The sequence below is a fragment of the Bidens hawaiensis genome, unplaced genomic scaffold (assembly GCF_021521415.1).
Source record: "Bidens hawaiensis isolate Kalapana, Puna unplaced genomic scaffold, B.hawaiensis_p1.1 tig00000296_1, whole genome shotgun sequence".
NCBI classification, from domain to species: domain Eukaryota; kingdom Viridiplantae; phylum Streptophyta; class Magnoliopsida; order Asterales; family Asteraceae; genus Bidens; species Bidens hawaiensis.
In genome coordinates, this window is record NW_027491024.1 from 4,357,138 (window position 1) to 4,429,226 (window position 72,089).

General features: G+C 38.5%; 4 protein-coding genes and 2 pseudogenes across 7 annotated transcripts; all 6 read right to left on the reverse strand.

The window, feature by feature from the left end:
• Window positions 1-9,287: 9,287 nt before the first annotated feature.
• LOC143620790 (plasmodesmata-located protein 6-like) lies at window positions 9,288-10,733 on the reverse strand. Its single transcript, XM_077092401.1, has 3 exons — window positions 9,947-10,733; window positions 9,591-9,698; window positions 9,288-9,491 (listed from the first exon to the last, which is right to left on the reverse strand). The coding sequence occupies exons 1-3, from the start codon at window positions 10,653-10,655 to the stop codon at window positions 9,481-9,483; spliced, it is 828 nt and encodes a 275-aa protein (XP_076948516.1). The 5' UTR covers window positions 10,656-10,733; the 3' UTR covers window positions 9,288-9,480.
• Window positions 10,734-11,461: 728 nt separating this feature from the next.
• LOC143620797 (ubiquitin-conjugating enzyme E2 variant 1A-like) lies at window positions 11,462-13,662 on the reverse strand. Its single transcript, XM_077092406.1, has 5 exons — window positions 13,622-13,662; window positions 12,224-12,363; window positions 12,024-12,149; window positions 11,824-11,950; window positions 11,462-11,704 (listed from the first exon to the last, which is right to left on the reverse strand). The coding sequence occupies exons 1-5, from the start codon at window positions 13,638-13,640 to the stop codon at window positions 11,646-11,648; spliced, it is 471 nt and encodes a 156-aa protein (XP_076948521.1). The 5' UTR covers window positions 13,641-13,662; the 3' UTR covers window positions 11,462-11,645.
• Window positions 13,663-15,830: 2,168 nt separating this feature from the next.
• LOC143620777 (protein VAC14 homolog) lies at window positions 15,831-23,985 on the reverse strand. Of its 2 annotated transcripts, none has more exons than XM_077092393.1 (20): window positions 23,848-23,985; window positions 23,657-23,770; window positions 23,529-23,594; window positions 20,926-21,015; window positions 20,730-20,849; window positions 20,606-20,634; window positions 20,375-20,517; window positions 20,201-20,295; window positions 20,028-20,114; window positions 19,780-19,887; window positions 19,572-19,663; window positions 19,292-19,373; window positions 18,882-18,947; window positions 18,664-18,779; window positions 18,442-18,562; window positions 18,179-18,346; window positions 17,966-18,088; window positions 17,788-17,856; window positions 17,135-17,356; window positions 15,831-16,361 (listed from the first exon to the last, which is right to left on the reverse strand). In XM_077092393.1, the coding sequence occupies exons 1-20, from the start codon at window positions 23,938-23,940 to the stop codon at window positions 16,257-16,259; spliced, it is 2,109 nt and encodes a 702-aa protein (XP_076948508.1). In that variant the 5' UTR covers window positions 23,941-23,985; the 3' UTR covers window positions 15,831-16,256. The 2 variants fall into 2 exon arrangements, with proteins under 2 accessions (XP_076948508.1, XP_076948504.1); XM_077092389.1 differs by having other exon boundaries at window positions 17,966-18,094; window positions 18,185-18,346; window positions 23,848-23,984.
• Window positions 23,986-28,138: 4,153 nt separating this feature from the next.
• Window positions 28,139-39,009, reverse strand: LOC143620805 (folate synthesis bifunctional protein, mitochondrial-like; annotated as a pseudogene). Its single transcript, XR_013151409.1, has 5 exons — window positions 37,796-39,009; window positions 28,833-28,952; window positions 28,628-28,760; window positions 28,381-28,542; window positions 28,139-28,300 (listed from the first exon to the last, which is right to left on the reverse strand). The product of XR_013151409.1 is annotated as a folate synthesis bifunctional protein, mitochondrial-like (transcript).
• On the reverse strand, window positions 32,550-33,562 carry LOC143620814 (cleavage and polyadenylation specificity factor subunit 3-II pseudogene; annotated as a pseudogene). Its single transcript, XR_013151410.1, has 2 exons — window positions 33,483-33,562; window positions 32,550-33,404 (listed from the first exon to the last, which is right to left on the reverse strand). The product of XR_013151410.1 is annotated as a cleavage and polyadenylation specificity factor subunit 3-II pseudogene (transcript).
• Window positions 39,010-43,072: 4,063 nt separating the features above from the next.
• LOC143620339 (protein DROOPING LEAF-like) lies at window positions 43,073-45,108 on the reverse strand. Its single transcript, XM_077092042.1, has 6 exons — window positions 45,025-45,108; window positions 44,801-44,929; window positions 44,353-44,443; window positions 44,209-44,257; window positions 44,044-44,119; window positions 43,073-43,147 (listed from the first exon to the last, which is right to left on the reverse strand). Exons 1-6 carry the CDS (start codon window positions 45,106-45,108, stop codon window positions 43,073-43,075), a joined length of 504 nt encoding a protein of 167 aa, XP_076948157.1.
• Between the last annotated feature and the right edge of the window lie 26,981 nt (window positions 45,109-72,089).

Consider the following 72,089-nt stretch of genomic DNA (forward strand, 5'->3'; position numbering starts at 1 on the left):
GATCGCCATCGGGTGCACCTCGGTCAGGTGCACACCGTGCCTCTCCAGGACACGGTAGACAAACTTTGTCAATGGGAACCTAAGATTCCCATAAACAAAGAATGCAGCATATACCCCGATCTTGCCTCTGGGGGCATCATTCACCGTCTGATGGGGTTCAGGAAACTCAGGCTCGAGAGACTCGAGCATGAACTTCCTGACGATGTACTGGTACAGATCGACAGGCAGAGCACACTGGCACTCGCCAGCAGTACTCTTGTCATCGGTGAACACCCCAGCCTCCTGGGCTGTAGCTTCGAGATCGTGAGAAGACATCTTGCAGATGAAAGAAGAAAACGATTTCGAGAGAATGCTCGACTGAAAAGTTTGAGTATTCGCCGGAAATCGCTTTAAAGATGAAGAGAAAAGTGAGTGTGGATTACAAAGAACTCTCTCCCCCTTTATATACTAATCGCAATTAATGCGATGAAATTAATGCGGAAGAGAGAGAAATCGAAGGTGCAATAAAACTATGACACGTGGCAAAAAGCAAGCTGGCAACAGCTGTTGAAAGGACGCGTACCATTAATTTCGCGGCCACGCGCCCGAAAAACCGCGCCCACGCGCCTGAAAAAGCGTCTGGAATGACTATGTACTGTCACGTCACCATAACTTCCTGCACGTCCTGACACAGTCAGAAGAAACCGTCGCACGACGTTTCAGAGGTTTGGACTGTTCTTATCCTTTCACCAACTCTTCGAATTTCAAAAAATTCAAAAAAGATTCAAAAATAGGCGAGAAAATACCCCTCACCTTGGCAACCAAGTAACTGTAAGACAGGTGCGGGTACAGTGTTAAGGCAAAACCCTTCACATACTTAGCACCTGCAGGGAATTGAAGCCAAGAATACCTCGGCAACCAAGTAACTGTAAGACGGGTGCGGGTACAGTGTTAAGGCAAAACCCTTCACACACTTAGCACCCGCAGGGAATTGACGCCAGGAATACCTTGGAAGTAAAGTAACCGTAAGACGAGTGCGGGTACAGTGTCAAGGCAAAACCCTTCACATACCTAGCGCTCCGCAGGGAATTGAAACCAAGAAGGATCTTCTGGGCAATGCTTGCGGAAACGGGAATAACATCCCCGCATAGCGGGAACGTCGAGAACTACATTGTTTGAAGCTTCAGGATGGAATTGGTGGTTTTAACATAATTGATCACTATGTTCAAAACTACCAAAACATCATGGAGAATCCACACAAGTGGGACTCAACGCTCCTGACTTGCGAGGAGGTTACAAACCTACCCGCTTCATACCCAAAGATCAAGCAGAAAAGTCGGGAATTTCTGCGTGACATCAGGAAAACTGCGGGAAGAATCCCCACGGAAAACCTAAAAACTAAAAACCCCTTTTCAAAACCCCTTGCTAAGTCCAAAAGTTCACCTCACTTATTAATAATTCATGAGAAGAACATTGGACTGGGGGGACTTGAAGAGGTAGGTCCCAGCAGAGCCCAGTTGGACCCGCAAGACTCACCTTGAACAGGGACGTCTGCGCAACAACCAACTGCTCCCGCAGGACCCACCATGCTCAGAGAAAACCTTACGCGCAGTACGCCAGCTGTACCCGCAGGGAAAGCCTCCCAATGGTGAAGTACACCGCCTGTTCCCGCAGTTGCGGATACAAGCCATCAGGGAAGGCTACCCGCACTAACAGCAAGGCTACACGCAAAAGGCACTAGCTACTTCAGTAGTCACATGAAGGAATGAGCAAGGCGGGAATACTCCCGCCTAAATGAGCCAGTCCGTATGCTTCTGGAAGATCTTTTGTACTATACCTACTAAGGTATGGGCAGAACAGACGATCTGACCAGAACAGCCCATGAACCAATCACAGGGTGACAGCTCACCGACAACAGTACGAGGAGGAGCACCCTCTAGTACTGTTTGTCACTATTAGCCGCTGCCTACTCACCAACCCTTACTATGGGACGTGCGCAGCCTACAGTTGGTGGAACAGTGCATAGCCGGCAGTAAAGGAACAGTATACAGCCGACCTTGTTACTGTCGGCCGTAATCTATCCACCAACCAGCATGGCCTGTGCATAGTCCACTGTTGGTAGAACAGGAATACTATTCAGCCGGCTGTACCTTCGAGGAAACCTACCTTCGGCTATAAATACTCCAACACCTTGGAATGGTAAGGACATCATCTGATATCTCATTCTTATCTAGCAATCTCTTAATATACACTTATATTCAGAGCAATCTAGTCTGATTCTCACGCCGGAGGGTGGTCACAAGGAGGAACCCCCCCCCCTTCTCGGTGACGAGCTTACGGTGTCTGTTTTGCAGGTCACCTGAAGAATAACCTTCTCTGCTGAACCTCATCCTCGTGGGAAACATTACTTAACCCCCAGATTATCCATAATCTGCCCCGGGTCACTTAGTGTTTCTTCAGTGCTAGTCATACTTTTATTTGTTAATGATATCCTAGGGAAATTAATGACAACTGTTTATATAGATTTCAGGTATATGCTAGTCAACAATGATGTGTAGTTCATCAGGTGGGACGGTTTACTCATTTATATGGGGTTTATGTCTGGGAGGTACCAAGTTTGATTCCCGGCGCACGTGTTGTTGTGCACACTTAAACATGGGCACCACCACAATAAGAGAATTCAAACTCGGGTAAGGTAGGTTATATGCGGGTGGTAAGCCTTGGAAGTTCACTGACAACCAGTTGAACTTCACTATGTTATATATATACATTAGTCATGGTGATCGAATGATATGATGCACAAACGATAATGAGTGCTTTCATGGATTGTATTGATAAAACTGTGAAACGTACATTTTTTATTAACTTTGAAAATAAATTACTATATATCATTAATCATATAATTATTAATTATTGAGTTTGCGTTCTACTTTGTGTCAGAATTTCACAATGAGTAAAACCACGTCTAAATAGAGCAAAGGGTGGACGTAAGCTCCCAAGAAGAACCGAGAGTGGATGAAAGGTGAGGCAACAAGGCTGGCGTAGGTGCTTTAATGACCGGGGACAACAGACAACTATCAACAACAAAATTAGATTAACCATGGGCGGAATTAGAAAACATGCATGGTCTATCGATTCCCTGATACACAATTAGTTTATATATATATATATATATATATATATATATATATATATAGGGAGGGGTTATTGTAAAAAGATGAGTGTGTCTAAAAAGTGTAAGAAGCAATTTGGGTTGTCAGATCTTGTTAATCAATTGTCAAGATGAGAAAATGGAATAAATTAAGGAGTGTCTAATTTTACCTCATGAAATTGTTGTGTTAAAGGGTATTTTAGGTATATTAGGTATTTATATCTTGCAGATAGTCAACTTATTAATAGGAGAAACTCCTATTTTTATGCAATCAGTTGATGGACCTTCCAAATAACACTCAAGAATAAAATCTTCTTTTATTATTCAACCCATAAACGATTGTAGTCCACAATTTACAACCACCGTCAAATTGCTTCTCTATCTCTCTCCACCGTCGTTCAAAAGAAAGCAGGCGAAGGTTAGAAATTTGTTTTTGTCATTCGATTCCTTTAGGTAACCTCGTCCGGTGTGTCTTTATGTAATCGGCGGTGTCTCTTATCATCGGCTAACTTCGGATTTTAAACTGGTGTGTTTAATTGAAGTTGCCGTTGAAGAATAATAGAGAAGAACATTCAATTGAATGCACACGCGGGTAAAACGAAGAATGCAAGTGTGTTTTTAATGATGTAATTGTTTTTAGTTGAAACCCCCAATATCTAGGGTTTCAGTTCCTGGTCTGCTGTGTTTTTTGTAATACACAGTCATTCGATGACTGAGAGTATCAATGTGTGTTATGTTATAGTGTGTCTGATGTTGGTGATTGAAATGAACAATTTCGTGTGTTTGGGTATTTAAGTTGATGTGTTTTCTATTGGTGAGTAAGAGTTGTGGTTTTATTAGGGGTGTTACCAATTACACTCAAATACTGGATGTATAATAATTTTATTAATTAGAAATTTACATACCATAAAAAGAAAATAAATTAAGATTACAATTCTACCATTTTAATCTAATGGTGGAAAATGTTTCCTACACTTTTTAGGAAAAGATAACTTTTTATTTTAACACCTCTCTCTCTCTATATATATTCTATATAAAATCATAAAAAATAACATGTTTACTGATGTGTCGCACTCATGTTAATTCTTATAAATTATTTAATTATTAACTCAGCAATTTAAATATGGTAAATCAAAATCCTCACAAATTAGGATAGTTAAAATATAAAGGGACAACAAAAATGAGATTGTAAGAAGGAATCTAATTCATTGATTTTAAATTTAAATGGTAGAGATTAATTTAAAAAAAAAAAATTGATGGAAAGTGTATGGAGGTAATAACCCACATTTATTAACTTTCTTACTCCACATGCAAGGCATGTGTCAATTCTCCATCATTTTAAAAACGTCTATAACTTTTTCATACGACATTAAAAAAATTCACCATAATAACAAGCGTTTTTTTATCTTTAATATGAGTATCATATTGTTATATAAATATAAAAAAATTAATGGGGTTTTTTAATTGTGTTTTTTTGTTGTTCATTGTGTCTTTTAATTGAGTTTTCATATGCATTGTATTATAGATTTTGATCATTGTGTTTTTTCAACTGATGCTCATATTAAAGACAAAAATTAAAACAAAGATTATGTCATATTGGCTTTTTGTCCGTCATCATGTTTTAGTCATTGTGTAATACGCTTATTGTTTTTTATTCGGATTGACATATGATATTCACTTAATTTGAGAAAAATAGTATTACTTTCATTATATATTACGTTCAAGTCATTGTGTAATATGTTGTTTACATTGTGTTTTACATTTCACGTCATTGTGTTATATGCATTCACTATTGTGTCTTACGTTTTAGGTCAGTGTGTTATACGCATTCACCATTGTGTTTTACGCTTCAAGTTATTGTTTAACATGTATTCATTATTATGTTTTATGTGTTAGATAATTTGTTGTTATTTTTTTATTATTTTTACATATTATTATTATACAACGGCGTTATTAGTATTTAAAAAAATACATAATGATGGATTGAAAGACACAATGACGAAAAAAACCCAATGACGAAAAAAGACAATGATAAGCGAATAGACACAATGACGTGCGAAAAGACACAATGACGTAATTTTTGTTTTAAATTTTATATAATAAAATCATACTCATATTAAAGATAAAAAAAACGCTTGTTATTATAATGATTTTTTTAAAAAAAATATATATCATACGAAAAAGTTACAGATGTTCTAAAATGATGAGGGTATTAATATGTGACTTGCATGTGGAGAGAGAAAATATGTACCATTACTTTTGTACCATATTTCTTTCGGTCTTCACTTGAATTATTTATGTCTTCTCACACTTTTCATTTTTGTTAGCTTTTGTAAAATAATTTGACACCACAAATTATATAATTATTAATTCAATTATTTAAATATGGGAATATATTAACACTATATATTTGTTAATCTTTAAATAGTGTATCTTTTTAATTACTTACTATTAATAACGTACATTTATAATTTTAATAATTATTTATTATTATTTGTCGATCTAATTAAAGTTGATTAATAAGACAACATTATTTTTAGAATCAATGTTATAATATTGAGAAGACCACTCCTTAATATGTACTGATATGTTAAAATTGTATAAAACCATGATTTATTTTCCATTACCTTTTCTTTTAAGGATGTTTGGTTGGAAGTAATGGAATAAATAATAAATGAAATGAGAGAAGGAATAGAATAAACAAAGGAATAAAATGGATCATTAACATTCCATTGTCTTGTTTGGTTAATCTATGTGAATGAAATGAATAATTACCTTATGTTGTTTGGTATAAAAAAATTGTAGGAATAAAATAGAAATAATAAAAATATTCCTATCCCAAAAAATAAATATTTTTTTTACAAAAAAGAAAACTGAAATGGCGACGGTGGTGGTAGCTCCGGCGACGAAAATGGTGGCGGTTAGCCAGATGGTTGTGGTGGTGGGGGTGGCGGTAGTAGCATTGGTAGTGATGGCGATGGTAGAGTGGTGGTCAGGCAGCGACAGTAGTGGTGGCGGTTATGGTCAGGTGGCGGTGGTAGCGTTGGTTGTAAGGTGGTGGTAGTGGAGGTGGTGGCGACAGTGACAGTCAGGTGGTGGTGGTGGCAACGGTGACGATCAGATAGTGGTGGTGGCAATGGTAGTGGTGGTGGTTGTTAGGTGGTGATGGTGTTGAGAAAGTAGGGTAAGGGAGGAATGGAATGAAAAAAAAGAAGGGGGTTAGGAATGAATGATTTTGATGGAATGAGATTCCATATGTAATGGATGATTCCATTCCATCGAGTAACCAAACATTACGTTTTTCATTTCCACGTAATGAATCATTTCATTCCTCCTGTCATTCCTACATACCAAACGCTACCTTATATTATCTTCTTTTGGTTTTAACTTTTCTTAAAAATGTAAAATGCTTATATGAAAGTACATGTACATATCATGTATGTATGTGATAAATGTGCTTTAATAAATAATTAAATACGGTTTTATAATAATTAAATATTAAACATATGCTACATATAAAAATAAACATAATATTATTTTCTCTCTCTTATACTAATTATTATAGATGAATAATCAAACTGAACATATCCTTATACTGTAAGCAATAAATATATATCTGGTGTCATATATATATTCTTTAATCTTCATTGTTAACATTCTGTACGGCCAGTTTTTTGAATGTCTAACTAAATCAATGACAAAAAATGTCTAATAGTGTATTGCTTATTTTAAAATTGTTGTAATAGTGCTTGATAGATTTTTTGTTTGTTGTATATCGATAATGACAAACAAGTCTACTAGTGTATTATTTGTTTTAAAATTGTTGTAAAAGCAACGATTGCTATTAATAGTGCTTGAAAACCTATAGTAACAAAGATAGTGTATTAATAGTATTTGATAGGTTTATTGTTTATTGTGTATCGATCAGTGATTAAATATTGTAGCTTTATGAATTACCGTGTAGTACATGAAGCTCAACTAAATAAGACCATGTGTAGTCGTAAAGCTTCACATCCAGGGGTTATGCGCCACGTGGCGCCCAGTCAGAGTTATGGTTTTGTACAAAAAACAAGTGTAGTCATAAAGCCTCCATAACTTGGAGGGGAGCGGTGTTTCCAAAGTTATACACTTGTTTTTTGTTGACATTATCCACGTTGTATCTAAAACGCACAAAAAAAAATTCAACATAACGCAGGGGGGCGGTGTACCCCGCGTTTTCACAAAACGTTGGCCAACAACGTGACCACTACACATGGTCTAAGAGTTACATCATATAGTATTTATACACATCATAATTTTCTTAATACTTTTATCATGCATATCATCACTTTCAAGTGAATATAACAAAAATTTCTAGGTATGTGAGTCACAATTCTAGAAATGGTACAGCAATTATCAATCTCTTTTTTTCTTGAAACAAACACGAGTGTGCAAATTATACAACAAAAAACAAAAAACAAAAAAAAAAGTAAACTACTAACGTAGTTTTATTTCATATATCCGCGTTCATCATGGATTCACTAGTTAATTACTAACCCCAAGATGTCTGGTAAAAGAGAACATCAAGCGAAAATGGTAATGAGTACGTAACATTGGTAAAAGTGTACGTAAAACAAAAACATTCTAGTGTGTTTGACAGTATGGCATAATGCATATATTTCTGAATGATAGCACATGAATAAGTCAGGTCTGAATGAGCCTATGTCCCATTCAGCAGTAACAAAAAGTCTGAATGATTCAGACCTAATTTTAACCATTCAGATGTTTTTCTGTTTGAAACCAAACAGTCTGAAGTCTGAATGAATCATATGTTTACATCTGAATGGTTCCATTCGGATGTAAACAAACAGCCCCTAAGTCAAATGATAAGAGACTGATTTTGAATTCGTTTTATGCCTTTTCAGCATAAGTAGCATCGCCATGTTGTATATTTAGTTAACATATATGTATCCCATGTACAATTTTATATGAATTTTGGTGACTAGAACCGGCTTGGTATAACCATAGAACAAAATATATATGACGATAAGGAAAACTTTTGGATCTTCAAAAGTAATCGAATTTGCATTTATATTACATTATTACCCGAAGTTAAGATCGATTAAGTTTGTTTAATAAGTTAAAAAGAGTATATATAGAGAATTAAAAGAGGATAAAAAGAGAATGGACCTAAAAAGATTCATTTGGAATACTAAACAAAAAGCAAAAACATCTTTTTTAAAGTAACCTAATCAAACTTTAACTCAAACTCGAAAACCAAATAATAATTCATAGCACCATCATATACATATTATTCGTTTTTTTTATGTATTACTCCCTCCGTCCCATTATAAGTGTCATATTTTGATTTTTCAAGTCTTTCTTGTTTAACTTTGACCGACAATATTTTTGTTTGTGTTATATAATACTTGATGTAAAATATATGAATGGATTGAGTTTTAAATGTATTTTACATTGATATAATTTTCATCAAGTATTATATTACACGAACAAAAATATTTACGGTCAAGGTTGCAAAAAAAAGACTTGAAAAGTCAAACTATGACACTTATAATGGGACGGAGGGAGTACAATTTACAATTCTTTTTACTGAAATTTTATTTTATTTTAATATTTACATAATTATATACCCAAGATCCAAGACTATAGTTATGTTTGAAAGAAATGAAATAAAGGAAAGAAAACCACCTTATTTAAGGTAAGTGTATTATGAAAATGAGTAACTTAACCACAATATTTTTTATTGTTTAAGAAGACCCCTTTTAGATGGATTTATTTGATCTCATCACCAACAACATTTAACTCTAAGTTTTATCTCATTTATTATATTTACATTCAAAACGTGTTGATGGTATTGAAGTAAGTCATTCTTTATGACCTAACATGCCTTTGTATATGCATATGTTAATCCGATACGCGCTTTGTCAAATAGTGATTTGGGCAAATAATTGGCAACATAAAAAAAATGACATAGTTGCAACAATACTACCATGTCGATTATGTTACGATAGATGTAGTGAACACATTCTGCATCATGTTGTTTCTTGTGGTGTCAGTCCATGATAATTTCAGGATCATAACCCTTAAACCATCCTAAATCCTCTCTATCATGTGAATAAATAAATACATGAGTTGATAAATATATAACTATCAGAAAATCTCCTTGGCATTAAAAAAGATGTCATGTTTGTTGTTTGTACATTTTGTTCTTATTTCAACTCTCCTTTCACTTGCTTCAATGTGTATCTTTATATATATCACCATGAAAAGAACCACTTAACATAAAGATGAAAAAGGCAAAGTCACTTGATCTTGTGTATCTTCAATGATGAATGATGCACCCTTTAATTTTACTTACCATCTGCATACAAACCAAACTTACACTTTTTGATCCATCCCATGAGTTTGCTTTAAACATGTATAATATGTTAATAATTATTCCAAGTAGTCGATGGAGTACCTTTTCGGTCACAAAGTCTGGTTAAGTAAGATAGGAACACAATGATCACTGCAACTCCAGCAATTATTCCAATTATTATTGCTAATGTTTTGTCCACATCCCCATCATCTGCATATTTATATATACTTTCACTTTGGATCAATCAATCCAGACCTTGAATCTTTGTTAACTTTATTAGATATTACATATGTAACCATGATAATCTACGCGTAACTAAATTAGTAATTATACAGACCTTGCTCTATGAGTGAGATATTACTTGATACGTTTTATTTATTACATTCACACAAATAAAAACAATACAACCACCACAAACCACCCGCTATGGCGGTGGAAGTGGTGGAGCAACCGCTTACCACTTCTCGAGTGAAACCCTCGTTCAGAGTATCGTACATAACACTTCCCCAAGTACATGTCACCCCAAGCTGCCGCCCCACAGTCTGATTTCAACCGTCCACCCGCCTCTGAAAGACAATCTTGACACTCACTCAAACTCAAATCTTGCACGCACTGCGCCACACCCTGCACACTACCGGACCCGCCCACTCGAAAATACTGCCCGTTTCCAGCCGCCATGTACGCCAACACCCCATCTCGACGACTAATAATATCCGAATTATAACCCACTGACGGCCCGCACTTCTTAAACACCTCGGTTTTGTCCTCAACTCCTAAAAATGATGAACTATCAAATTTCACAAAACACCCGTCAAGCTGCATGGCCCCACCAGTGGACTCGGGGCAGATGACCCCGAGTCGACTAACAGCATGGGCCACGCAGTCTCGGCAGGCAGATGTCGTGAGGTCTCCACGACACTGGAAGAGGCCGTAGACAATGTCAGACTGGGTGGACCCTGGGACCGAGACCTTGAAGTTGTTAAAGGACGAGAAAGCAGCGGAGTTGACTAAGGAAGTGAGTACTGAGTTGACATTGGACTCGTAGGGTGAGCCGGGTGTAAAGCGTGTTTGTGAACATCCACCATAGATGAATGTGCCAGTGGCAGATGATGATATGTGGAAGATGATCAAGGATGAAATTAGGCAGAGAGTTGGTTGGTGATGCATTTTTAGTAAGTTTGTGGGATAGAATAGAATAGAGAATACAAGAAATATATGTTTTTGTTGTGGAAGTTTGTAGGTGATGGGAAATAATTGAGTGACTCTCATTTAATTGGTCATAAACTTTAATGTTTGCTTTTTAAACCTTATTATGATTGACTTCCTATTATATATCCCACAAATGCATACGGTTATTTAAGTTACATGAGTGTGTTCCTGATAATATAGTTGAGTTAATACATATATCATCGTGCGACGAAGATAAGGGCGTTCTTTAAATGTTGAAAGTGACTGAACAGGCGAACCTCCCAAACGAAAGCAGGTCGACTGGCATGAGAATAAAACGGTTCAATTTACATGTTGAATGGTTCAGTTTTAAAATGTTCAGTTACCTATTTTTTAATATCAATACAAAGTCACCACTAACTATTTTGACAATTTTCATTTGAAAAACTTGATCAAGCCGAGTTGTTTTGGTCAGTCTAAACTCCGATCAACCCAACAAACCAAATCAGCCGGTTTGGTTTGTTGGTTTTTCAAACTGTTGTTAGTGGTCCAATCTAGGATTATTGTTAAAAGCGACTGTGTCACAATGAGAGCACACATAGGATTTTAAATTCATCTAAAATCATAGTATCTAGTACCAACTCAAACTTGAAGAATTTTGGTCAGTGTTGGAACAAGATAAAAGAGCTCCAACATAAGGAAATCACTAACATCAGCTAACTTGAGTAATTGTATATTTAGTACTTGTATAATAGATTCAGTGTTACACCTACTTTCCGGATGCAATAATTATATTAGTCAAATGAGGCATCACAATGAATCACAGATGATCAAAATACATATTAATTAGTAGCCAATGCATTCTTCTGACATTGATCATGTTCAAGATTACATTTAACCAACGTCCCAGTCTGTTTTAGCAGCCAGGGCGCGGTTAATTTAGGTAAACTATATATACGTAGTAATAATCACTGCATCTAAGATGCTTGCTTACATAATACAACACCTCAACACTAGTCCCTTCGGGTCCACCCTCCCCTCACCATTTCCTGCAACAATACCAAACAGGAAACAGAAAAAAAAAAAGCAAATAATAATCAATCACCATGCCTTTTAAGGTTTCACTAGTAACATAATAAATGACATAAAAGAGTAATAATAAAGGCACCTTCAGGAGGCTGAGTGAGTCTTCTGTTTTGTGGGGAGCTCATTTCTTTTTTGAGTTGAGTCAATATGTTTTCCATCGTGTACTCTCGTTGCCAATCAGCAAGCATCGGGAAAAGAGACGGCTCCACCTGTCAGATATACGCCACCATGAAATTATTATCATCTACATATCCTAAGTTTATTTAGGAAACTAATACATACCACACCCGTCTCCTGGTTCACACAGGTCATGTTTATACGCGACTGAAATTTCACACTTGGTGGTTTTTCTGGATACTCATGGCTGCAAAATAGTTTCAGCTGATAAATGCGTCCTTCATGAACGGTCTGGCATGTAACATCAATGCAATTAATTAAAATAAATATGTTTGATGGTAGAAAAATATATTAAGAAAACTCACATTAGGAGGACCAATAATGGTTCCTGTCCATGATTGCATGTATACATCATCAGCATCATCCATCCCATAGCTCACAGTTCCATCACCAATTCCTTTTTCTCCTCGTTCGAGTTCTTCTAGTAATCTAAAGCTTCTTGGAACTAAATTAATAGAATATATGTTAAACATCATGACCGGCAGAAGTAACAAATAATAACAGTTGACAAAAAAACATTTATAACTGACTATGAATATTTTCTAATGAAATGACGTAGATACTATCGATATGCTTATCTGCAGTATCATGCTAAATCCTGACTTTAGAGACCAAATAGCCTGCTAGAAGGCTTAAAACAGATGTTCAATCTAACAGATCTGATGGTAAAAATGGCAACCACTTTAACCGTTATAAATTCATGCTACTGGTAAACATTTATTGTCGACAATTAAACAGTAACCCTTTGCCTGAACCAAGGCCTTACCATCCACTAGTTAAATTGTTAAAATGTATAACTTGTATATGTTTGAATGTTTCCATATCATATCTAACATACATTCTACAAATAGAAGAAAAGCTGCTTGAAAAAAAGTCACATCTTGCTTAGAATGGCCAGACATCATCTAGCAAACCACTCATGAAAGTATTTTTTAAACATTATGAGCAGTTGAGTTTTCCAAATATGGTACTTGGCTTTCCATTGAAAGCAAACCATAATACTCTTAGAAGAATTGCGGTTTTAACAAAAAAAAAAGGTATGCATTTACCTTTTCACAACAACCATGCCCAATTTGCAACAAATATAGTCTTAAAACTCCAATCAATCATCTCATTAAGGAAATTCTCAAGTGGAGGTACTGAACTATAATCTAGCAAGTAGCAGCAACATGAACAAAAACCGTCGAGATAGTTATAAGAAACAGAAAATCTAAATGAGTCTAATAAACCTGAATACTTGAGTAGTGTTAGGATCAAACACAAACAACTCCTAATGTGAGAAGCCTATTATTTTTGAACTAATTATTATTACACTACTTCAAATTTGTAATGTAATTACTCTAGTTCAAATATGTAGTGTAATAAAAACTACTAGTTTAACTAGAGTAATTATTATTATTCTACAGTCAGTTGCATATTTTGTAATGTAATTACTCTAGTTATTTGTACGTTAAGTAGAGTAATTATTACAGTACAATTATTGGAACTAGAGTAATCATCCTAGTTATATATATGTAGAGGTCAATTTTTTGTACAGTATCTAATAACGACATAACTGGCTAATCTAATCTAAACAAACTCCATCAACTCATACGAAGCGATTGTTATGAAAATAAACGATATAATAATCAGAACGATGAGCAACAAATGATCATCAAATCGCATAATAATAATAATAATAATAATAATTAGAAGAAGGTTACCGATAACCGTTGATCCCATTTCTGCGCCTAGGGTTTCCAAATGCCTTGGCAGTCGCAATTACAAACTATATCTTGCGTAAGGTACGTCTTGTACAATCGTATGTGGTTTGGAACAACTGGAAACTTCCCTAGAGTTCCTTTTTGGTGAAATAAACATGTCGTAACTTAGGGATGGATGTATTACGTAAACTATCATAGACCCATGTGGAGTGGTATCATGAGATTTGGTTTGATTTACACAATCAGAGTATCTTTCAATCAGAGAATCTCGACTTAACTAACTACACCTCCATTTTTTCACTTTCACCACTTGTTACTATGGCAAGCACCAACAAGGCCAACAAGAAGGCTTCTGCATCCGTTTTATTGACCTGGTTCGTGTTGAAGAAGACTTCGAGGGGGTGCGGGTTGTCCTACATAACCGCAACGAAGAGGTATGGCGGAACTGGGATTTGATTGAATTCGTCAATGTTGACCTTAAGGCTCGCTGCAAATTTTGTGGCACTTTCTTAAAGCAAGATTCTAACTTGAAAGTAGTTCCCGTAACGGACCAAGTCAAATTGGATCGAGATGGTACAATATTTCGTACAACATGAAAGCGGTACATGATAGAATGGTGAAGTTTGTTATTCAACAAGGTTTGTCGTTTAACCACTCTGACAACCCCGAATTGACGGCCATGATTCGAGAAACTCTTCAACCGCGCTACACCCATGTAAGTCGTACCACCCTTAGACGGTATTGTCTAAAATTGTAAGAATGTGCAAAAAAAGATTTAATTGAGTTTTTTCAAACTTTACAAACGAGTGTGAGTTAAACTAGTGATGTTTGGTCGGCACCACACGGGTTACCGGAATCCTACCTTTGTGGCATCGCTCATTGGGTCGATCCGATGCCTTGGCAATTGATGAAACGCGCCATCGCTTTTGAAAACTTTCCGTATCCACATAGCGCCGATAAATTGTTTGAAATTGTAGATGAGGTAATAACGACTTTTAACTTGAGGAAATAAAATATTATTTATGTCGTTTGATAACGCAACAAACAATACAAAGGTGGTAGAAAACTTTATCATAAAATATACACCACCTTGTTACGGGAATTTTTTCCATGCTCGATGTGTACAAGGACGGTATAAAAACTTAAAATAACAAACACGGTTCGTCGTTTGAATCCCGCTCTCCCGCTTTCTTGGCGTCCAAACTTTTTTATTTCACGACAATACTTATTGGTATGCTTTTGAAGAGTGAAGTTCGACCATGCTGTCAGATATTTGGCACAATACTTGCACCGCGCCATCTCCTGTGAGTCGGTCATAACACACAAATCATAATGAACCCAAACCTCAGGGCATCTTGGTATGTCGACCATAAAAACATTCTCGTTGGTTGTCATTGTTTGCCAGTTTAGGAGTAATTAAGATTTAAAGTGTGTTTTAGAGTTTAGTGGTTTAACAAGTTCTAGACCCAAACTATCTATATATTGTATGTGTGTTTATGTTGCATAGTTAAAAACCGGTTCCAACTATCTAGAAACGGCTACATAGCCATTGGAACCGGTTTCCAACGGTAATATTCTTTTTAAAAATGAAAAACCCGGTGGAACCGGTTTTCGGGTATAAACCGGACCTACCCGGTTCCACGGGGTTATCATATTTTCCTACCTGGTCGGGTCTGGTTCCTACCCGGTTCTTGACTGGAACCGGTTCCATTTTGTACCCGATAAATAAAACCGGGTTCCAGGTTTTCATAATACCCGATTTGTGCACGTCTAGCCGGTCAAAACCAGATCGAATATAACCGAAACACGAAAATTCTGGAAATGCAAAACTGAAGACCAAACCTAGATCAGACAGAATCCCCAGTCCAAACCCAGAATTTCTTGTAATTCAAAACTGAAGACAACCAATATCAATACATGGTTGGTTAGCTTCGGTCACTCTACAATCGTGCAGTCTCCTTGAACCGCCCAAAAACATTACGCAACTCCACAGCCAAGATCAACTCGTTTTTATAGATATCAAACAGATTTTCCAACAGATGTAGGAGCTCATCCGGTGAAACAAACTTTTCAAGCCCATGAAAGTAAATTTCCATCTGATTTGGATTCAGGTAGATCAAAAGTTGACGGAAATAACTGGTAGAATCGGTTGGTGAAATGCTCCATTAAAAGTCAGGCTTGACAAAACAGAGTTGATACACATAAAAGTGGGCATCCTACATACGCATCTAAAAGGTCTGTGTTTAAATACATTTCCATACGAACCATACCCATTCTCATTCCGCCATAGTATCAAATCTATACCCGTAGTAAGTCTCAAATACAAACCAAACGCCACCATGCAAAAACCATTGGAAACACAAGAAGACTAGATTATTTAATACAAGAACAGTAACACATTGCAATGCCTTTAAGCCCTGTGGTTTTCAATAAAAATAACACAACCACAAAGGCCAAACATCTGGAGAAACAAATAGCTCCAACGTCCCAGCATTATCGTTCTGGAAATGGGGAAAGATAAAGAAAAAACAACCACCGCCCATTCATCAAGTTGAACACAAAGAGTAACTGCTACGATATACAATTTACACTTTTATACCACCCCCCAACAAATACCCATTGCATGCTGAACCCTTCATAGATGTAGTTGTCCTGGACCTTTTCGAGACGATCTTGAAGGAGGCCTGCTAATCTCTGCCCCAGGTGCAGGTCCCCTCACTTCTTCCGGTTTTTGTACCTCCTACAGAGAATCATACAAGTCTGGTGTAAACGAATCGACTCACTCAGTAGATACTTGAGATCGACTCGTTAGAAGCTCGCATCAAACTGAGCTTTAAACGAGCTCAAGCAGCGTATTAAATATATCAAGCGTGACTAGGCTTGCGTGCCTAAACAAACCTATTATATATATAACTTTTATGTATCGTATTAAATATATTTACATAACAATTATTATATATAACATTACGATAAATATAAATAAACAAATATTATTATGTTATATATAAAAACTACAATACGCTAAGGGCACGTTCATTTAAAACCAATAGCATGTTGAGAACCACAAGAACTGCATAAGAGACATATTTTGCTTCATTGAAAGATTTAAATACTGAAATATAGATGTTTATTTCTCTCTCCATTCTTTCTTTGGTTTATCCTGAGTACATATGCATATAGATGTGCATATATGCATTTAGATGAAATTCTATCAATTTTATATATATTTTTTTCAAAACCAGATCTTAAATATATTGAAATCTACATACATTTTAGTCAATTTACATAATAAATTCTACAAGATTTGATGTGGTTCTCGCAGTTCTTGACATATAATTGGTTTTAAAATAAACATTCTCCTAATACCATAAATGTGTGTGTAACTAAATAACAAGAAAAACAATGAACGAACCGAGCTCAATATTGGGCTCAGATTGACTCGTTTACACCGACATCCTACGTTTATACAGGTTTTGTAGCAAGTTTTTAAGATAGATGGAGAAGAAAGAAAACCTTTGCAGAAATGGAAATGTTGCGGGACAATGCTTGTGATTTTGAATGCAGGTGATGCTGCTGTTGTGTCTGTTGAAATCGTTGCAGCCAAGATTCAAAGTTTATACCATTCTCTGCATTCATGCTACCATCTTCTGCAAAATGATTCGGTTGCTCCTTGTTGAAGGAATACGAAGGTACTGTCTTTAAACGAGTCCTTAAAATCTTGAATGCAGCACTTTGCTAAACACCAGTAGCACCAAGAGCAAAGATCAGATACTGTGGATTTACAAATTCGGTTCTGTATTGAATTTAATGATCAAGAGCATTCACATTGGAAAACGTATAACATCCCAAACCATATAATTTAAGGAAAAGTTTTAAGAATTTTATCATATTTTGCACTACATCCGATTCCCGAAAGTATGGTATAAATATATTGATTGAATAGTGATTCCGGACTCCATATATTCATTCCATATATTTGTTGTAAGTGAAAGAAAGTTAAAATGTAATAAAGGATAAATAAGAATTATTTAATTGAATATGTATAAATATGAGGAATCGGATGTAGCGGGTTTTTAAAATAAAACAAACTTTATGGATAATATAAGTTAAACTATATGGATAAATATAAGAATTCCAATGTGAATGCTCTAAATAGTTAAACTAACCTGAGGAAGTAACATGAGAAGACCATAGAGAGCTTTTAACAACAGTATATATCTTCCAGGTTCAAGAAGCTGCATGTAAGATAGAAAAACTGAATTATTCAAGAAAAGACGAAAAGGAGAGTTGATGAACCAACTGTAAAAAAAAATTTCTAAGATGTATATACAGCAAGAAAAGCACCTGTAGCCTAAGATAAGCAAAAGTGGGAGTCTCCAAGAGGTGAATCAGTTTGTCCAGCTGGACTAAAAATCTAACATTAATATCTTCCTCAGTTAGAGATTGGATGACTGCACTTGCATGTTGGTAAGCCTGTCAAAAAACAAAAGATTTTATTTAGCATGGACAATATTTTTGTAGGTTACTAACTTACTATATTACAACAAAAGTTCTAAGGCTTGCCTGTGCTAATAAGCAGAGACTTATTATGGCCATTGATGAATGGCACCATGAGGAATATAGTGAAAGAAAGAAGTCTTTTCCAGCAGCATTAACTAGTGATAGTTTTAAAAGATCTCGTAGGTCAGATAACTCAGATGACGTAAGCAGAATCAAATTCAATGCCTGCAATACGTAAAACAAAGCGCGGATATGTTAAAAATAATTTTAAGTTCTTGGTCACGTTAACATTCTATAAGAATATAAAAGCTAACAAGAACCTGAACCATAGTGGATGCAAAATCCAGGTCTGCTTCCTTCTCAAGAATCTTAGAGAGCTCTCGGTAAACTCTTTCAGAATTTAAAAGCACACAAAGTCGGCGAATAATTAAAGCACCTCGCCTGAAAGAGCAAAACATAATAGGTCAGCAAAGAAATCCATCACAAAATGAAATAAAAAAACATAAAAAGTATATATATATATATTAATAAACATAGATCACCTTTCTAGGAGAGTGTGATCCGTCCGGAACTTATGAACTAAGAAAACAAGAAGCTGTGCAAAGTTATATTGGTCTTTTGCTATGGCTGCATGCACCTCAAGCACCAGGAGCACCACCTGCAGAAGTACAATATAACAGTAAAAACATATTTGAATTGTGATGCATATGTAATAATAAACAGATAAAGAAGCCAGGCAAAAAAAGAAAAGAAACATTACCTGATCAGAGGGATCTGATAGTGACTTCAGAAGTGTGTCAAAAATATCATTCAGAAAAGTGAGAACCTGTTAAACACATGAGATCACATATGAACTTATTTCCTTAGTAAAATCCCTAAAGTTGACATGTGTAAAAGCCAAGAGCACTAATTAACCTGATGTAAATTGACCCATTCAAATATAATTTAAACTAACTTATAGTCAAAGAAGCGGCAATGCTAAAAAGTGAATAGTATAACGCATAAAACTTCTCAGTTAGTGTACCAATTCCAAATCCATCTTATATTTCTAAAAGTACAGCAAAAATAAACTGATTATTAACTCTTATGAAGTACAAACTAAAGAGTTTAAATTTAAAAGATCTAAATTAACATGCAGCATAGGTCCATATAATGATAACTAAGTGTTACCTCTGAGCGATGTCTGTTTAAAAGGGTTGAAATCCAGTGCAATGATTCAATTCGAGTAGCCTCGTGCTCATTAGATAGCTGCCTGATAAATTGATATAATAAAACAAAAATCAAGATAATATATCCAACACAAACACTCTAGTATGTTCTAAATACATACATATTCATCACCATACTGCAAGATAACCACATCACTAGTAGCGTAATTTTACTATGGTTTATGTTTTTATGTTAACATATTCTCAATACAATATATTTTAACTTTAGTGCTAATGCCAACCTCCTTGCAATGGAGAGAATTGCTCCAACGTCAAATCCTTCAGCAGGGTCTGCCTGAATTGCACGAAGCTCTTCATTTGTTTCACGGGCTACCTGATAGTCATAACTCAGTATATTAAACAAATATACAGTATCATACCATATATATATAGAAATCAGTCAAATATTTAGTAGATTCAACACAAAAACTTTAAAGGCTGAAGACTTACAACTCGTATTTTCTCTTCTTTGTCAGCTATGCAAGGTAAGATAGCTCCCAATATATCAGCATAATAAGGCACAAGCTGGTCTCCACCAAGTTTTACAAACTCATTTATCTGCACAAGTAACTTTCTAATCAACCCTCAACAAACATACGAACAAGTAACTCCTAAATAAAATCACCATATAAAATTTCAACTATAAGGTAATTAGGTAAAATATGGATATAAATCGGCATAATATTTTTTATCCTTACCCATGTTATTGCTGTCCAACGAGTAAATTCATCAGGAGCAGCTGCTCTCTGTACAAGTATTTCAGCCATGCGACCATAGTCTACAGACTTCAAGTGTAAATATATGTGAGATTAACATTGATAAGATTTATCATATCACAAAAATATAAATGAAAAACAGAAAGTAATCTAACTGGAGAGTTCTTTATCTCTTGAAGGAATTCTGAAAGTGCTGAATCAGCTTGCTGTCTGATTTCAAGGCTGGGATCACTTAACATATTAAACAAACCTGGAATAACATCATGTTAGTCAAGGATAAGTGAAGTGACAAATAGCATCCTGTTAACTTTAAACTGAAATCCCTTTACCATCAAGAAAATCAGGAAGAAAGCCCAGCATATCTATGTCTGGAACACTGTCCAATACTGTAATCCATCCCACCAAAAACTGGCGGACATAAGGATTCAACACATTCATCCGCTCTCTCAACAACGGAATAAATTCCTCAATGCTGATAAAAAGAAACAAAACTTAATAAAAATTTCCAAACATATATAAAATAGAACCAAACAGGCGAACATAAAACCAAAAATGGTCACCTAAACTGGTCGCTCTCTGTAACAATGTCCTATATCCCAACAAGTAAAACAGCAAATAAGTAGTTAGAGCCTCATAAGACATGGTCAACAGTAAATACTTATAACGTATGATGAGAACACTTGCCTTCACAAGTCTATCTAACAGATGGGCAGCACTTTGTACATTAGGATCTGAGTCAGCTGAAAGCTTACACAATGCATCAAATATCTTGTTAAAGTGAAAAATGAACTCTCCTCTAACAACCTGCAAAAGGCATGAGATTAGCTGAAATGTCTCATATCAAGAAAGCTTGATTGATGAAATTTGAATTCACTCTCACCTTTGCGATGTTGTATAAAGCTTCACAAGCATAGTAACGAACTCTGCTATCTTGATCAGAAAAAGAGTTTATCACTGGTGGTAGAATTTGCTGGCAGATTTTTTTGAAAAGTAACAGAGAACAGGAGAATAGATATTATCAAGTTAGTCGGTAATATTATGCAAAGTTCACATCAACTAGTTACTATTAAGTAAGCAAATAGATATAAAATAAAGAACGATTCTATCATCAAGTCATGTGAAATATGCTTATGATGACAGTGTCTTTTGGAGAAAAAATGAAATGTATTGATATTATACAAACAGATCCAAATTGCAATTTTCTAATCCTTCAAATGAATTAAAGAAAAATAAGGCCATAAGGGAAACCATAAGCAGGGTTATTCTTAGCAGCAGCAGCATGGAGGTTAAACCAAAGCATATATTTACTTATTTAAGTGAGATTTATGGAGCTCGGTCATATACTGTTAATCCACCTCATATCAATATTTGTGTTAAAAAAATACAGATGACCTGAGTTTTGAACTTTAGATATCTAAAAGGCCTAAGCACAGGGTCACCTCTAAATTTATGAAGTGCCTTGTTACAATCACCATGAGAAATACATGCTATAGGCTATAGCTACCAAAAATGACTTCATTTAAATGTTTTTCGCACAGCTGGAACAAGTGGCAGGCTGGTTACAACATTACTAAGCACATTTAATAAAAGATGGTGGATGGATGATTCAGATGCTGAAACATTAATGTCTATAAAGAAATAATTACACAAGCTTCTTATTTTGGTAGTTAATATATGGTTTGCTGAAGCAACTTCTATATAGTTCAGTCAATCATGTGAAAACAAAATTCCCAAACCTATTGGTCCTTTTTCTAGGACATAATGATCTGAAATAGCCCTTATAATAAAGAAAACCTACAAAATTTATGCTAAAAAAATAGTAAGGCAATTTGCACATAACATTTTATCAAAGACAAATAACTACAATATAAGAACCATAGCCTCTAATGTCTCACACAAATTAATGAATCAGTAAGAAGAACATACATAGAGAACTTAATGTCTAGTACAGGTATAACACCACCATGTAACAATTTCTTCAAAATATTGACCAACCGCTGTGTCTCACCTTGCTATCATGCACGAAAATGGCAAAGAAATTAACACTCGTACCCTAAAATCATATATCAATATGGTACACCATAAAACTGAATGTGATTTGGGGGGGGGGGGGGCTAAAAGAATTTGAGAAGACTGAATAATCTTGCACATTCACATGTAAAAGAGATGTCAAAACAGTTCAGAATTCAGCAACACACTTTCAAGTAGATTTCCCATCAACCAATCTTGTAAACGTCACTCTTTGTATCATAAACAACTGAGCGTTTCAAACAAAATTCTTGCATGTGCACGAGTAAAATTAAGAAAGTTTTAGGAACCAATTACTAAACCCCTGATCCAAAGTAGATCATCCTCCATATTGATAAAGTTTTTCATTAGAGTAAGCAAGTCTACATTGGTGAAGAGACAATAGACATTTCAAGAACAACAACAAAGACAAAAACCTAACAAAAAAGGAAGAGAAGCTCGCCTAAAGCCCCAACTACGATATAATGATTCAACTTTTGACCATCATATGTAAACTGAACATGAAACACCTACAGTTCAATCAGATGCCCCTTCAATTAATTTGGAGAATTCTGCTTATGAATTTGGTATATAAGTTTAATCATATCTAAATAAAGATTACATATATCTATAACCATATACAAATTATCTACTATGTAGACTTTGGAATGCCTGGTTGATGTTACACACTTCCTGAGTTCCTGGAATCATTACTGATTCACCTCTATAGTCTCAACTGAGCCTACCCAACTAAATGTAAATAAAAGACTGCTTGTTGTTTTAGTAATACATAGTAAAATAATGAATTAGCAAATAAACACAGATACACAAAAACAAAAAAAGGAAGTTGACTGATCATCACTAAGTTATCTTATTTATAATTGTACCCAGCTATAGACCAATAAGTCAATTTACAAAGCCACCATAGGTACCATACAAGTTACATACTTTGTTCTTTGAAGGAATAACTGGGAGAGACTATTCACTAGCTCACGTGCATTTTCTTAGAACATATTTCATGTAATACTATGTAATGCCAAAAAGATCCTAGATTCTATGTAATGCTTAGGGGCATTCCAAAACTAAGTCACCTCTATAATGTGCCAATATGTATGTTATTCTTCAGGAACCTTAACAGAAAACACACAGCCTCACAGCATAAACAAAAAACGATCCTAAAGAAATAATCATGGCTGTTCAGGTGATATTAGAAATTGAATACAGTCTAATTATGAAAATAGCTCGCACAAATCAATCAAGAGTGACAAGTAGCATCTCTATTCTCTACAACCAGACCATCAGCGTATCACTGGGCAGTAGGTAGTCAATCCGATTGATGTGATGATGCAGTTAGCATAAGTAATACACCGAGTGCAGAAATCTAACTAGTCACTAGTGTATCATTTTCAAACTCTATATAGCATATGAAAAAACATTACACGAAAGAAAGAAAGAAATGAATGAATGAATCGAAACCTCTAGATGTTGTGCAGCTTCAGAACTCAAACCAACAGTAGCTGCAGCCAAGCCGATCAACCCTCCCTACAAAAAACAACATGAAATTAGAAGCAATGCATATGAAATGAATGAGAGTATTGTTATACCTTTCGGTGATTGGCTTGAGGAGAGTAAGTATACTCATGAGTGAGCAAATGAATGACAGCAGTAATCTTATCATGATCACCAGCAGCTGTCAATTGCTTGACAATTCCTTCAACCTGAACACACATCCAAAACCCTAAGTATAAGTCGAAATCTAAACAATTAAAATATCATTATTAAATAATAAAGAAACCTCTAAGGCTGCATTCTTCCGCTTCTCATATAGCTTATCGGAGAGGTTTCGTAAGACGGCGGCCGGAATGGCGGTTAAAGCATCGGCGGCCATAATAATAATAATAATAATAATAATAATAATAATAATAATAATCAGAAGAAGAAGAGTAATAAAACTGAAATAGTCGTCGGATGATAATAATTAAAGTCGTTTTCTGATCTTCTCCTGCTGGAATCGGAACATCTCCTCCGTCATGGAATTGAATTGGAAGAGTTGTTGGAGGATCTGCTGGAATGAATGAAGAACAGACTCAATTGAATTGAACGGAAGCTGTTGCCGGAGATCTGTCGGAAGGAAGCGAGGGTGGTTAGTAATGGTAATGGTAATGGTAATGGTAATGAATAAGAAAGGAAAGAAGGCGTGATAAGTTTGGGAGTTGATCACAGAAAGAAAGACAGACCTTTGCCAGCTTGCTTTCGACCCAACCCCAGCCCAATCTTAAATCCTTCTTAATTGTTAACCTTATTTACTTATTTTTCATAACATTGTATCTTATTAATGAGCAAAATCGGGACCGGTACCGATTTGGTACTGTCGATATCGAATCGGTACAAAAGTTTTAAATTTCGGGATCGGTACGCTACCGGTATTTCCCAATTTTTTACCTCTGGTACCAGTATAATCCCGGTACCGTCCCGGTACCGAACCGAATATTTCGATACCGGTACCGGTACCAAGAATTAAGGATATTCGGGATCGGGACCGGTCCGGTACCATGCTCATCCCTATTGTATCTTATATTAATCAATAATAACTCATCATACAAACTCTAAAAATGAAGCTCCGATTCATACTCATTTATTAAACAAGCTTATTTTAAGGTTTGAGCTTGGGATCGGACTCGTTTAGGCTCGGATCTATCGAGTTTTTTCACGAGCAACTCGGTTCGTTTGCACCACAAAGTTTATAATAAGAAAATTGATTTGCGATACTTTTATTTTTTTTTAATATAATAATAACAACTCTTATTTGTTTAGACGCATGTAAGTTTTACTATTGTAGAGAATAGCGCATGTTGACTCTACTTGTCTTGAAAATTTGATATAACCAAGGCTTAATAGAAATGAATCCAAAATATTATGTGTATGGCTTACTAAATAACATATTTTTTTGTTTTGTTTATAGTAGGATAACAAAAGTTATCCATTTTAATATTTGACATGTTAAAACATATAAAGTGTTAAGTTCTTCTCTCATACAACTACAAGTTTCAATAAACTAATGGCATTTAAGGTCTTTGTATTCTTGTAGTCATCCTCCACTTGGTATAGATGTCCTTGATGATTTACATCACCATCCTAAACAAAGAGAAGTGATGTAGATACCATTTGTACCATCCAACCTTTTTAAAGACTAACAAAAATTATTCATTTTTTCATCAAGAGCTCAAAACTTAGTTTCTCCTAAAATATCTATAAAACTTTGTTTGCCATTGACTATCTGTATGATGAAGTTTTTCTCATTCATACAGGTTTAATTATGGAGCTATCATATATTTTTTTAACCAAACAGGCCAAAAGACAACATATTTCTTGTGGCATAATATCAAAATCCTATACTCATTTTTTGTCGAATAAGAACACGTGATTTGCCTAAGGTGTCCGTGTCACACAAATCCGTTTAAAATTCAATTTAGGCCGTAATTAGTGATAGTAATAAGGATGAAGGATTTGTGGTCATCATAATTCGGGATTAGCCAACTAGATAAGAGATGCTTGATGATGATAGATGGCATTCTTATATTTGAAATAATAATAATAATAATAATAATAATAATAATAATAATAATAATAATAATAATAATAATAATAATAATAATAATAGGTAACTCATAGTAAATTAAGATGCAGCTAAGATGCAACGTCACGTATTTTGTACAACTAAAACAAAACATATGTTTAACAATTATGACAAGACTTTATTTATATTTCTATTCTAGAAAACACGTGTCATAGTCTTTAAAAATATTATAAGATCATGTGAAAAAAAAAATATAATAAAGTATTTCATATATAAAGAAACGGATGCTATGTATAAAGAAATTGATGTTATGTGTGAGATTTTAAACATTTTTCAAACAACAACTTTCATTATAAGACAAAATTAACAAGCCACTAGAAGCCACAACAAAACAACATACAACTTAAAAGAAAATTTTTACACCGAGTATGATTATTGTTAGTATTGTAAGCTATTTAAGAACACCCAAATCTTTTTAAAGACTTTTTTTTAAAAAAATTCTGATTACCATAACAAAAATTATAATATTTACATTATCTGATAATTACATTAGTAACCTATTGTTTTTCCAAATTACAAACAATGTATCACTGCATATGCTTGACAAATAAACCTAAATTCAAAAATTCAATTAGATTGCAATAAAATTTTTTTAGAGTTGTTGCAATTGAACTCATGTAAAGCTTTTTCGATACTTAGACTGTCTGCATTAGTTCAGGGCAATTCTTTCTTTAAACATCCTAGTCAGCATGTCACATCAGCTTTCCATTCATTCTTTCAACAAACATTTTTTATCTACAACAATACAGTTGACAAGTGGATTCTCATGTTTCATATTGACAGTGGATGATGATTCTTATGGTTCATATTGCCATTGGTTAACAAAAAAATAAATTATAATACAAAACACTAGATTTGGAACTGAGTTGATAAAAAAATAAGACAAAGGGGTTCATTAAAAAATGGTAAAAGATAAAAAGGGTTGATTGGTAAAAAAAGGATAGGGTAGAAGATACCAGGTTAATCATACAAAAATATTTATAAAAATATATAATAGATTAACTACATAGAAAAATTAAAAAGAGTCTTTGATTTAAAAGTAAAAGACTAATATAAAATAAATGAAAAACACTAGTTTGGTAAATAGTTTTCAAGGAACACCAAAATGGTAAATACTTTTTCCACCAACACTAGTTTGGGAAAAAAACTCTTCATTCTTCCCACAAACAATCTCATAATTTCCACATCACCAACATTAGGGACCCACCAACCACCATCCTTCACCATTCTTGAGGAAGGATTTTCAAGGATGGATGGCCTCCACCTCCGCAATACATGTATTTTCCATCCTTCTAACAAATCTTCTCCACATAAACCATGGATGGCCTTGGTGCGGAAGGTCTTATTCAACACTGAACATTGCTCTATATATATTGGATTTAATAGTCCAAACTTTTTCAGTATATTTTCTTAATTTATTTTAAATGTTTAGAATTTGATTTGTTTAATTCAATCATCATAGATCAGTAACATATCCTATTGTTTTGGTATTAAAGGATATGTTAAAACTTAAAAGTATTTATCTTTAATCCAAACTTTTTCTGTTTTGGGTAAAATAAAAAATGCAGACTTATAATTATTAAAAGTATTGTACATGTGAACCAACCAAATTCCACCTACAAATTTTGATGACTCATACCAAGTTGCTTTTTTCTCTCTTCATGTGTGATACCTGACCTTTTTTCTATATCTAAATAACATTTAACAAATAGCTAATACTCTTTAACAATGATATATTATACATGGGTTAATAAAACATGGGGGTATATTCAAAATCACAACTCTATTTGATATCACATCACATACCATCATGAAAAATTAATATCGTCTGCACTCCTCGACATTAGTCATGTTAAACGATCAACAATACTAATCAGATAGCTTGGCAGGTTTGGTAACAGTTCAGAGGGATTCACGTTAAAACATGTCATTTCAGTACAGGTTAAGACGGATAGGGTAGGGTAGATCCGATCCATAAACACTTGTCTTTTCGTTCTTATATTTTAAATTAGAGTAGGAGAACCGTATTGTTAAAATGATTATCTGATTCTTGAAACAAAACCGTTGACGGTTTTATGCATTGTGACTACACTTGGGGTCAAAATTGTCACCTTGTGTTTGTACATATGACACATTTTCAAAGACATCATATAGTTATTAGTTAAAGGTTGCTGCTATTCAAGTTGATCCAAAAGTGAAATCTGAAAACTCAAAGCAGCTATATGGCACAACATCTCACCTGAAAACAACAGCATTCTTTGCAGAACCATCCAGAATGAGCCCTGCACGTCGCATTTTTATAAAAAAGACATATATCCTACTAATAAGATGACCCTATATGTTATTTTTTCATAATTTGCAGTTGCCAGTTGGAATATAATTTGTGAAGTGTTACATTACATGTTTTATACAGCACTGAGCTGCCACTAAAAAAACTAAATATGCTTGTTTAAACTTGTTCATTTCCCTTCAAAATGTTATACTTGCAAAGTGGGCAGGTGGCATTCATCTTCAGCCATTTCACAATGCATGCAGCATGGAAATGATGGTTGCAGGGAAGCGAATGAAGCTCTACTCCATCTTCATATGTACTTAAACATATGCAGCAATCCTGAAAAAAAAAGATTTTAAATATCATCAAATACCTAAAATACCCTTCCAAGGTCCAATTAAGAAAAAGCACAAACTTACAGCATCATCAGGTAGCAGAACACGTTCAACAGCCAAATAACCAACACTTGATTCAACAGGAATCATTCTACCAAGAACATCAGGCTTGCCATCGTTATTATCACTTGACGCCTGGAAATTGTATTTAGGAAGGACATTGAGGTCTGCCTCTGAAGCACCTTCCTGCAAATTACCATAATATGTTAAACAAGCTCATGATAAATATAAAAATTAAAAAAGATAATAATATTATGCCGTTACTTCTCACCTGGCCAGCAACTGCATACAAAATGGCAATTATGCAGGGCAGGCAACAACAAAGAGCAATTCCAATTAAACATGCCAAAACAAAACAGAAGATTGCAAAGAACACATCAAATGCCAAAAACACCACAGTCAACCTGCAATCGTCAAATACTCAATGTTTCTGTGTTCTGTATTGATATTATATCAGTTGAAGGGTGAAGACATACCAGTACAGACGTGGAGCATTGTGAAGAAGAACCTCGCCTCCAGAGACCATCCAGTAGAAGCCAGTTAGCCACCAAACGAATGATATCATCGTATTAAGATTTTCACATCTTTTAGTGTAGCTGAAAACATTTCCTATATATTAGTGGGGAGACTTTACTATGGATTAAGTAGCATTTAGGGTGTCAGAAATCAGAATAAGGTCGTTAACTTCGGTGTGATTTGAAACACTTGAATACAGTTTTTCTGCAGCGAGAAAAGACTTGTTCGAACCTATTACCCACCCACATTATAAAGGATGCCATATACCAAGACATACAGAACAAATGCAACACTTAACAGAAAACAACATTTTTAATAATAATAATACTAAAACACCACCAACAAACAACTATACTTAAGATTTATATTTCGAGGGGGTGCAATACCCATTTATGACAGTCTCGGTGAAACTCCCAGGTGCACTCAGAGGGTTGTTGAACCCTAGCGAGCAAAAGAAATCCAACTTGTTTAGGGTTTTAATGCCGCCTGAGATGGATTCAAATTCAAGTTGAGCTTCCACCAACGCCCAAATCATGGGTTGGGCAAAGATTGTTTTCAGTTTCAGAATATTATTTTCATTTCCCGCAGTCAATCCACACCCGCGTCTGCCCACCACCACCATCAACTCCAAGAGGACCACCACCGACTACCACGAAGACCACCTCCTAGAAGAGCAGCAGCACCACCACCATTTTCATCCCCACCACCGCGTCATCCGGTGGACAATCAGACTGTTTTTTGTAGTTTTGCTTTTACACGCAACCAGTTGATCTGCTACTCACTGGTGTTTGTTTTAGTTACAGCGGTGGTAATTTGGGCAGTAGCAGCCACTATCGTTTCCCAACAGAAAAATCACAATTCAAGACCAAAAGAAAACATAGTGTATCCAAACTACCTAACGGCTGTAAATTATCTTACCAATTCAAGTCTATCCCTCTTATATGACCAGGATGAGAACGAATCTCTAAGCCTGATTTCTGACACCTTAAATGCTATTTAATCCAAATCAATCTAACTTTCACACCCTAAATGCTACTCATTCTGATTTTCACATCTTGTTCGGTTCAGTTCGTTTACAGTCTACAAACGCTCATTTTCACAACAATCTAACTTTCCATATGACCGAAACGCACCTGATTCTTTTAGAAGTAAAAAAAGCCCCAATTCTAACCTCCTCCTCCGCCTCCTGATCATCATCATCATCATCATCAGTATCAGTGCCCCGTATGGTTTGGTCTCTCCGCCTTGTATACTCCAGCCACACCAGCACCACATGGAGCGCACACTGGACCGCATAACCGCAAATCCAAACCCTAACCGGGACGTTCGGTTTCTCATCCAATGTGCAGATCATCATCACCACCGACACCGCCATAAAGGCGATGTTCCACGTGAGGTCTAGGGCCACCACCGGCTTCGAGTAGCTCCAGTCGGCTCGGCTCGCCTCCAGCTGCCGCGCTGCAGTCTCTCGAACAAGCGTATGACGTCGGCCAGAGAGTGCGTTGCCGGAAGGATGACGTGGCGGGAGTAAGGGTGCACTGGTTGACGTCTCCGCCATCTTCAAACTTGGATGTCAATGTGAACGTCACGGGTGGGTTTCTCAGGACAAACATAAACAAAGGCGCAAATTAATTAAATACTTTTATATATATTATTATAATAGCAAACAAATAGATAATTGGTATAACCCGATCTTATAATTAAACTGGAGATCACAAACATATTCTGGTCCTGAGCCACCCGTTCCTCAAAGTATTATATATGAATATCAAACATGAGTCTTTATTAAAAAGCTTTAGACTTACTACAACTACTATATTAGAACTATTAGTTTTATATTAATGGATATAGTCAAAAAATAACTACTCGTATTATGTATGTTTACATATGACAAGAAATGGATAAGAAAAAGATGCAATTGTAATTGTGAATAAATATATTTTTTTGAGGGAGTCTAATTAAATTTTAAATTTGTATGAACATGCTCATCTAATATTCTCACAAAAAACATCATCTAAATGAATTAACTTTATTATTTATAATCATCATCTAAATGTTAATTAACAATGATTTTTTTAGTTTAAAGTGAGACATCAGACTTTATTAAAAAAAAGGAGGTTTGAGTTAAAGTTTTGCTTATGACAAGCAGGGGTTTTAAGTTGGAAATAGAGTTTTTAGTTTTCTCATCTACAGTATAAGGGGTTGCCTTCGGGTTGGGACTGGTATGAGCTTCCCTTCAAGGACGTACCAGCCTAGAACCCCAAGGTTCCGTCCTCGGGGAATAGAGATGATTGGGAGGAACAGTGACCCGTCAATATTCCAAAAGCTATTAAAAAAAACTAAGGCCCCGTTTGTTTTTTTTAGATATTTAAGTCTGAATCTGAATACCACATCTGAATGTTAAGAGGTGGTTCAAATGTCTGAAATCTGAATCATTAAGAGGTGGAGGCTAGAGACAAACCTCTAGTCGTCGGAGATGGAGCCTAGTCTCCGGGTTAGAAGTTAATGGAGGCCGGAGACAAACGTATGTTTTTTTGGGTTAAGAGGTTTTCAGACCCATTAAAAGCTCTTACTGGTTCAGATGCTATTAAGACGCTGAACCTCTTAATGTCAGAAAAAGAACAAACAGCCCCACTTCTGATTACGTCTGACCGAATCAGACCTTTTCCTCTATTCAGAGAAAAGAGGCAAAAACAAACAGGGCCTAAATGTTAATTGCAAGTTGTATACGTATTACCTTTTTACCCTTCATGCCTAATAAAATTTGGAGTCTGCACGATTTGGTTCGATTATTAGCCTAAATTGAAACCAAAGTCTCCGGCTAATCTATTTTATTAACCAAAATAGGTTAATCGGTTCGGTTTAGTCGGTTAGTTTGTTGGTTTTGGTTCAGTACGGTTAATTTCGGTTAATAACTAAAACCAAACTTGGACTATAATTTTGGCCATGAAATGCATGAAAATGAGGTATAAATACATGAAATGGAGGTATAAATACTTGAAGTGTAGCTGTGTAGGTATAAATGCATCAAATAGAGATATAAAACATGGAGTCAAGGTATAAAAGCTAAAATGTATGAAAATATGAATGGTTCGATTCGATTTTTCGGTTAACAGAGGGTAAAAAAAATGACTAACAATTTTCGACTAATAATGGTTTGGTTTTGTCAATTTCCGGTTTGGTTTTCATCTATGGTTTGGTTATTGTTTACCCTTAAATCAAACACGCTCAAGTTGCATCATCGCATGGAGTTCATTCTCTCTAATCTTAAATAAAACTTAAAAGAATTCTTAAAGACATGTAGCTATGAACGGTGAAACTACAGGATTGTCTTGTGGATCAAAACAGAATCAGGATCAATTGTCGGTTTTAAACCGATTCAAATAGGTCCGAGTTAAAACAGATTGGATCAGAGCAGCTTCATTAGCTATATATTTTTTTTTATTTTATTTAGTTTTAATGCTAACATACTTGTAAAATACAGTTTTAACACATGGACCTGAATTCTGAAATCCTAAATCCTTGTCATTCATATAACAAGACATAAAGATTCTAACAAATTATGCGTGTCGTGTAGACATGATGCATTGTTTCAAGATTTTGATTGATACTAAACTAGATTTTGATTGATACTAAACTAAACCTAATTCTAGTCTTTGCAGTTTATGTATATATACATGTATTTTAAAGATAATAATAAATCAAGAATCAGCAAATGAAGCATACACATTTCAACTTCAAAATACTGTCTACATAAATAAAACAAAAACTATATTTTACAAATCAACTAAAACAGAATCAACACTTGACTCCATGTTCTTCATGAGAGATATAACTCTCCAAGCAAGATTCTTGTCCACATTCAACCAATTGCAGCACAAAAACATACACTCGGAACTCGCTGTAGACCCATCACCATCAACTCTATAAAAACAGTTATCATCCCTACAAACCGCAAGCCGAAAAGAGTTCACCTGAATAACTCCCATATTATGCTGTACCTCAAATTCAGACACTTCATTTGAAACTTTTGCATATAGAATGCGAATCAATGAGTTGTCATCAGTAACAAGATCCTTCAAACTGCGTAAATTTAATGGAAAACAATACGCAAACTCAACTTCGGTTCTTTCGGCTCCAACCATGGTTAAAACCTCATCCTGGTGTAAAATCTTGACTTTTTGACCTTTCTCCATTATCAAAACTCCTTGTGTTACTCTTTCATCACAAACCTGTATCGGGGCCGTTTCTGTAACTTCATCTTTTATGAACTTAAAGTTGGGTGTCAACGAGCTATTAATAAGCGTGGCCGAGGCATCGGCTTTAACAAAATGGGTTGTCGGGAAAGATACGGTTTCATTATTTGCTGGATAATAACACTGTGATCCCAGTTCCGATTCGATTCTTCCTTTAAGATAATCCATATTTTTTATTTCACCGTGCACGAGTATTACATTTTTTGGAGACAAAAATTTCACAAGATCCATTATTCCCTTTTCATCGGTATGTGGACTAAAAGACAATCGATGAATCTGAAAATAAAAAATAAGTGAAAAGAAGATTTTGTAACCGAATGACGAATTCAAATAATTAAATTATATTTTCTTTACCTTGCAGCGGACATCAATTTGTGTATCTTTGTCCACATCCACTTTCGTGGTTTTATCAGACAACTTATGGCCCACGGTTCCAGCAAAAACATTTAATTTGACCTTTGAAGGTTAAGCAAACATACATGTCCAGCATAGTAAGCACGGATCTGAAGGTCTTTATCGACTTGCACAGTTTGCTTGATATCCACTGCAGTAACTAAGTACATGGACATCGTTTAATATTTAAAAGAAAACATTTCTTTTTTCAACATAAAAAAGAAGGCGGTACCTTTTTTCAAACAATTAAGAATGTTGTCATTAGTAAACTGTTGTTCCTCTCCCCTTCCAAGCATGACTTTGCGATAATCATCGAGCATAAGGCTTTGGTAGGATACTGTAAAAGAAGGAAGGCAACATATACACAACTTTGCTGCAATTGAATGATAGTTCATCTAATTAAAGTTAAGAGAGTATTGTACCGTCATGTAAATTGGTCCATTGTAACCACAAACTTGAGTGAAGTAAGGAAGGGCTCCAATATGATCCAAGTGACTGAAAATAAATAAATAGAATATATTCAAATCATCATAGTAATATTCGATTACATTAAAGGAGAAAGCTTACAAGTGAGTGATAATAGGAGAGAGTGTTATCAAAGTCAGAAATTCGAGAGAAATCAGGGTGGCCCATATGCAGTCCAACATTATCTTCTTCCCGTTCATTGTTACCTACCTCCTGTCCTGCACCTAGAACCACGCACTCAATCGCCATTTAATTGATTTTGATTTTCTGCAGAAACCAGTAAATAAAACCCATGGACCCGATTCAAATGCTGCCGGGTGGGTCGTAGGGTAATACACTCCTTCGTTCTGCGCAAGGATGATCGTGGAGGCTTGGCGGTAGGGTAGATAGGATCAGTTTGTTCAATTATTTGTAAGTTTTTATCTATTTTCACGAGCTATGTTTGAGATCTCGTAAGTTAAAACGACATGAAGTATCGGTTAATGAACAAACATATCAATATCAATATTGAACAAACATATGTCGGCTTTGGAGTACCGGGTCATCCTGAAGTATCGGTTAATGATCCCCTTGTTTCCGGTAGATGAGTCGTGCCCGGTTTGCCGTAAGGTTTGTTTGGATTCTTTTGGCGAGCATGCGGTTCATTGCAAAGAGTTGCCTGGGTTTAAGTACATGCATGATTTGGTGAGGGATGTTCTATGCAATGTTCTTAAACGAGCCGGAATTTCGGCTAAAAAGGAAACCCCCGTAGACTTTCTTACGGATCCTCAAGAATGAAGATCTACATTACGACCGGCCGATATTCTTGTTTTTGGGTGGGCATGAGGAAAACACACTTGTATCGACCTCACAGGAGTGTCCCCTCTTGTTGGGATTAGTGACAATGGGTTTGTAGCATGTCAGACAGCATTGAAGGCGGCATCGAGCAAGGTTGCTAAACACGAGAGAGCTTGTTTGGACAATCAACACGTGTTTATCCCCTTCGCCTTTGACACTTTTGGTTTCTTAGCTCCGGATGCCGTGGACCTTTTGAATAGGGTTCAGAAAGTTGCGCATAGTAACATATCGGCCCATAAGAATTGAAACTTTGTTTTTAGTAGGATTGGGTTTGCTATCCAAAAGGGGGTTGCGGCGCAGCTTGTTGCCCGCTTACCTGCCACTTCATTGTAAATCGTTTGGATGTTTCTATGAATTTTAATGAGTTATTGTTTAAAAAAAAACTCTAAATTCACATAGTAATTTTATTGAAGCATTTATGTTTAAACTATGCTGATTTATTTTAGAAAACCAAAATAATTGATGGGTTAGACGGGTCAACCCGCAAACCATCAAGTAGAAACAAACACGACCATTTAGCTAAACATGTTCACGAGTTCGACTAAAATTTGCAAAAGTCATGTGTTAGGTCCGTGTTGTATAAGATATTCACAGTGGCCCTATTCGTATATTCGCTTACCTACAACCACATGTACGTTAATGAAAAATGTATAAAAAACCATTCTATGAGCATCCGGTTATAATTAAACAATAACATTTAAAGATGCAAACTGCGAGTCAGGAAATTAACGTGCATTAACATTCCGATAAACTAATGATTCAACATAATTCTAAAAATAGACATATTACATAAACGTGCATGTCTTTAAAGTTATACGAAAAACAAACTACATAATAGGACACGTACATGAACTAATAAACGACCACATAATTATAATTAAGGTTGCATCTATCGATCCTTTGATGTCTTCATGGTAGCTTGGAAGAGTCCATATTTGATTTGATTGCTTCAATCATGAAAAATCAAACAAAACATATTTATTATCATTAAGAAATGTGAAGAATACTTAAAAAATTGCTCAAATAAGAGATGATTTGTGTCTATCTTTGGTCATCAACCTAGATCAAAGATGCCATTGTACAAATAATATATCTTATTTTATTCTACACTTTCTCGGGACTATTTTGTGTTGGAAATCAGAATGAAAAGAACAAAATCATTTTGATCAAGAACAATTAATCGATCAACTCTTTTTATTAACATAATCAGACTAAAAATAAGAACACACATAAATCATTAACCCTACCAATCTATTTTATTTTATGCTAGACTTAAAACCTAGACCATGTATGACGTCTTAAACTCTTATAAATGATTTATCATAATAAAAGATAAACATAATGACTTTAAACAACTCAATAAACTTAAATAACCGATCCAAACTCAAACTCTGATACTTTAAACATTTATCAAGATATTAACCATTCATTTTGTTCGATTTCTTCTAGTATTCAATGTAAACCTTTTTTTTATGAAATTATGAGACCTAGCTATCAGAAAATATAAATTTAATTATTGAAATTATTATTTTATTTAAGGAAATCTTACAGTGTTAATGTTGCTCACTTGCTCCCAGAGATGGATCCATTAGGTATATGCCCAGCCCACTGTTGCAAATACTAAACAATAATTAATGTATAAAATTAATAAAGTTATAAGAGCTAAAACATATATTAATTTCTGGTATTTTTAAGAGCTAAATATAATATGAAACAAAAATAAACATAGAAATATAAACTAACATTTTTTGCTGCCGTGCTGAAAGCTTCCCGATGAGGTATTTGAGGATTCGAAGCCTTGATGCGTTGTATTTCCTCTCTAATAGTTAAAAATAAAAATGTCGTAAAAATAATATATAATAAAATAAACAACTAGTACATTAAAACAAATTGATAGTTTGGTTGTGAACTCATTTCATGAACCGATTGTAAGCAGATGGAAGCCTGTGTTTCTTCTCAGGTGCTGCATATATGACCAAACATAATTAAGTTATTAAAATAATAATAGTAACAATAATAATAATAACAACAACAGCATCTGTAATACTTTAAGAAGTAAAAATAAAAATTAATATCGATCGAAGAGTACGTTTGACAACGAATGGAGCTTTTGGTGACGAGGGTTCATTTGATGTCGATGATGAAGACGAAGAAACTTGACCCCTTTTGAAATCACTCGCCTGTTTTCGCAGGTTTAACACACAAAAAGAAAAATCTTAAATTATGTAAGAAAGAATTAATTAGTTTAAAAATTACAACAGGAAACATATTATTTCTTGTTTTATTTCATTGTATATATATATGATTACAAAATATATTCATAAGGAAAAACTTATTATTTTAAGGAGTGCTAAATTTTAATAATTATCCAAGTTATTTAGCCTACAAAAATTTATAACAACAATTTAATCAAATCAATGATATATACTCATAATTTTCACTTTCTTTGTTAAGAGAAATATCACTCACATGATCATCTTAAACATCTGTTATATTTGTCGCTCACACAAATTAATCTCTTATGGCGAAATATGAGTGAAAATCAAATTTAACAAAATATAAACCTGAAAAAGAGGAAGTGAAGGAGACTGAAAATGTTTGATCGATTTAATGGTTTCAAATCGAGCCATAAACTTCCATTGGGGAACAATTTCAAGGGTGGTAGGGATGGAGGATACTTCAAATTCCTGATAACAAATGATGGTTTTCTACATTTTCATAACACACACGTCCTCTTCAATGTAACTCTCCTGTGTGTATGTGTGTTTTTCAAGTTTCAACAAACCATTTCTTAAACTGTATAGTAAAGCTACTTGTCACACTACTTATCTAATAACATCCATCATATCAATTTTCAAATCACTTAAAAAAGGAAATATCTATCATCTCAATCAAATTTCATGCAAAAACTTGATACCGAAACAACTCTTCAAAAAACAGCAACCAACTAAGATCTCCCAACGCGATCCAACATCGAATCACAAACCTTTACCGCATCAATATTATCTCCAACATTATGGACGCGAACAACATTAGCCCCACCCAAAACCGCACACGTAACAGCAGCAACAGTCCCCGGGTCTCTCTCAACAGCCGAAGCCCGACCACAAATCTCCCCTAAAAACCTCTTTCTTGAAGGCCCGACTAACAAAGGTGCACGCGAAACCCCTAAACTCTTTCTCCCGATCTCACTCCTAATTCTCTTTAAACCCATCAAAATCTCCAAATTATCCTCGGTCTTTTTAGAAAACCCGATCCCGGGGTCAAGAATAACCCTCCATGCAGGCACACCCGATAACTCTGCAGCGCTTACGCGCTCATACAACTCATCACCAACTTGTTTACAAACATCATCATACTTCAAATGCTAACTGTTTTGCATTGTAGATGGGTCCCCTCTCATATGCATAGTAATATACGGGACTTCAAGATTAGCAACCACCTGATACATATCAGAATCTAGATTTCCGCCTGATACGTCATTAATAATATGAGCCCCTTTGTTAACTGCTTCTAAAGCAACTTGTGAGTAAAACGTGTCTATAGATATTAACTTTCCTTCAGTTTCTGGTAATTCAAGAATCTTTTCAACAACGGGTATTAACCGATCGAGTTTTTCTTCAACTGAGATCTTGGTTGCCATTGGTCTTGTGGATTGAGCTCCCAGGTCGATTATGTCGACTCCTTCGGATATCATGGTCCGAACACGCGATACAGCGGACCCCACAGAATCAAACTTTCCTCCATCACTAAAACTATCAGGAGTCAAATTCAAGATCCTCATGACAGAGGTTTTCTTTGACCAATCCCATAACCGGTTATTGACTGGTAAAACGCGTCTCAACCCGTCTTTTCCTATCAAAGATTCCCCACCTAATTCTTCCCAAGACTTAAAAAGTCCTCCTTTTGAGAAAGAATGCCAGCATGCAACCGTATCATGGTCAGCATCCGACCCCAACAAGTCAACTAACGGTTTCTTTCATGCGGAACAGTGAGAATCTCAGAGTTAATTCTGTATTTACCATAAAGCAGTATGTCTAAATCAATGGGCCGCGGGCCGTACCTAATACCTTTGGTTCGGCCCATTTCTTTTTAAACGTAAGGCTTCGTTAAAGTTATTAAGCCTATCACCCACATTGCTACCTATAGCTATTACTACTTGTTGTTCTTGTGAATGGACTTGCATTGAAGCATCCGAGGAGAAGTTAAAAAACGAAATAGACGCTGCGTGAAAATGTTGTGAACAATATCAATAATGTAGCTTCAGATTTGTAAAAACAAATAAATATTAGTAATGTTTAGGATCAGAATCAGCGTGATTAAAGAATAAGAACGAGTGCAAGCTAATGTTGATGACCGTAAGTGCTTGAAAATATTCATCAGATGCCTTCAAATTAATTAATGAAATAAAAATCTGCAAAGCCCAAAATGATTACAAGTGAGTAGCGTGTCAAACTTTAACATAAAAAATAAGCATGATTTTACAATTAACGTATGAAATAGAATAGTATTTCATTGAACTCACTAATGGGTTGTAGGTTCGGAATGAAATTAATGAAACAAACTAGAAATCAACACTGAACTCTTGCGTGATAGCAACATCGATTAGCTAACAGCTGTAGAGATTCTATTGATACGGAGGGTCTCGATTAAATCATCAATTTCATCTTACCCTTCGTTTTCCGGCCAATCTAATTGTTGGATCTAATACACTCCTTCGGGTCTGATGTTTGGTAGATAGGATTATAAAAAGGGTAGTTGATAATTTTATGGAAATGTAATATATATATGTTGACTCGTTTAATATTTTTATTAACTTTTTTATCTATATCTATACTAGCTTTAGAAACCCGTGTATTACATGGGATAAATTAATGTATAAATTACAATGAATAATTTAATAGAAATAAAAAATATATAATTAAGTCCTTTTATATTACGTAAAAAAATATATTACAAATATTGTTGTTTTATATCATAGAAAAATTGAATTTTAAATTAAGAATGAGTTATTCTACTATCGGTATACAATAATAAAGCAATGCCACTGGAAGCAACATTTAAAACAATGAGGCCTTTCGATGTGAAAGATTTAGCAAAAGTCTTTCGCAAAAATGTTATACGTTTCATACCCGGCCATAGAAAAAAAAGACACCAGATTTTCCTTTTTAAACAGCTTTTATGTTGTCCTTATAAACACAATGTTGTTCAACTATCACAATAGTCTTATAATGAATATAAAAAATGAAAGATTTGTCTATGATTTTTAAGACTAAATATTTGTTTAAAAATAAAAAAAAGTTTATTATAGCTTTCTTCAATATAAAGATGTCTTAAAAAATTAAATGTTAATGTACTTTTTAAGCATAAACTCTTTTATATATGCATTTCAATCTTAAAGAAAAATATATTTATGACACATAATTATTATATTAATATTTTTTTATATTAAGTATGTTTAGAATATAATTTATTGTATTAATAATTTAATCAATAGAGAATAATACTATATTTAGAACCAATTTTTTTTTCCATCAATATAAAGTGATTTTGAAGGGAATTTGACAGTGAGAATAAACCTCAGAATGACATATGTCATAATTATTTTCTTTTATTAGTATAGGTAGATCTATACTATATATAATACATCAAATAAGGGCAAATTAAGACACCTATTTTTAAGTAATTTACAACACTTAAAGCATGAGGTATATGTGCTAGTAATGGTAAACTTGTCTTTTAAACACAATCTATTCAACTTACAAGTTTGGTCCATCATCTTTAAACATATTATGTTTTTAATTTAAGTTGTAAACTAACTTCTCACCCATGCTTTTTAAACGACTATAGCCTTTTCAAACGTTAATATTTTTATAAAAAAATTACACCATAAAAACGTGCATTTTATTCTCTTTAATTTAGATATGATATTGTTATAATTTTTTTGATTTTAAATAAATTAATATGTTACGTAGGGTGTTCAGTGTCGGTTTTGATGGTTTTTAAGTTAAACTTGTGAGTCCAACCATTAATACTGATTTTTTTGTCGTCCAAAACCAAACCCAACCATTGAAAGTTGAAATCGAATCATTACTAACGACCTGGTTCCAGTTTGGTTTCACAGTTTAAACTTTAATAATAAATTTAGTTTAAAATAATTATTAATTTAAATGTACCATCAATTTTAACTAAACACCAACATAATATGATACTTGAAAGGATTATAAATAATGATAATTTTAGTCACATAAATAGTAAATATTAATGGAAGATCTAGGACGTGAAATAATAACAACAAAGATCACAAAATGAATCATACTGCAATTAGGTTAATATGAAGTTGTATAGCCAAGTTATTTGTAATAAAAATATTATGTTCAATTAAATTTTAACAATATCTAATATATATTACAAAACATATCTAATAACTAATAATAAAAAACATTAAAGTGCATTCAACATTTACAGTTTGGTCTGGTTTCATATGACCGGTTGCCAGTATAAACCGCGAACCAACCGTTCACTACGTTTTGAAAATTTTGAAACTGACCAACAAACCGAAAGTATAAAAAGAAAAAGAAAAAAGAAGTCAAACCAATGACCGGTTTAAACGATTTCAAGGTTTTAACCGAACCATAAACACTTATTTTTGTTACGTGATTAACATGTCCAAACACCCGCTGCATCGCACGGGCACCCATCTAGTAAATGCAAAATATATGAATTAGTTAATATATAATAGAGCTTCAAAAATAACTCACGAGCTATGTTTGAGCTCTCGTAAGTCAAAACGACTTGAATTGGGCTCGGCTCGGCTCGGCTCGTTTACACCCCTATACACAAACAACCCGTTTGACATATTCAATATAGAGTTGTTAAGTGAGTCATGTTTAGATGTTGACGAGTCAAATGGGACACAAATTAACCCAAAATTCTACATGTATAAAAACTCATATTCCTGCCACAAACATAAACCAAACACGGCACATATATTCATAGGTTGACTCAAAAACTACGCACTCAACCTCATATTTTTTCATATCAATATTTTAGAACTCTAAATTCACATAGTAATTTTGTTGAAGCATTTATGTTTAAACTATGCTGATTTAATTTAGAAAACCAAAATAATTGATGGGTTAGACGGGTCAACCCGCAAACCATCAAGTAGAAACAAACACGACCATTTAGCTAAACATGTTCACGGGTTCGGCTAAAATATACAAAAATCATGTGTTAGGTCCGTGTTATATAAGATATTCATAGTGGCCCCTATTCGTATATTCGCTTACCTACAACCACATGTACGTTAATGAAAAATGTATAAAAAACCATTCTATGAGCATCCGGTTATAATTAAACAATAACATTTAAAGATGCAAACTGCGAGTCAGGAATTAACGTGCATTAACATTCCGATAAACTAATGATTCAACATAATTCTAAAAATAGACATATTACATAAACGTGCATGTCTTTAAAGTTATACGAAAAACAAACTACATAATAGGATAGGACACATACATGAACTAATAAACGACCGCATAATTATAATTAAGGTTGCATCTATCGATCCTTTGATGTCTTCATGGTAGCTTGGAAGAGTTCATATTTTATTTGATTGCTTCAATCATGAAAAATCAAACAAAACATATTATCATTAAGAAATGTGAAGAATACTTAAAAAATTGTTAAGAGATGATTTGTGTCTATCATTGGTCATCAACCTTCTTGATCAAAGATACCATTGTACAAATAATATATCTTGTTTTATTCTACACTTTCTCGGGACTATTTTGTGTTGGAAATCAGAATCAAAAGAACAAAATCATTTTGATCAAGAACAATTAATCGATCAACTCTTTTTATTAACATAATCAGACTAAAAATAAGAACACACGTAATTTACGTGACATAAATCATTAACCTACCAATCTATTTAATTCTATGCTAAACTTAAAACCTAAACCATGTATGACGTCTTAAACTCTTATAAATGATTTATCATAATAAAAGATAAACAGAATGACTTTAATTAAACAACTCAATAAACTTGAATAACTGATTCAAACTCAAACTCTAATACTTTAAACATTTATCAAGATTAACCATTCATTTTATTCGATTTCTTCTAGTATTCAATGTAAACCTAGCTTGTTTTAATCATAAGCTCTTGTTTGAATGAAATTATGAGACCTAGCTATCAGAAACACTAAATTTAATTATTGAAATTATTATTTTATTTTTAACTAAGCATTGTAAGGAAATCTTACAGTGTTAGTGTTGCTCCCAGAGATGGACCCATGAGGTATATGCCCAGCCCACTGTTGCAAATATTAAACAATAATTAATGTATAAAATTAGTAAAGTCATAAAAGCTAAAACATATTAATTTCTTGTATTTTTAAGAGCTAAATGTAATATATATGAAACACTAGACGGATGCTCGCGTGATGCGGCGGGTAACAAAAATCATAGTAATCATGTAACAATTAACGAACAACGTTTGAACCAATCATCACCTTTCGTCAGCCGGTTTCCGAATGTTCAAACCATAGCAAACGTTTGGTTTACGGTTTATACAAAAAATTGGTCATATAAAACCGGACCGGAAGGTCGACTTATTATTGAAACTCAATGCGTGTAATCAAACCATTAGTAACAATTCAGTTTAAAGTTTCAAAGGTTTAGTTTCGGTTCTTAATAACAAAAAAATCGAACCAACGGTTTGGCTCACAATATTACTTGGAAAACCGTTAAAAACCGAATTGTGAACACCCATACGTAATATGTAATTCTTTTATTTGAAAAGTTATAGCAATATCATACCCAAATTAAAGACAATAAAATACTATTTTTATGGTGCAATTTTTTATAAAAAATATTAGCGTATGAAAAAATTATGGCCGTTGGCAAATCGTTGGTGGGAAGTTATTTACATTTAAATTTAAAATGAATCTATGGGTAAAGATAAATGTTCAAAGTAGTAATTATTTTCTTAAATTTACAAAAGTTGAGTAAAGTTGAGGGGTTAATGTTGTAACTATTTCAAGACATTTTTCAATGGACAAGTTTGTCCTTGTCTTAGATGCTATAAAAGATGTACCTTAAGCAATAAAAATTGTAAATTACTTAAAATTGAGGTGTCTTAATTTACCCATGTCTCATGTATTATATATAATATAGATATAGATAAATAAACATAGAAATACAAACTAACATTTTTCGCTGCCGTGCTGAAAGCTTCCCGATGAGGTATTTGAGGATTCGAAGCCTTGATGCGTTGTATTTCCTCTCTATTAATTAAAAATGTGGAAAAATAATATATAATAAAATAAACAACTAGTACATGAAAACAAAATTTATAGTTTGGTTGTGAACTCACTTCATGAACCGATTGTAGGCAGATGGAAGCCTGTGTTTCCTCTCAGGTGCTGCATATATATATGACCAAACATAACAAAGTTATTAAAACAACATCTAATACTTTAACAAGTAAACATAAAAATTAATATCGATTGATGAGTACGTTTGACAACGAATGGAGCTTTTGGTGACGAGGGTTCATTTGATGTCGATGATGAAGACGAAGAAGTCTGACCCCTTTTGAAATCACTCGCCTGTTTCGCAGGTGTAACACACAGAAAGTAAAATTCTAATTAAATTATGTAAGAAAGAATTAATTAGTTTAAAAAATACAGCAGGTTATTTCGTGTTTTATTTCATTGTATATATGATCATTACAAAATATATTCATTAGGAAAAACTTATTACTTTAAGGAGTACTAAATTTTAATAATTATCCAAGTTATTTAGCCTACAAAAATTTAATCAAATCAATGATATATACTCACAATTTTCACTTTCTTTGTTAAGAGAAATATCACTCACATAATCATCTGCTATATTTGTCGCTCACACAAATTAATCTCTTATGACGAAATATGAGTGAAAATCAAATTTAACAAAATATAAACCTGAAAAAGAGGAAGTGAAGGAGACTGAAAATGATGAGAATTAGCCTTAATGGTGAGAAATGACAAATTACTGCAGTGCCCACATTTCACTGTCACTGTATCCAAAAGCCCCTTGCATGGTATCCCTACCTGCAAAAATCACCAACACATTTTTCAGACTATATATATACACACACACGTACAAGTAATCAAAATCACACCAATATGTTTATATATATATATACAGCTAGAAGCGTATTGCAGAAGTTGCAACGAACATAGCAAAGGTGCTGCTGATCTGAAGGAGTTTGAGCCGGTACTGGATCCATGTTCCAACTCTCTTTGTTTCCTTAATTATTGCAAATAGTAACCGATCAATGATCCATTGGATGATATATATAACAACTAACTGGTAATTTTGTATTAACTAGCTAGTGTATATGTTATGTGAAGAGAGATTGCATAGATATATATAGGAGTAAATTAAGGTAGCTAGGGCTAGGGATGCTGTAGTTGGTGCATGAAAAAAGATAAAAATTAGGGTTCCTACAACTAATGTCTATAGTACATCCCATTTCTAGCTTCCAAGAGAGAAAACATTTGTTTCTGTCCCCTCTCACGTGTTACATAAATTGTTATATATAAATCATAAACATATATAGCTTTAATAATTACTGTTTCCAAGCATTAATTTTGAGTCTTATTATTATGTGTTGAAATATTAAAGTTACTGGCTTATTGGTACGTGCACGACACGGATAGAAATATAGAAATCATCAAGTAAACACATATATAATTTCAAACAAGTTATCTTTTAATATATTTTTTGAGATAATAACATGATTTTTAATTGCAATTCATATTCATATGCAATAAAAGTACTGAAATTCATAAACTTGCAAAAAAATGACTTTACATAGTAGAATGTCTACAAAGAAATTTAAAATTTTAAAACATAAACTTTCTAAACTTAAAAAAATAATATTAATATAAAATAAACAAACTTCACTAACATTTGTCAGGAAAGCAAGCAAATCAGAAAATCAACACATCTAGGAAAGATTCCCGCTAAGCGTCCAAGAATGATTTGGGCTTCTGTTCTTCCTGCACCGGGAACGCATTTAATGACATAAACATTCATACACCAATCTAACAAACATAGTGATTAACTGATTACGAAAACTGTTTTTACATTTCATGTGAAAAGTCTTTCACCATAATAAACTGAAGCATGTCCAAAGCGCATTTAAGAACCAGAACCAAATTGAAACCTTTTAAAATGACATGTTTTGATCAAAATCAAATCGCTACATTTTGAGAATGACCAATTTTAACCCGGAACCAAATCGATATCTTCTAAAAATTGAAACCAGAACGAAATCGATACCCTTTTATATTGACTCGTTGACCATAACTAAACTGATACCCTTTTAATTGACCCGTTTTGACCCGAGACAAAGCAAATCGAATAATTTCTAAAATGACTCATTTTCATAAATGAAAATTGAAATAACACATTTGAAGATTAAGAAGAAAAATGAAGGGTAACACATACAACGTCCTTAGCTTTTGAAATCCTTTCTACCAAATATGAATTCATTATTACTGTTGTGAAGATCCAAATAAATATAAAACTTCAATGACTTTAACCCACATGAAAGTTGAAACTCAAGTGAATCTTTCACTTAATTTGTGAACCCTCCATATTATTTTATTTTTCAATACACACTAAAACCAAATACCAAACAAACCAAATACAAATTGAAGCGAAGCTAAACTGAAAAAAACTAAAATAAAACTAAAACAAAAACCGAAATTAAACTGAAAAACTAAAACCGATAAATCTGAAACCGAACCAACAAAAATTGTAAAACCGAAACAAAAAATGAATAAAGCTAAACCCATCTAAAACGAAACTAAAGAAGAAATAAAAAATCGAACCGTAACGAAACTGAAACGAAGCAAGATCATAAAAACTAAAACCGAACAAAAGCTAAAAACCAAATAAAACCAAAATAAAAAATAAATACCATTAAACTTTGAAAAGAAAACCCCGAACTCGTTAACGAGACACATGTATTATTAATAGTATAGTAGATTGGAATATATTGAATTTAATTTAATTTTGAGTTATTTTATTGACAATAAATTATGATAATGCATGTTATTTACGAAAAGAGTTACTGATTTAATAATATAGTAGATTTAGTAAAGATATAATGTAGTTCTAAGTCTAGATAATATTATGTCTAAATGTTTTTCATACCACTATGGAACATTATTATTCTAATAGAACTAGTATTTAGCCCCGTGCAAAAACATGTAAAAAGCAATGTTGAAAAGTTTTATCGAGTCCGTATGTTGAAGGGGCAACATTTTATCATGCATGTGTGTTAAAGGGAGGACTAGACCTGGGCTTTGTTGCGGGTCTTTTAAAACGAAAGAAAAGTAAATGTAAAAACGTTCAGCCACACAGCTGTTACGGCGTGTTAAGACGCAAAAATTAAATCGAAACATAAAACATAGAAATAAAAAACTAAGTCAACTTAAAACCCACATGCCGCGACGTGTTATTAAAGGGGGAAATACGTAAAACGTTAAACCACACGCTTGTTACAGCGTTTTAACTCACAAAATTTAGACCGTAACATTAAATGAAAAATTTATAAAATATGAAAAGTATTGGTGACCAAAGATGAAGCAGTTTTGTTGGAATTAATAATGAAAAATATTTAATGACAAACATGTAAAATATAAAAAAGTGTAAGGTTATAAGTGAAAAAGAAAATTGAAAATAACAAAAGGTATTAAGAAAGCATAAAGTATAACTCATATTGCACACCGACTTTGCCAATTGTTATATATATAATATGCCTAATTGGAAGAAGGAATTTTTATTGATCCTTTTATATATAACACAAATCGAACTACATCTGGATAATGGGTAAGCGAGCAACAAGTTGCGCCGCTATCCCCTTTTGAATCGCAAAGCCTATTCTACTAAATATAAATCCTTGGTTCCTCGGGCTCTGCGAGTCACAAATGAAACAAAAGAAAAATACTGCGAGAATAGGGTTGTGAGTTAAGCTTAGCTAAGAAAAGACCACATCGACTTGAAATTTAAAACCGAGCCGAAGACTTAACGTTGAACTCAGTGAATTTAGAAAAGTTTCTTTTTTCTTTTTTAATGAACAAATGATTTGATATAAAATAAAAAGATCCAAATTATAATAGGTAAGTGAACAACATGCTTCGCTGCCATACTATTTTGAATGGAAAAGTTAGTAGAAACTTTATAAAATACACTTGGGACCGCCAAAATTTATTAATTAAAAGAGTTATTAATTAATCGATAAATTAATAATTATTAATTTATATATTAATTAATATTTTATTAATTTATAGTAGAATACTTAGTTTACAAACACCTTTTAAGCTTCCCCTTAATTATTGTATACAATGCATGTATATCAAATGAACGGCCCAATTTGAAAGAAACCTTCAATCCCCCACCTTATTATGCTTCTTGTGTTCAATGTATCACTTTATGGACATTAAAAATATTTTCTATATAAATACAAGATCAAAATAGGTTAACATAAACACCAGAAGTTCTTACCATGCTAAGGAAAATTAGAGACGAGATTCAAGGAGAAATTGATTTCAACAAAAAACAAAAGACAATTAAGTCATTTCTCAAGAAACATTCATAAATCATTAATGTATTATGCTATATATAAGGAATTATTAGTTTATATTTTATATGGGGTCTAAAGAAATTATCAAAATGTATTATCTTATAATTTAGCGAATTATTAATTTAGCACCATATCCCCGAGTCGGGACAGGCAAAAAATATTATCTTAGAGAGAGTATTAAATAATCGAGTATTAATTTATCGAGTTTCTACTGTTGTTAGAACATGGTTGAAGAAACACTAACAGGACCCCGGGCAGATTACTGGTAACCTGGGGGTTGGAGAGATGTTTCCCACGAGGGGTTAGACCCTTGGAAGATGGTTCTTCTGATAACCTGCAAAACAGACACCGTGAGCTCGTCACTGAGAATGGGGGGGGGGGTTCCTCCTTGTGACCACCCTCCGGCGTGAGAATCAGACTAGATTGCTCTTTAAATATAAAAGTATATTAAGAGATTGCTAGAGCAGATATCAGGTATAATATGATGATAATGTAGTAAGATATGATAAAATCAGATGGTCATACCATTTGTGGTATTTATAGCCGAAGGTAGGTTTCCAAAGAGGTATGGCCAGCTGCAACAGTGTTCCTGTTCCACCAACAGTAGCCTACGCACGTGCCCTGCTGGTAGTTGGTGGGTAGGTAGCGGCTGATAGCGACCAGGCCTGCTGTATACTATTCCTATTCCACCAACTGACGGCTACGCACGTGGTATGACAGTAGTTGGTGAGTAGGCAGCGGCTAATAGTGACATACAGTGCAGGAGCATGCTGCTCGCCATACTGTTGTCAATAAGCTGTCGTATCTTTAGTCAGATCTTTTTCCCATACCTCGTCAGGTACAGTACAGAAGATCTTCCTGTATCGTACGGACTGGCTTATTTGGGCGGGAGTATTCCCCCTCCCGCCCTTGTGCGGGATAGTTCCCGGCTTCGCTCATTCCTTCAGGTGACACTGAGTGATTGAGAGCTAAGTGCCTTGTGCGTGTAGCCCTGCTGCGCGGGTGGCCTTCCCTGATGGCTTGTATCCGAGGCTGCGGGGACAGGCGGAGTCCTTCACCATCGGGAGGCATTTCCCGCGGGACCAGCTTGCGTACTGCGCGTAAGGACGTCACGTCTCTGAGCATGGTTGGTCCTGCGGATCCAGTTGGTTTCTGCGCAGACGTCCCTCTTCACGGTGAGTCTTGCGGGTCCAACTAGGCTCTGCTGGGACCTACCTCTTCAAGTCCCCCCAGTCCAATGTTCTTCTCATGAGTTTTTAATAAAGTGAGGTGAACTTTTGGACTTTAAGCAGAGGGTTTTGAAAAGGGTTTTTTAAGGTTTTCCATGGGGATTCTTCCCGCGGAAGTCCTTGTCACTTGCAGAAATTCCCGAGTTTCCTGCTTGGTCTTTGGGTATGATGCGGGTAGGCTGTAACCTCCTCGCAAGTCAGGAGCGTTGAGTCCCACTTGTGTGGATTCTCCATGAGGTTTTGGTAGTTTTGAACATAGTGATCAATTATGTTAAAACCACCAATTCCATCCTGGAGCTTCAAACAACGTAGTTCTCGACGTTCCCGCTATGCGGGGATGTTATTTCCGTTTCCGCAAGCATTGCCCAGAAGATCCTTCTTGGTTTCAATTCCCAGCGGAGCGCTAGGTATGTGAAGGGTTTTGCCTTAACACTGTACCTGCGCTCGTCTTACGGTTACTTTACTTCCAAGGTATTCCAAGCGTCAATTCCCTGCGGGTGCTAGGTATGTGAAGGGTTTTGCCTTTACACTGTACCCGCACCCGTCTTATAGTTACTTGGCTGCCGAGGTACTTGGCTTCAATTCCCTGCGGGTGCTAGGTATGTGAAGAGTTTTGCCTTAACACTGTACCCGCATCCGTCTTACGGTTACTTGTTCGCCAAGGTTTTCTTGGCTTCAATTCCTTGCGGGTGCTAGGTATGTGAAGGGTTTTGCCTTTACACTGTACCCGCATCCGTCTTATGGTTACTTGTTTGCCAAGGTTTACTTGGCTTCAATTCCCTGCGGGTGCTAGGTATGTGAAGGGTTTTGCCTTTACACTGTACCCGCATCCATCTTACGGTTACTTGTTTGCCAAGGTAAGGGGTATTTTCCCGCTTACTTTTTAATATTTTTAAATTTTGAATTTTGAAATTCGAAAGGTTGGTGGAAAGGTAGGAACAGTCCAAATCTCTGAAACGTCGTGCGACAGTTTCTTCTGACTGTGTCAGGACGTGCAGGAAGTTATGGTGACGTGACATTATATGGTCATTCCAGACGCTTTTTACGGCGCGTGGGCGCGATTTTTCGGGCGCGTGGCCGCGAAATTACTGGCACACGTCCTGTCAACAGCTGTTGCCAGCCTGCTTTTTGCCACGTGTCATAGTTTCATTGCACCTTCGATTTCTCTCTCCTCCGCATTAAATTCACCGCATTAATTGCGATTAGTATATAAAGGGGGAGAGGCCTCTTTGTAATCCACACTTTCACCTTTCTTCTTCTTCTTAGTGATTTCCGGCAAATACTCCCCTTTTCAGGCAAGCATTTTCCCGAAATCACTTTCTTCTTTCTGCAAAATGTCTTCTCATGATGCTGAAGCTGTAGCCGACGATAGGAGTACTGCTGGCGAGTGCCAGTGTGCTCTACCTGTCGATCAGTACCAGTACATCGTCAGGAAGTTCATGCTTGAGTCTCTTGAGCCTGAGTTTCCTGAATCCCACCAGACTGTGTACGATGCCCCCCAGTGGCAAGATCGGGGTATATGCTGCATTCTTTGTCTATGGGAACCTTAGGTTTCCTTTGACAAAGTTTGTGTACCGTGTCCTGGAGAGGCACGGTGTGCACCTGACCGAGGTGCATCCGATGGCGATTGCCAAGGTCCGGCACTTCGAGTGGGTGTGCCGGATTCTGGGTATTGAGCCCTACGTGGACCGCCTGATGACCTTCTATACTTGGAGGTGCGTCCAGGGGTGGTACACTCTGACAACCCGTATCAAGGGTTTGAAGATCTGCGTGACCGAGCGCAGTCTCCGATCGTGGAAGCGGGAGTTCTTCTACATCTCTGCCCGCGCCATCCCCATTGCCATGAAGTTTAAGAAGGGGCAAGCGCTTCCGAGCCTTCACGCTTCCAGCTACCAGGAGGCGGAGTGGTTCGCGAAGATATCCCGGGTCCAATCTCCGGTTTACCGGTTTGCGGAGTCCGGGATGGTGATGCTGGGGATGAGCCGGGTATGGAAGGATGCGTCCCGGTTTCCCATTCTTCTCGAATACGGTTTGAACTCTATTCCTTATGGTATGTCTTGTCTTTCTTGCTGATATTAGTTTGTCTTCTAACTGTTTCTTTTCTTTCAGAGGGGAATGACTTGGAGTCGCTCCTGTTCCCGCGGGAAGCTGACGGTCCCGTGCGGGTGGGCACTCGTGCTCTGGACGACAATGAGTTGCCCATCCTGGAGCAAACGGCGGATCGATTTGTGGAGGTCTATCCGCCGGGCCAAGAGATCCTGAGCCACCGGCGACCAGGTAAGGCGATATTCTATCCTCAACCCCTCAATGCTGTACCCGCTGCTGGATTTCCTTACATCCTGTCTTCTTCTGAGGAATCCGCAGATGGTCCTCCCCTTGTGCGGAAGAAGAAGGCTGCCGGAGGGAAAGGAAAGGAGAAGGTGGCCTCCACGGCTGATCCGGTGCTTCTATCTGACACCGAGTCAGATAGTGAAGAGGTGGCGGGGAACCCCGGTGGTGAGAAGACCACTGCTCCGGAGGCTACGACTGTTACCTCCGGAGAACCAATGACGACGACGGTGACCGGCGTCAAGAGACCGGCCCCATCGGGCTTGTCCCCGCCCCTCCGTACGTTCAGGCTCAAGAAAACCCGTAAGTACAAACATTCTTTTTGTAGATTTATCATACTTCATAAATTTATTAACACTTATCTTCTTGTGCAGGCGTGGATGTTGACGCATTCCAGGGTGAAGTACCGAGTAGTACCTCTCCGCCGATGACGGTAGGCTTGGTCAGCCTACCTGAGGCGTCGACCCAGGCGCCTGCGCCTGGTCCCGCTGGTTCAGTTGCTCACTCTGAGCCGACTGTTCCAGCCGAGTTTACGCCATCGCCGGCCGTGAGTGCGATTTTTACGGCGTCCTTCACCGAGCCGGCGGTTACGATTGCTGCAGATTCTGCGGCAGCGACTGCGGCGGCTGCCACCATGCCCCCGCCACCGGCACCGATGGCCGGCCCATCAGGTACGCATGGGAGTACTCGCCAGTCTTTGCCACCTTCCCATCTGCCTGACCTTTTGGATGGGTTTCCTTTGGGTTCAGGTGATGGGTTCGGCGGTTATCGGCCTGTTATAGACCCTACAGGTGCGTAGGGTTCCTTTGGCCCTTTTTCACTTAATTTTTTTTTTTATCATCTTTTTCCTAACTGCTTTTTTGTTTTTTGCAGTGTCGGATTCCAATGAAGTGTATGTTCCGCGATGGAACATAAGCCGAGGAACAACCCTTCGTACCCCTGTGGAGTGCGTGGACTGGGCTCGCCACGCTGCTCCTCATGGTGCGTTGGGGGAAGCCATGGCTAGCTACCAGGAGGGTAGGCTAACCAATGAGCTTCGGGTTCTCCAGGCCCGGATGCAGCCGCGCGTCGAGCTGCTTTGTCGTGAAAACGACAAGTTGAAAGCAGCTCGCGCCAAGGACGTATCTCAGGCGCGTGCTCTTCGGGAGGAGAACCAACGGTTGACCGCAGCTGCTGCGGAGAAGGAGAAGGCCTTCAAGGCCCTCGAGGTTGAAGTTCAAGCGCGACTCGAGGCCCGCTCCAAGGCTGCCCAAGCTGTTAACGAACAGCTTCGGTTGGCTAAGGAGACTGCGAGGAACGCGACTGAGAGGGCTACCAAGGCTGAAGCCGTTGCTGAGCCTTTACGCATGGAGAACGAGGAGCTCAAGGCCCAATTAGAGGCTCTCCAACGTGCTCATGATGCCTTGGCCATGGAAGATGCCAAGAAGCTCCAAGAGATCCTGGACCAGAGGGGCGTGCTTGACCACACATAGCGGAAGCTTAAGGGCGTTGAAGAGGCTGCTGCAAAGGAAGTGCAACTTGCCAACCTCAATAAAAGCGAAGCCGAACGCGCCTGCACCCAAGCCCTGGTTGCCAAGGAATGGCTTCTTCGAGAAGCGTTGCCTCAGGTATTTTAGCTTTACGTCTTCACGCTTTCCTTTGTTCATAGAAAAGGTGTTTGACACTTGTATTTTCTTTGTAGGTTGTGCATCGTGTCTTCTCAGAGACATCCTACGACGATGCGATGAGCGCAGCCCTCAACGCTTCTCACGAGGATGGGGAACGGGCTGGCTTCCTGCTTGGTCTAGGGTTCGTTGAGAAAGGCTTCCCGCCTTCCAACTTCCCTTTGTACAATGTTGACACTGAAGCCATATATGACCAAGCAGTAAACCAATATGCTGCCTTCCCGCATCCAGTCGTGGAGAAGGTGAACCAAGTAGCTGCTGCTGATGATGGGTTAGCTATCCTTAAAGCTTTCCTCGAACCGGCCCGTTCTTCTGATGGAGCGGGTCCAAGTGGAGGCGGCCCTGAGGCTTGATCCCGAAGATCCCTTCCCATTGCTAGGATAGTCTTGTACGGATGTATTTATTTTTCTTTTCGTAGGCGGGTAGTTACCCGGCCATTGTAATAATTCATTTGTGAAATATAAATCTTTTTGCGTATAAGATTGTTATTTCCTTCTTTGGGTTCCTTGCTTTATAAACTTATGACTTGCATACTTAGTTTAAATTAGCAATTTTCCAAGTGTTTAGACTAAGTTAAACCTGTTGAACGTGGTTGATAATGGGTTAAAGTTTTGCTTCCTCTTTCGTGATTGTGCGGGTAGAACCGTCACTTGCACTTAGTAGGATGGCTAAACTTTAACCTTCATCTGACCTGCGTGTAGGTTTTCCTCATCTTTTGAGGATAAGTTAACCTTTGAACGTGGTTGATAATAGGTGTGAAGTTTTGCTTCCTCTTTCGTGATTGTGCGGGTAGAACCGTCACTTGCACTTAGTAGGATGGCAAAACTTTACCCTTATCTGACCTGCGTGTAGGTTTTCCTCATCCTTTGAGGATAAGTTAACCTTTGAACGTGGTTGATAATAGGTGTGAAGTTTTGCTTCCTCTTTCGTGATTGTGCGGGTAGAACCGTCACTTGCACTTAGTAGGATGGCAAAACTTTACCCTTATCTGACCTGCGTGTAGGTTTTCCTCATCCTTTGAGGATAAGTTAACCTTTGAACGTGGTTGATAATAGGTGTGAAGTTTTGCTTCCTCTTTCGTGATTGTGCGGGTAGAACCGTCACTTGCACTTAGTAGGATGGCAAAACTTTACCCTTATCTGACCTGCGTGTAGGTTTTCCTCATCCTTTGAGGATAAGTTAACCTTTGAACGTGGTTGATAATAGGTGTGAAGTTTTGCTTCCTCTTTCGTGATTGTGCGGGTAGAACCGTCACTTGCACTTAGTAGGATGGCAAAACTTTACCCTTATCTGACCTGCGTGTAGGTTTTCCTCATCCTTTGAGGATAAGTTAACCTTTGAACGTGGTTGATAATAGGTGTGAAGTTTTGCTTCCTCTTTCGTGATTGTGCGGGTAGAACCGTCACTTGCACTTAGTAGGATGGCAAAACTTTACCCTTATCTGACCTGCGTGTAGGTTTTCCTCGTCCTTTTTAAGAATTGTTTTGAACCGTTCGACGCGCGGTTGTCAATAGGTTAGTGTTCAGTTTCCTTTAATGATTCATGCGGATAGACCGGCACTTTCATTTGATGGGATAATTGAACTCTTCCCCTTCAACTGACCTGCGTGAAGGTTTGCCACGTTATTGGGTTCGTGCGGGTAGGACCGCCTTCCCACGCAACGACTTCACGTAATGTGTGCCGTCACCAGTGTTGCATAGTTTAACCGTTCGACGCGCGGTTGTTGATAGGTTTTTATTCAGTTTCCTCGTTATGATTGGTGCGGATAGACCGGCACTTTCATTTTTGGGTGCTGAACTTTTTCCCCTTCAACTGACCTGCGTGAAGGTTTGTCACGTTATTGGGTTCGTGCGGGTAGAACCGCCTTCCCACGCAACGACTTCACGTAATTATGCGGTGAAAACCGGCATATTAGTGTTCAGAAAAGTATAAATGTAAAATCATCAGCTTCGATGTTCTTAAAGAGAATCATTTCCATTAGAAGTGGCTCTTGGCCTTTTCTTTACAAATTGGAATTGATTTACATGAAAACTGTGTAAATGAGCTCCCTTCCATGATGTTGGGATGGGAGTGCCATCGAGCCGATACGCACCTGGTTCGGGATCTCGTTCTTTACGCAGCATGTAGTCTCGATATTGAAGCTGGAATTTTGATTCGTGTTTTCCCCAGCTGGGGTTCTACACGCACCCGCCTGCTCAGCTTTTATTGCGCCACGAGGTGCGCGAGCGTCCCATCTCTGAAATGCTTCAACCATGTCTTTTACGTCTGTGCATTCTTCAGTGTTGTGGCCTTTTGTCTTGTGAAAGTCACAGTATTTGCTCCGATCAGCATCGTGACGATGTCGGATTATTGGAGGCTTTGGCCACGGGAGCTCTTCAGTGGCGAATATCTCAGTGACGCTTTTGCTGAGTGGCGTCCACCTGGAGTTCCGGTGCGGCTGTGCATTATCCCTTCCGCCCAATCGATGTTGCAAGCCGGATGAGGTGTCAAAGTTTACCCTTGACTGCCAAATGCCTTGCTTCCGCTTTTTATTTAGTCGGGCGGTGAGGACGTTGTCTTCTCTCGTCTTCTGAGTGTAGAGGTTTGTGCTCTGTGGGAGATCTCTACCCAGTTGCTTCTCCATTTCCGCATAGCGTTTTGCTGCTGTCATGATGGCATCCCATGTGGATGGCATGCCATCTTTACCCGTTAGGGTGCGGATGAGCTCTGGGTCATGCGCGCCCTGGATGAAGGCAGCGCGAACAAGATCTTCGCTGATATTGCCCAAACTTAGCTTCTTTGAGTTGAAGCGAGTGATGAAATTTGGCAGAGATTCATCTTCTTCTCGTATGCATTTGAGGATTGTCCATTGCTCCTCGGTATACTTCCGTTGCTGGCTGAAGCGTTGGCTAAACTTCTGCTGGAAGTCTGCCCAGTCGTAGATGTGGTTGACCGGTAGGCGATCAAACCAAGCTCTAGCAGCCCCAACAAGCGTCATTTGGAACATGTAGCACCAGGTGGGTTCCGTCCAATTGCTGACGGTTGCCCCGCTATGAACCTGTTCAAATGATCGTCTGGATCAGATATACCGTCATATGTGCCTATGTTAGGCATTTGTTTGGTACTCTTTGGGGCGATTGCTTCCGCAATGTCCCTTGCAAATTTGGACGTTCCCGCATTTGCTACGTTTGGTCTGAACGTTTTGGAGAAGTCTCGTGGACTTCCACCTGTGCTTTTTGGTTTGAAGGCTTGTCCAAATTGCCTTTTCGGTTGGGATTCCATTTCCTTACGCTTCCCTTTTGCCCTATGGCGAGGGTTCGCGTCGGAGTCGGATTCCTCCGAGTCATCCAAGTAATCTTCGAATTCGTCAGCCTGTTGGACGGAACGCAAGCGTTCGTCCAACTCAGCCTGGAATTCCTTTTGTCGTGCCTCCGCCCATGCCTTGACTTCATCGAGAGTTTGGCGGGGGAGTCTTCGTTTCTCAACCTGGGTATCAGTGGATCCCAGTAGGCGATCATTTACTGCACTTGCCCCAGCCTGAGTAACTGGGGTAGTGTTCGTAAAATTTACTTCACTTGCCCCGGCTTGGGTAACCGGGGTAGTGTTTGTAAAAACTGTGTTACCGGTGTTCATCCCAGTAGCTGGGGTTGTGGTTACCGGAATTTCTCTAACCATCTTTGTAGAAGTTTGAAAAAACTGGAGAAAAATAAAGTTCTAGCTTTATGCACGGATGGCGCCAATGAAGAAACACTAACAGGACCCCGGGCAGATTACTGGTAACCTGGGGGTTGGAGAGATGTTTCCCACGAGGGGTTAGACCCTTGGAAGATGGTTCTTCTGATAACCTGCAAAACAGACACCGTGAGCTCGTCACTGAGAAGGGGGGGGGGGGTTCCTCCTTGTGACCACCCTCCGGCGTGAGAATCAGACTAGATTGCTCTTTAAATATAAAAGTATATTAAGAGATTGCTAGAGCAGATATCAGGTATAATATGATGATAATGTAGTAAGATATGATAAAATCAGATGGTCATACCATTTGTGGTATTTATAGCCGAAGGTAGGTTTCCAAAGAGGTATGGCCGGCTGCAACAGTGTTCCTGTTCCACCAACAGTAGCCTACGCACGTGCCCTGCTGGTAGTTGGTGGGTAGGTAGCGGCTGATAGCGACCAGGCCTGCTGTATACTATTCCTATTCCACCAACTGACGGCTACGCACGTGGTATGGCAGTAATTGGTGAGTAGGCAGCGGCTAATAGTGACATACAGTGCAGGAGCATGCTGCTCGCCATACTGTTGTCAATAAGCTGTCGTATCTTTAGTCAGATCTTTTTCCCATACCTCGTCAGGTACAGTACAGAAGATCTTCCTGTATCGTACGGACTGGCTTATTTGGGCGGGAGTATTCCCTTAGAGAGAGTATTAAATAATCGAGTATTAATTTATCGAGTTTCTACTGTTGTTAGAACATGGTGCAAATTGAACCGAATGATAATAAAGAGTTGGAATTAGAGGATCGAATGCATAGGTTGAACCGAATGTTTTAAAAATGGATAACACGTCATTGTTGTGTGATTTGTTATAACAAGAGCACCACACACACCAACTAAGACCACACGCAACAGGGTCTTAGTTATTAGTTAGGATGTATATTTTGTTCATGCATATTTTTGACCTAATGTATAGATCGGATTGAGGATTTTGTTTGGTGTGGACCATTCCATAATGTTTTTTTTTTGTTGCTTGATATATTGGTACGAGATGAGGATAATGTTGGGTGTGGTGTAATGTGACAGTCAAATGATTAAATGGTCGTCGAATTTTGTTCTTATATTCGTCGAATTATTTTATTGTACCAAGGACGAAGAAGATGTACGTACGTAGGAGAATAAAAGGTGGGGATGAGTGTTTCTTTAAAACAATTTCTTATTTTTCTTGTATTTTAATTTCATATTACTTTAAAAGATAAATAATTCATATTTTTTTTTGTTAAACAAATAATAAATAAACGAACAAACGTATTAAATAGAATCTCTCTCATGATCAACAACCATTAATAAGCACCACCATTCATTGATAAACACCATAAACATTGATAGTTTCTAAGACCACCGATCACGCTTAGTGGGGCGCGTTTTCCACCCCATGGCGCTGGGAACACTGCCTCCGGAGGTTTGGGCGTTATGGGGGGGGGGGGGAGGTGGAGATAGCGTCTGTTGGGGGGATGGGTGGAAGTGTCTGTTGGGGGAAATGGGTGGAAGGTGATTGGTGGGGATAATGTCATAATTACTTCAAGAGACTTCATCCACTACACCTCTTTTAGCCAAAAAAACGCATCTTATGACGTGACGCTATATGACACAAAACGTTTTTATAGGGGTTCCATCCATTATACATGGTCTAAAAATTGTTTTCATTTGTAACTTTATGATTACTATTTGAAACTAAAAATTATTATAGTATTCGGTTTTTTATATGAGTCAGGCTAAATGTACCCCCATCTCTTGCTAACCAACCCCCTGAACTTTCATTTCCCCTTAACATTTATAATTGACATGTTAGTTCCCTCTTGTTTTATTTTATAATTCTTTTAAAATATCAAATAAAAAACAATTAAGTTTTTATTTTTGTTTTACAGTTTTTTTTAATATACTTTATTTATTTATTTTATTATTTTATTTCTTTAAGATCTTACTAAAAGTTTGCTTATTTTTTTACATGTATTAAAAAGGTTTTGTATGTTTTCTCTAGCTAGTTTTTTATTTTTTTATTTTCATTTTATAAAATGTATTTGAAGAAACGTGGATCTACTCACTGGTAGCAGATCTACTTTCCTCGGGTTTTGATTGTACTATTTCACCGATGGTTCTTCTGGATCTGTGTTCTTCCACCTACAAAATGAATAACGCCGTTAACTTACCCCTCAGAAAGGGACAGAGGGGTCCTCTTTGGGGTAACCCTCCGGCGTGAGAATAAGTATGTGTAGGAGAAGATAATAATGTGTGAGTAAGTCAATCTGGAAAGTATTGCTTAATAGCTGAATACTGTATGATTGTGAGACTGTGTGTTTGTATGTAACTGACTGTGAGTGAATGTAATTCAATATGATTGAATGTGCTATCACTGCCTGTAACTGTCAATGATTGAGTATGAATGTGTCCATCAAAGTGGAGTTGATGCTGTATTTATAGTGCTAGGGTTTCCACTGATTGGGCTCAGCCTCGTTGGCCTCCTCCAATCGCACTGCGCCACGTGTCCTCTGGGACACCTGGCGCTTTCTCGTTGGTTGTAATCACGTGGTAGCACATGTGTCATGCTGAGTTGTCGACCTTTCATTTGGCAGCTGTCACATCAGCATATTCTTATTCCTTAAAAAGATACCTTCTGGAAGGTTGTCTGACGTGCACAATCAAGGTTGCCCTAATCCTGATTTGGATAAGGACGAGGTCGATTATGTGCATGTGTGATATGCGCCAATCCTGAGGATGCGCGAGGTCTTCTCTTTATTCTCACGCGCAGATGTTTCATGCGCAGATGTGATATACACGAGCATGTGATATGCGCCGCGCGCATATGTGATGCGCGAGCATATGTGTGCCTGGGCATATGATGCCTGAGCATGTGTGGTGCCTGGGCATATGATGCCTGAGCATGTTTCGTATGCGCCATGCGCATAGGTTTTGGCTTTGTGCCTTCATAATGTCTTTATCTTGTGGGTTGACCCGCCTTGCTCGGTGTTGAGGCGGGTACATACCTCTTCAAGCCCCCCCCAGTCTAATGTGTGTCTTATCTCGCGCTAGCGCGGTAAAATAGATATTAGACTTACTGATTTGGTCTTTTTAACAGGGTTTTGTCGTTTTCTTTGTTGTTTCCATCGTTGCGCGAAGTTCTATCCATTTGGTTGAAACGAAGGGTCCAAACACGTGGTTGGTTGGTGGTGACGTGTGCCGGAAACGTGTCAGACGTTTCGTGTGCTCGAGGTGCTACAGTTGTCTTTCATGTCCCCTCTCACAGCTGTCTGGAACACGTGTCGCGCTCGCATTGGTTTGCACCTGCGAGAGGGGGCGCGTCTCTGCTCCGTGTCAGTTCCGTTACCTTTTTATGTCCCCTCAACAGTGTTAGGGACACGTGCCGCGCCCTCGTTGGCTTACACCTGCGAGTGGGGGCGCGTGAAATCCGATCAGTTGCCACTTTTCTCTCTCCTGGGCCTATAAAAGCAGGCCCTTAGGAAAAATTTTTATCTTCATCTTCATTGTTGTGTACTCCAAAGCTTCTGTCTTTCCGATTTTCTGGTTATTTCTTCCTGATACCCTGTTATCTGTTGCTGTTGTTATTGTATGTCTGATAGTTCAGAATCCTCTAACCCCTCCATCACCTCTATTGCCTCTCGAAGACGCCGTGTGAAATCTGTGGTGATGTCGACATTGAAGCAAAAGGGCAAGGGGAAGAGGGTTGTTGAGACCACATCGGAAGAAGTAGGGAGGACCAAGGCCACGAAAAGGTGGAATGAAATCCCCTGCAAACTGAGGCAGGCCGACCTCGACAGCCTCATCTCGTCACAGGGTTTTCTCCCTGTGTTTGGCTGCATGTTGCCTGTGGCCGGGCAAACGGCGGCGGACCCGCCTCCCGGCTATATTTCACTGTACACCCATTTTTTCACCCACTGCAACCTTCGTCTTCCGATGACAAGGTTTGTAGGCGCGGTGTTACGGTTTTTCGGGATACTTATATCCCAAGTCCATCCATTTGGACTTGTGCGCATGACTCATTTCGAGTTCATGTGCAAATCACAGCGCGAGGAGCCCACCCCTCGTCGCTTTCAATTTTTTTACAAGCCCAAGATCCAAGATTCTTGGATCTCCTTTATTCCTCGTAGTCAGAAGGTTAAGTGCAGCACCGTGTCATTCAAGAGCCTTCATGACTGGGCTGAGAGGTTCTTCTACATGAGGGCTGGTGTAATCCCCATCCGCATGACAATGCGCGCGATCGATTCTGCGCCCGCGGATGCGGATGTTATTAAGAACCCAACCGGCGCCTGGGTTAATAAGCTGACCGCCGAACCATCCCCCGCCAAGAAAATTCGCGAGGAGGCGCTGGTGGGGGTCGGCATGAGTAAGCTGTGGGCCGACAGCGCGGCGGAGCCTGTCATCCAAGTGGACGGCTTGCGTAAGTTATCGCATTGCTTTATTTCCGCGCTAATTAAATTTGCCTTTGCTGATATTATTTGTCTTGTTTTTGCGCAGTAACCAAGGAGTTTGTCCACGCCGCCTACGACGATCAAGTGGAGGGTGGCTCCGTCCCGCTGGGCGCTGGGGAGGTGGGCTTCCCAGATCGCTTCGATGACATGTTCATCCCTGTCGATCTGGAATTTGACTTTGATAGCGACGCGCCTGGTAAGCCTTCGCACTTATGCTTATTCCTTTAGAATACCAAAGTTTATTAACAGTTCTGTTGCTTGTATTTGCAGATGCGCTCGAAAACTACGAGCTGGAGCTCGTGGAAGAGGAGGAGGAGGAAGAGGAGGCGCCCGTACTAAAGCGCAAAGCTAAGGGGAAATCTGGCGCAGGGGGCAGTAAGAGACAGAAGAAAGATGACACCCCTGTCGCTCATCCCCATGCTCAAACGAAGGGACCTGAGGAAACCCAGGTGTTTACCACCAAGGTTTCTTTAGCTTCCCTGCCTGTGAAAGTGGGCAGACCTCCTGTCCACTTGAGGTATGGTGGCGTGACCTCCTCCCTTCGCGCGGCTGAAGAGAGAAGCAGTGTCGCGCCTGCGAAAGGTATACTTTGGTTACCCATAATTCTGATTGAATTATTATTAAATCCTTTCGCATTTGAATGTTTGCAGGACCGGCGACGGTAGCAGATCAGCCTCAGGCGCAACAAGGTGCTGAGGCTGCGCCGGGGGCTGCTTCGAAGTCCCCTGTTCTACCCTCAGAAAAGGGTAGAATGAACTTTATGGCGATGTTCAACGCGCGAACAGAATTGCGCGAAGGTATGTTTTGCGCCATTGTCTTCTGAATTTTTTGTTTTGATCAAATCATAAACCCTTTTTTGTTGTTGATTTGTTCATAGGAGTTGTAGCTGGCGTACAAGCTGCTGGTGACACTCCTGGCGCCGTTGCCGGCGCCGCTGGTTCTGGTCCTGCTCCTGCTAGTGCTGAGTCTCCCCTTATTGGGATTACAAAGGAGCAGGAAGCCGTATTGCGCGCCGAACTGGCGGCGTCGAGACCTCCCTCGCCTCCTCCTACGCGCAGCCCTCTCCGCGAGGCTGGTTTGGAGCCCTCCAGGTCGCAGGAGAAGAGGCCGATTGAAGAAGATGAGGAGGATGAGGGAGCTCAAGCTGAAGACTCCTTCGGAGTCCGTGCCAGCCCTGTGATGCCACAAGTCTTTGCAGCGCATACTTCTGGTGGGGCTGGCGCTGACTTTTCTGCTTCATCCCCGCAGGTATGTTTTAATTTGTTGCTCCGCTGCGCGTACTTCCATATAAGTATGTTTTTATGACTTAGAACATTTCTTGTGTTTTGCAGGAAGGTGACCACGTTTACCGCCCGAGATGGAATATTAACGAAGACAGTTCCTTCCAATCCATGGGTGTATGCGAGGACTTCTGGGCTCATGCCGTGCCTCCTACTGAAAGGAGGTATCAGGAGGGGCGCACCCGCGCTGACTTGCTCAACGATTACATTTTCGCTGGGTCGGCCTTCTTTTCTGCCTCCCAAGAGCTTCATCGTGATTATATTAAAGTACGCGATGCTCTTGTGGAAGCCCAGCAAGAGGCTAAGGTGGCTGCCTGGAACCTTTCTGATGCTCGCGCACGAGCTGAGAAACTCCAGGCGGAGCTCAGCGAAAACCGAGCAAGTGCCAACACCGCCTTTATTAAGCGCGGGCATGAGCTCCAAGCTGCGCGGGAGAAGCAGCAGGTGGCGGAGGCCGAAGTTGCCAAGTACGCGCGGAGAGTGCGTGACTTGGAACTGGAGGCGGAGGCGCGTGACCAAGCTATCGTCCAGAATATCACTGAGAAATCATCACTGGAGAGCGAGGTTGCGCGCCTGAAGAAGTATTTGGCGGCCGCGCAGGCCGATAGAGATGAGGCCTTGGCGACGGCAGCGTCTAGCCAGGAAGCACTTGATGCTGCGCAGGCGGAGAAAGAAAAAATTTTGGCGGCAGCAGCGTCTGATAGAGAGGAGCTAAAAAAGACCAAGGAAACTGTTGAGTTATTAAACTCACAGGTTCCTACCCTCGAGACGTCTGTTGCTGGCCTCGCGCAGGATCGCCAATGGCTGGTGTCACAGGGCATGACTCGCTGCGCTTTGGCGATGAAATATTCTGGCGAGTTTCAGGCCCTTGTGATGGACTGCAATGCTGCCGCGCGCTTGGTGGGTCGAGCTGAAGGGTTTACGGATGGGTATGAATATGGGATGTTGAAGAAGAACCCATCCGAGTACCCTTACAAGAGCAACGCGGCCTGCGCGGACATGGCCGCGGTGGGGGAGAAGTATATGAATACTCCCATCCCCATCCTTGTGCAGGTACCTTGACCTTAATGAGTTTTTCTTGATTAATTTTCCAAGTGTTTTGTACTTAATACTTTTCTAATGATTTGCAGATAGCTGCGATTGCTGACCAGCCCGACCTCGGCGCGCTAAAGAAGTTGCTCGATGAATGCGAGGGGGCTGGCGGCGATGATGGTGGCGCGGGGGATGTTGCCCCTGCCAGCGGCTCTGGCGCGGCGAAAGAATCTGCTCCTGAGACCGTCGTGATAGAAGACTCCATTGAGGAGGAAGAACTTGACTATGGTCAGTTTGGAGATGAGGAGCGGGCCGCGCCAGATGCTGCGGGATATGATGAGGGTGATGAAGTGGCTGACGTCGACGTGGAGACTTGAGAAGCCCTTCATCTTTCTAAATTTTTTTTGTTTTTTGTTATACTTGTAATTTGTAACTCATCACACTTGTAAATTTCAATGCTATGGAATGAAATTTGTTTTCCCTTTTTCACATGTTGCGCATTTCCATTCATCCCTTCATGTTTGCTTGTATAGATATAAGATATGCTTGCACGTTAAAATAAGAACAAGGTTGTAAGGAAATTATTTACTTAACCATAGTCCTATTTTGTAAGTGGTTTCGCAGTATCTTGTTTATGCTGACACGCGCGATGACTTTTCACTATTCCTTTTTTGCGCGTCGTTGTCGCGCGTTTTTTATATGGAATTATGAGTTTTAGTCATTACATGTCAGCATGTGTTACTCAGATATCCACTATGATTCCGCGCGTGACCTCGACCTGAGACCTTAACAACTATGATTTGGCATGTACTTTGCCTTAGTTGTGTTTAGGGATTTTTATGATCAGGCTGCGCGGGATGTAAGATGGATGTTTGTGAGTGTTTTGAGCTAAGGCTCTTTGTTTTGGGCTAAGGCCCTGACGTTTTTAGAGTTAAGACTCGTTAACGTGTTTGAGCTAAGGCTCGCGCATGTATGTTTTACTTCGTTTTATTTTGTTTTGAAGTCAATATAGTGTTGTCATATTGCTCCAAATTAATAAAGGAAGTGTGAAACATGTATGCAAAGGTAATAGAACAAATATTGAAAGATAGCGCGAATCATCATTCATGATGGCTTAAAATCCTTGATTACATATTTTAATTTTTACATGAAGCATTTTCTAAGCTGTGCTGCGTTCCACGCGCGTGGTATCTTTTTTCCATTCAAATCTTTTAAAGTGTACGCGCCTTTCCCCAATTCTTCTGAGATTTGATAAGGTCCTTCCCAATTGGGGGACATTTTTCCTGGGGGTATTGCGCGGCTAGCTTCATTGTTTCGAAGGACAAAATCATTTTTCTTGAAGTGGCATTCTTTAACGCGCTGATTATAATATTTTTCCAGCTTTTTCTTGTACTTGGCTTCATTGATGATAGCCGCTTCTCTGCGCCCTTCAAGCAAGTTGAGGTCCAATCTTCTTTCGCGCTCGTTATCAGTCTTGCTCATCATGAGTACCCTATGGGATGGGCATCCAATTTCTGCTGGGATCATAGCCTCTGTCCCATAGGTTAGGCTGAACGGGGATTCGCCATTGCTAGTTTTGCTTAATGTCCTGTGCGCCCACAGGACATTAGGTAACTCTTCGACCCAAGAATGGGATTCTCCCTCCAACCTTTTCTTCAGCCCATTTAACAAACTTTGATTCGCGCGCTCCACTTGGCCATTCCCCTGAGGGTGGTAGACCGAAGTGAAGATTTGGTTGATGTGCAATTCTTTGAGCCAGCTGGATACCTTCCTGTCAGTGAATTGTTTGCCATTGTCGCTCACAATTTCCATAGGAAGGCCAAAACGGCAAATGATGTGGCTCCAGATAAATTGCTTCATCGCCTGAGCTGTGATTTTTGCTAGTGGCTTGGCCTCAACCCATTTTGTGAAATAGTCTACCGCCACTACCAAAAATTTCACTCGCCCTTGCGCTTGTGGCAGGGGCCCCACAATATCAATGGCCCATTTGTGGAAAGGCCATGCGGAGGTCACTGGAATCAAGTTGTTCTTTGGCCGCATTGTGTTTGGCGCGTAGCTCTGACATGCCTTGCATTTTTGGATTTCTTTTAGCGCATCCAAGTACATGCCTGGCCAATAGTAGCCTGAGCTCATTGCCTTGGCAACCACCATGCGCGGGCCAGCATGTATTCCGCAGATTCCTTCGTGAATCTCCCTAATCACATAGCTTGCTTCTTCAGCATCCAGGCATTTCATGAGCGGTCCAAGATAAGAGCGTCGATATAAAGTACCATCAAGTAGTTCATAGTTCTGCGCCTTGTGTCTTATCTTTCTCGCCTGTGCGCGATCGTCCGGTAACTTCCCCTCCTTCAGGAATTCCATTATTGGAGTTATCCATGATGAAGGGGTTGTATGAATTACAAGGACAGATTGCGCTTGCACTGACGGGTTGCTCATCACTTCCACCCTGACATCTTTGCCAAAGTGATCAAAATTAGTTGATGCCATCTTACTCAACGCGTCAGCGGGCTTGTTTTCGCTGCGCGAGATGTGTATGATTTTGAAGAAGTCAAACTGCTCAACGAGCTTTTTTGCCTGCTCTAGATATAGAGGCATGGTGTTCTCCTTGGCATCATAAAGGCCATTGAACTGTGCAGCTACCAAGTAAGAATCAACATGGGCCTCTAGCCTTTTAACTCCAAACTTGCGCGCAACGCGCAGACCAGCCAGCAGGGCTTCATACTCAGCCTCATTGTTGGTACTCTTGAAGTCCAACCTAATAGCATAAGTATATTCATGATTATCAGGGTCCACCAGTTTGAGGCCTGCGCCGGACCCCTCGCTGTTGGAGGCTCCATCAGTGAATAGCCTCCAAACATCTTCTTCATCATTTGCTCGCGGAGGGTCTACCTCGCGCTGAGCTTCTTCAATCTTTCCCTCTGGGATTTCTGTGATGAAATCCGCTAAAACTTGACCCTTTATTGCTGGACGGGGCTTATAGGTGATCGTGTGTTCACCTAATTCCAGCGCCCACTTTGTCAGCCTTCCGGAGAGCGCGGGGCGTCGCAAGACTTGCTGGATGTTGTAACCTGTCAGAACTTCAATAGGATGACCATTGAAGTATCTATGAAGCTTTCGCGACGCGTGTGTTAGTGACAAAACTAACTTTTCCATGATGGAATAGCGCGTCTCAGGGTCTGTCAGCACCCGACTCACATGGTATATTGGCGTTTGGATCCCCTTGCGATCCACCAATAATACTGCGCCGATGGCGCGGTCTCCAGCTGACAAGTACAATGTAAGGGTTTCGCCAGGAAGTGGAGCTGTGAGCGCGGGCAGCTTTATGAGACATTCTTTTATCTCACTGAAAGCTTGCTCTGCCTCAGGCGTCCACTTGAATTGGCTCTTCTTCAAGCAGTTCCTCAAAGTGTTAACGAATGGAGTAGATTTGCTGGCGTGGTTCACTAGGAACCTGTTGATTGACACCAATCTACCATTCAGCTTCTGAACCTCTTTCATGGTGGATGGTGAAGGCATGTCAAGGATGGCTTCCACCTTTTCAGGGTTCACCTTGAAGCCATCCTTAGTGACCATTACACCAAGAAATTTCCCCTCTTCCGCGCCGAAAGTACATTTGCTCGGGTTGAGCTTCATGTTGACTTCCGTTAAGCGCTGAAGAGTTTCCTCGATGTCTTTGAGCATTTGTCTCTCCTCCCTGCTCTTGATCACCAAATCATCAACGTAGACTTCTAGATTTCTTCCGAGTTGTTCACTGAAAACCGAATCCATAAGTCTCTGATAAGTGGCGCCCGCATTCTTTAAACCAAAGGGCATTTTTGTGTAACAAAAAACACCCTTGTCGGTTCTGAAGGCAGTCTTGTCTTCGTCTTGTGGTGCCATTTGAATCTGGTGATAGCCTTTGTAGGCATCCAGGAAACATTTGAGCTTGAATGGCGCCACGGAGTCCACCTTTGCGTCGATGTTTGGGAGGGGGTAACAGTCTTTCGGACATGCTTTGTTGAGGTCCTTGAAGTCAATACACATCCTCCATGACCCGTTGCTTTTCTTTACCATCACAGGATTGGCTACCCACGTCTGGTATCGGATCGGGCGGATGATGTTTGCGCGCAACAGGTCCTCAACTTGCTCATTCATGGCCTTCGCCTTTTCATCCCCCATGATTCTCTTTTTCTGAGCAATTGGCTCCACCGACTTGAACGTGTTAAGAGAATGTTGCGCCAAGTCTCGCGGGACCCCAGTCATATCGGAGTGTTGCCACGCGAAGACCGACGTGTATTTTGTGAGCAACCTCTTCATTCTCAATCTCGTTTCGTCTGAAATGGTAGCGCCAATTGTGACCGTTTGCTCTGGGAATTTTGGGTTTAAAATCCACTTCTCTGGCGCATCGTCCGCCATTGGAAGTTTCATTCTCCCTTCCCGCGGCGTACTTGTCACTGCGCACAAATGATCGCGGTAAACAAATGTTACGCCTGTTGGTGTAGGGAACCCCAATGCGCCGTGCGCTGGCGACGGTATAGCATTAAATTGGGCAATCGTTCCCCTACCCAGTATCATATTGTGGCATGACGTGGTGGGCAAGACCAAGAAGTTGACAACTTCGGCTCGCTTGTGCTCATCATCCCCCATAGTTAGTTCAAACTGAATTTGACCTAGAGGATGGATGATTTCATTTGAAACACCACAGATTGGTGCATTCACCATCTCGAGCCGCGCTTGGTCTGCCGGGTCTAACTTTCTGAAACATTGCTCATACATAATGTCAGATTCGCTTCCAGTGTCCACCAGGACCTTTGATACTTCGTAATGAGCAATGTGTGTGGTGATGACGAGAGGGCTGCTGATTGAAGGGCCTCCCCTGATTCTTGGGAAGATAACTTGCTGCTCGCGCCAATCTCCGCTGATTTGCGCGCTTCTCTTTTTTGACGTCTGCCCTTGTCGTCCCCCCTCAGCCACACAGATTCTTTTGTATTTCTTGCTGGCAGAGGCTCCTTCCGGCTGCTCATCTTCTATTCTTGGGTTTTTCACCAAGTGAGCCAGCCTGCCTGCTTTTACATCCTTCTCGATCGCATCCTTTAAATGATGGCATGCGTCGGTGTTGTGGCCCGGGGACCTGTGAAATTCACAATATTTGCCACTGTTTTGCGGTCCCTTGTAGTGTAGTTGCTTGGGGGGGCTTGAATTGGACATTCTCAGTAGTTAACACCTGTGAAGGTGTTTTAGTGAGGGGAGTCCATATTCTTGGCAGAGGTCTGCTAGGATCTCTGCCGCCCTCCCTCTTGTCACCCTCCCCGCGATTACGAACATCTTTTTGGGGCTGGGGTGAGCTTGGTTGCGTTTGCTTCTCTGCGGAAGAAAAACTTGTTGGTTGCAACCTGAACCATACAGAGTTCTGTTTGGCCCTCTTCTCTTTGCTGCGCGGTGATTCGGCCTGATGCGCTCTTTCTCTTGCCCTATCTTGGGCAATCTGTTTTTCATTTCTCGCGAAGACTCGCGATGCTTCCATTAGTTTTGCCCAAGTGGTGGGCATACCATCTCTGCTTACGAGAGCTCGGCGGAGTTGATCACTGCGCGCGCCTTGTATAAAAGCCACACGCAGGAGTTGCTCAGTTATACCCCCGATTGCCAGAGACTCCTGATTGAAACGAGTGATGTAGTCCTCAATCGTTTCATCATTCCTGCGCACGCAGTGCATGATGTCATCCGGATCGCGCGTGTGTCTGCGCTGCTGTACGAAGTGGGCTTGGAATTTTTCTAATAGTTCCTCGAACCCATCAATTTGCCCAGTCGACAAGCTCTCGAACCAGACACGTGCCGCGACGTAAGGCAGCGGGCAAACATGTGACACCATGTTGGCATCGTCCAGCTCTCTAGGTTTCCCGTGTTATAGAAACCTTGCAAAAAGTCATCTGGATCTGTTGTGCCATCATATTTGCCCAGACCACTTGGCATCTTGGTCTTGTGCTGGATGGGGGCCTTAGCGATGCGCTCAGTAAATTTTGAGTGCTTCACTAAGATGGCCGGCCTGTACGGCGTGGTTACGTCCACTTGCCCCCTCACTGGCGGGCTGTACGGCATGTGCAGATCCAGATTTGCTCTAGCTCCAGGCGCCATGTTCACAGGCGCGCGTAGTTGTGAGCCTCCTGCATGAGTATCTCGCGTCTTCCTCATGCTATGCACTTCTTCATCACTGAACTCAGTGTGTGCAGTGTGAACAGAATGTCCGTCTTCCGGCGCGCGCGGCCTTTTTGTAGTCTGCTTATCAAACGCTTGCCTTTGTGTTTGGTCGGCTAGCTTTTTCTGTTTGACCATTTCATTATACTTTTCCATTAGACGCCGCTGCTCGTTTATGAGCCATTCATTCGGATCATTTCTTTCTTCTTCTGGACCCATTGGTCCTTTCAGTTTCGCGCCGGCGAGATTTTGTAACGTGAGATCGTCTGGAGGAGTTTCAGTCTGGCCGTGAGGGGTTGTGAATTAGGGACGGTTACTGGTGGTGCGCGTAGAATCACGCGGCACCCTCAGAAACTGCTGTCCCTCATTGACACCCTCACGTTCAATATCCTCCAGAGCTTGATCAGCGTTACGAACGCCAGAAACCATGGTGATTGATTTTTTTTATGTAGATCTGATGAGATCTGATTGCCGTTTGTAACAGTGGATGGCGCCAATGAAGAAACGTGGATCTACTCACTGGTAGCAGATCTACTTTCCTCGGGTTTTGATTGTACTATTTCACCGATGGTTCTTCTGGATCTGTGTTCTTCCACCTACAAAATGAATAACGCCGTTAACTTACCCCTCAGAAAGGGACAGAGGGGTCCTCTTTGGGGTAACCCTCCGGCGTGAGAATAAGTATGTGTAGGAGAAGATAATAATGTGTGAGTAAGTCAATCTGGAAAGTATTGCTTAATAGCTGAATACTGTATGATTGTGAGACTGTGTGTTTGTATGTAACTGACTGTGAGTGAATGTAATTCAATATGATTGAATGTGATATCACTGCCTGTAACTGTCAATGATTGAGTATGAATGTGTCCATCAAAGTGGAGTTGATGCTGTATTTATAGTGCTAGGGTTTCCACTGATTGGGCTCAGCCTCGTTGGCCTCCTCCAATCGCACTGCGCCACGTGTCCTCTGGGACACCTGGCGCTTTCTCGTTGGTTGTAATCACGTGGTAGCACATGTGTCATGCTGAGTTGTCGACCTTTCATTTGGCAGCTGTCACATCAGCATATTCTTATTCCTTAAAAAGATACCTTCTGGAAGGTTGTCTGACGTGCACAATCAAGGTTGCCCTAATCCTGATTTGGATAAGGACGAGGTCGATTATGTGCATGTGTGATATGCGCCAATCCTGAGAATGCACGAGGTCTTCTCTTTATTCTCACGCGCAGATGTTTCATGCGCAGATGTGATATGCACGAGCATGTGATATGCGCCGCGCGCATATGTGATGCGCGAGCATATGTGTGCCTGGGCATATGATGCCTGAGCATGTGTGGTGCCTGGGCATATGATGCCTGAGCATGTTTCGTATGCGCCATGCGCATAGGTTTTGGCTTTGTGCCTTCATAATGTCTTTATCTTGTGGGTTGACCCGCCTTGCTCGGTGTTGAGGCGGGTACATACCTCTTCAGTATTCAAAATAATTTGATTTTTTTTGTTAGTTTTGGATACATGAGATTAATGTTACATGAGAAAATAGACAAATTTGTTTATCAAGTTGTATGTTATTTAACATTTTTATTTATAAAAAAAATATGATTTTTTATAAAAGAATGTAAACTATCTCTTAATTTAAAAAAACGATGTCCAAAAAGATTAACACAAGTATAGAAAAAAAATCGCTCTCCAAAAATATTAAAACAAGTATAGAAAAAAACCATTTTTTTAAAACAAGAA

Coding starts and splice junctions, on each gene's coding strand:
- LOC143620790 (XM_077092401.1), bottom strand. CDS start 10,655: ATGCATCACCAACCAACTCTCTGCCTAATTTCATCCTTGATCATCTTC. Junction 9,699..9,946: donor AGGGTTTCACTCGAGAAGTG/GTAAGCGGTTGC, acceptor ATAAATATGCAG/ATGATGGGGATGTGGACAAA.
- LOC143620339 (XM_077092042.1), bottom strand. CDS start 45,108: ATGGATCCAGTACCGGCTCAAACTCCTTCAGATCAGCAGCACCTTTGC. Junction 44,120..44,208: donor GCCTACAATCGGTTCATGAA/GTGAGTTCACAA, acceptor TTTAATTAATAG/AGAGGAAATACAACGCATCA. Junction 43,148..44,043: donor TCAGCACGGCAGCGAAAAAT/GTTAGTTTGTAT, acceptor TATTTGCAACAG/TGGGCTGGGCATATACCTCA.
- LOC143620797 (XM_077092406.1), bottom strand. Junction 12,150..12,223: donor CCATTATTGGTCCTCCTAAT/GTGAGTTTTCTT, acceptor GTTACATGCCAG/ACCGTTCATGAAGGACGCAT. Junction 11,951..12,023: donor TGAACCAGGAGACGGGTGTG/GTATGTATTAGT, acceptor TATATCTGACAG/GTGGAGCCGTCTCTTTTCCC.
- LOC143620777 (XM_077092393.1), bottom strand. CDS start 23,940: ATGGCCGCCGATGCTTTAACCGCCATTCCGGCCGCCGTCTTACGAAAC. Junction 19,374..19,571: donor ATTCTCTCCATTGCAAGGAG/GTTGGCATTAGC, acceptor TCAATTTATCAG/GCAGCTATCTAATGAGCACG. Junction 18,780..18,881: donor TATCAGATCCCTCTGATCAG/GTAATGTTTCTT, acceptor GTACTTCTGCAG/GTGGTGCTCCTGGTGCTTGA.